Source organism: Galleria mellonella, unplaced genomic scaffold (assembly GCF_026898425.1).
Source record: "Galleria mellonella isolate WM207_F2 unplaced genomic scaffold, CSIRO_AGI_GalMel_v1 utg33, whole genome shotgun sequence".
NCBI classification, from domain to species: Eukaryota; Metazoa; Arthropoda; class Insecta; order Lepidoptera; family Pyralidae; genus Galleria; species Galleria mellonella.
The window spans coordinates 3,257,382-3,329,470 of record NW_026442079.1 but is presented as its reverse complement, the minus strand read 5'-3'; the positions used below and the strand labels follow the sequence as shown (position 1 = coordinate 3,329,470).

Here is a 72,089-nt window from a genome sequence, read left to right as displayed (position 1 = left end):
TTCATTCGATGCTCATGACACATCGATAACTCACTGACTTGAATACCTTTGTGTACAGTGTAGAGGAAAAATAATTGGGGAAAACATAAGTTGAATTCGTTAAGCTACTTGAAAAAGATTTCGTCTGTACTTTTTATGTATATTAAGCGATATCTTCATCATTTCTGATCCGATTTGAAAATTCTTTTTGCAATGAACAGAAGTACTTTCGTGATGGTCCCATATTAATATCCTTGCAGTTTAAGTAGCTTTTCTAAAATTATGTTATTTCAGTATGTGATAACAAATCTCACAAGTAAGAGAGAGACGGTTATAATAAAAAAAAATCACTATCACACGTTTTATCAAAACTGTATCTAAGTGATAAAATATTATTTTATTAGTGTTTCAAAGAATTCTAACCACAAAAGTGTATCTAACCTCCATTTTCTTAAAATATGGTAACACTGAAAACTATTCATGTGTCAGTATTTACTTTAACATTTCCATTGATGTTTTTGGTTAATATTTATTTATTTATTACTTTACGTAACAAAACAAAAGATTATTATAATAAAACTTATAATTTTAAACATCTTTTATTTTAATGATAATATTATTATTTATATAGACTTTGTAATTATACATATCAAATCTAAAGATTAATATAATAAAAAATATCATTTTACACATTGTTTACTTCTAATATTAATGTATCAGAAGAAAACCATAGCATTATGGTACGTTAAAACAAACTATGTAAGAAATTCTCTTTAAACACTTAAAACGAAACGTGTGTCTGTGGTTTATGGATAACTTGTGATTAGAGCAATGTTTACATACAAGCCTGTGTCACTTCAAACAAAAATGTTAGCATAGAAGTTAGTTATGGCTCTAACTTTATATAATATTATGGAATTAAATTTGCATGGATCATTTAATAACTTACTCATTATTATCGTAATGGATCTGATATTCTATGCTATAGTTTGAATAAATTTGTAAAATTAATCGAAATCCAAAAGTACTATTATGTAACATACTACTACTGTTTTAATATTTGTTCCTGTATTTTTTACAAATAAAGTAATTTCTACTAAATATAAATGTTTACTTGTGTAGCCATATTTAGATATACAGCACTATGAATATTCTTTTTTTTTTTGTTTATTTAAACGGTTAACTTAGATTAATTTTCTAGATTTCATACATAGAGGAGTGATACCGGGCTATTACATTTTGCTCGTAATTGTTTTCAAAAAGAAGAAATTACAACGTTCTCGAATTTTGTTAAATTTTTATTTAAATTTAATAAGTATGCATAAAAAACGTGAACGGAGATAATTGAGTTGTAAGAAAAAATGTTGATAAACATAATTTGTGAAGTTATTTATGAACTTGTAGGGACTTGGAATTTCTTTTTGAATACTTGCTATAATATTTGATTGCATCTTTCGCGATATACTTTATTACTAAATTAATATGTGTAATGCAAACCCAGACAAAAATATCTAATACAAACAGTAACGACTGCACGAATTTCATCATAAAATTCTAAGAGAGAGTGTTTTGATGCGTTTGTTTTAATGTGTACTGTAATTGTGATCATGTTTAAACATTATCCAATTCATGTTAAATTATAAACCAATGTTACATGACGTTTTTTTGTAAGACTTTTACTAAATATGTGTTCAAGCCCCATGTTTATAGGATGTTTAACTTTGACACGTCATTGATCGTAATTAACTTAGTCGCGCTTTACAGATGCATTCTGTTGTACTCGTATTTATGTTTAAACAATTGTGTAACGCATGTAGGAAGACTTTTTCAAAATATATGTATGTTTTACATTTATTTGTCGCATTATTACTATTTTTAAATGCTACATAATCATGCTTTTGGCCTAGTCCTTAAGGTTATACATTTTGATATGAAGAAGCAGGTGATGAATAGAAATGGAATAGGAATGTAAAGGCGTGGCCCATTTTATGTTAATTAAAAATAATATATGAGTATTATAAAATTACTAGTTAACTCAGTTGATATAGTTTTGGCTACCACCACCTATTGGCCTATTTTTTGTTTATCGGTATAAAAACGACCCTATGTGTCTCTCAAATTGAAGCACATTTACAAAATTCCATTAATATTAGTTGACTTTCGAAGATTAACGTGAACGAATGTCGTGACACGGGATTTTTATGTATTAAGATAGATTTTGTATGTCTCCCAATATTCATTTTACATACGTGGATATTAAAAAAACATAATAGTCAAATTTAGCTTGATAAAACCTGCCCCTATAAGTTAACACCTGTTCAAAGTATTACAGATAAGCCATGCCATCGTTGTATTCAAACATACTTTAGAGATCCCATAACCAAAGTTGTGAAAGGTGTCAACAAAGACTAATATAACTTACGTGACATAAAAGTGTCACACGTGTTTATTATTAAGTCTAATAATTAATTAATTTATATTTTTCTACATTTTTTATTCTTAATAGTTTATCATCATCATCATCATCATATCAGCTTTTAACTGTTCATTGCTGAATATAAACCTCCCCCATGGGGGGTTTTGCCAGTAGTTGCCACTCTTGGCAGGCAGATTGACAACCGCTATTAGGCTTTGGAGATTTTTTGAAAAGGATGCAACTGCCCATCCCTCGTCCTCCCTTAGTCGCCTCTTACAACAACAACGAGAAAGGACGGGGTGGCCTATGTAGAATAGGATAGAATATTCTATGCCGGGACCACACTGACAGTAGTTTATGTATATAGCGATTTAGTAGCTTTTTAGCATACTACAAATAAACAGGAACAAAAAAGAAATCTCAATATTATTCTCTTCAGTAAACTTCAACACTGAGTTATCTATAGATATTGAATTATATATATATATATATATATATATATATATATATATATATATATATATATATATATATATATATATATATATATATATATATATATATATATATATATATATATATATATATATATATATATATATATATTATTAAACAGTTCTATTTTTAAAGAACTTATCATTTCATCGAGCGCTTTGGAAATTATACTTAAAATAGAACTTGCGAACAGGCCTTTATAAGGGCCTTATATATTTAAATATAATATATATAAATACCCTTTATATCTTCTCTATTATAAAAGAGACACTTTAGCCTTGATTTGTTCTAGTAAAATCTATCTATACTAATATTATGAAGAGGAGAGATTTGATCGTTTGTTTGTAATGGATAAACTCAAAAACTACTAAACCGTATTTGAAAATTGTAAGTATTAAAAATAATAAAATATAAAATATTTATATGAATATTATATTTCTGTCTGTCTGTATGTTTCATCGCTATATTTCACCCTAATCCAAAATCTACTGAACCAAATTGCTACACAATAAATAATAAACTTTCACAGTTGTATGCCCAAAGGTCTCAATTGAAATCTTCATATGGCATCTAAAAGTGATCTGTTTCATAATTTTTTTTTTCTTACTCACAAAACAAACCCTGACGAGAGATACGTGTATAGACTACTTTTTACCGCAAGGAAATACATTTGCACAGGAAAAATATAAATAATTAATAATTAATTTTTCGACATGATTGTCTGCACAGGTTTATTAAATGGCCAGTGATAGGCATTAACTTTCTTTTTCTTTTCCTTTTTATTTTTTCTTAAACTATAATTACTAAAGATTCCTCCACCGTGCGTTTTTCAAGGCACTTTCTCCCACGCACAACCACTCTTTGGAATCAACTTCCAGCAGCAGTATTTCCGAACCGATACGACAACATAACCTTCAAGAAAAGAGCATATTCCTTTTTAAAAGGCCGGCAGCACACCTGCAATGCCGTAAGTGTTGTGGGTGACCATGGGCGGCGGTAGTCACTTACCATCAGGTGAGCCGCATGCTCGTTTGCCCCCTGTGTTGTAAAAAAAAAAAAGTAATGAAAATGTAGTAGTCATATTACGTAATATTGGTTTTGTGACAATAAGTAATCATTTGCGAATTATTAACACAATATTTGCACATGTAGATACTTGTAACATTATGATTAAATATATAATATTAATTCTCCTTTGTAAGGAACAGATTTATGCCCAGCGATGGGACGGTAATGGATTGTTAAGGTCAAGTAAGGGTATACAATATTCCAGCATTGTATCCAGGAAGCAAATAAATACACATTAACTTCTTTGTATAAGTTTTTCAATGTTGTAAAGACCACTCTTTTTAATTAAATTCACTTCGTTTATTGTAATTTACGACGCTGCATTTATATATTTTCACAAGCTTCTTATTAACTTCACTGTTCTTAACTAATAAAAAACGTTTTTCACACAACTTCTATTGAAATACAAAGTAAATAAACATCGAACTAATTTGTATTTCTTCACATCTTCAGTAAATGAATTTTCAGATTTAATTATAAATTATTTGGAGTTTCTAATATATTTTCCAATTGTTTTCCTACACGTAATCATGTTGGTATTATATGTTTAGTATAAGTAATAGACGTTCTAAGTCTTTTGTAGCTCCGCCGTAGAGCGTCTACGACATTCGTAGCAGCCTCTCAGCCTCTTATCATAGCTATTAACTTAAAAAAACCTTTCGTAGTAATGATTAGACAAAGCGTTTATCTTTTATTTTGGATTGCTTGGATTACTTTTTTCGTGCAAAAGGGGTCTTATAACAAAGAGATTGTTAAGTTGAATCGGTTGAGATCATTGTTCGCACAGCAAGTGATACAACAAACGAACGTAACAATGTCACAAAAAGCATCGGGTAACAAATAAACGACCCTCCTGGCGACTTCAATGGTGACATAATTAATTTGAGACCAACAGGAAAGTAAACATTAAGATTTGCTAAGAACTGGCAAAAATGTTGCGTAAAATACTGAAAAGAAAAAATACAGTCGAATTGACAGGCAAGCCGTCAGCTTGTTTGTCATTCCAAGTTCAACAAAAAAATCTTGTTATTTTTTAATTGCTTAAAAATATAACAAGCTGCGCTTCGGTACCTTAAAGTGGTAGATTTATTTATTTATCTGTAGTGATTTATCACTAAAGTTCTTTTTAAGGTTCCGCACTAAAAAGGTATATAGAAACCCTTATAATGTAACTCTGTCCGTCGATTTCTCACAGCATTATATAACAGCAACTATTAATGCTATTGATTGATCGGAAATTTGGAATAATTTTACGTATTATTATCGTGCATATGTTGTTATGTAAATAATTGAAAAAAATATATTTCTTTTCTTTGCATATGCCCACTATGCTTTAATTTTTTTTTATATGCCCTACCGTTTGATTCTTATATGTTTTGATAATTGCAACCTTCTGAATTCTCCCTGGAAACCACCATGGTTAATTCTTGTGAAATTTATCACGATTTATAGCTAACTTGCTTTCATTTTTATCTGTCATCTCTTACTGGTGCTCTACCAGTGTATACCGATAGCGAAGGCAAGTTTATCATTCCATTTTCACCCATAAAAACACACGTTTGTCTTGTAATGAATAATATTGATTTTATTTTTCTCGGCATTTTAGTGTATTTTTAAAGCAACAGAGTGTTCTAAATTTTTTTCCAAACAATAAAAGTCTTTTTGCACACTTTTTAGTACGGAACCCTTGAAGTGTGAGTTCAAGTTACTTGACTGGTTTTATTTAAAATATTTCTAATATATTATAATTCTACTGATATAATAAAATTGTAACTGAACGATGTCTATATGTAAGATATTTAATGAAAATGGATGTGAGGGATTTAAATATGATAGAAGCCAAAACAATATCTTTTTTAGACTTTTGGACTGTTTGTTCTGACGTCCAACAAAAACTATTGCATAAAATAGGATATAGTTTTTCAATATTTGTGTTCCTTAAAGTCTAACTTTAAGTGTAACATGCTGTCATAAATGGTAATTACGAAGTTTCGAATTAAAATTTCATACAATTCGTATCATAAAATACTTTGATTCCGAAATCGGACTCTAAGAATAGGAGTGACGTTTATTTCATTATAAACGCAACCATGAAGCGTCGGAACAAACGAAAACGACAGTATGTTTTTCGTGATATTAACCTCAATTTACGCGAGAGCTCAAGACGTAACTTTTGACTTTCGAATTTATGAATTTTGGAGTGAAACGTTAAAAGTAATACTAATTGGTATTTATAAATATTTATTATTTTGTGCTGATACGTCTTTATTTAATTATTTGTGTATTTAAATTACTTTTCCTAACACGTAAATTGCAAAGTTTGAAATTGCCATTTTATTTTTAATTTGTTCGTCTTATGAAATAGGAACTATTTTATAATCATAAAGATCTCTAAAAACTATTACAAAAATAGATAATACACAATTCATTATTTTTATAAATAGGTGTCATAGGTATTTGCAAATATTACATGAAAATTACCTATATGTAATAGACATTGCAAAAAAAAACCTTAATATATCAATGAAAAACATAATAACCGTAAAAAATTAATTATTTTGTAGGTTAAATATATGAGCATATATTTGTGATTCATACTTGGTAAGAATAATAAAACTTATTCTTTGTAATTATGTAAATATGAAATATTTTTTAATAAATGTCTTTCCCTCCTTTCTTTTGTGTTTATTTTTGTATCTTTTACCTTTATTTATTTATACTTTTGCACACATTAGAATATGTCTACAGGGCGGATTTAATGCCTGATGGCATTCTCTACCAGTCAACCGTTACGCTAGACAGAGAGAGTAAATAGCGGTGCATAATCTGTCTACATATCTATCTACAGAAATACTATAGACTAAGAACTATAGAGCTTCCTAGAATCTTTCATCTTAGCCATGACCAACCTTATTATAATTTCAAAAGCTCACAATTTTGTACACTAAACAAATAACTGTACATTTTTATATAATTGATTTATAAAAAGTTTGAGAATGAGAATGATAACATCTCTCATGTATTTTTATTCTCAAACAAACTCTATAGTTCTATCCGAAATAAATAAACCCAAAAAAATTTACGATTGCTTTACCTTACTTATTTCGGTTGCGTTTCGATTCGGCTATGAAATTTGGGCTTGTTTCATGGTAGCCCCTTCGTCACATATTTAGTTTTTAACTCATCTAGAAGTATTAATGTCCAGTTAACACACACTTGCACACACTCAAGTGCATACATACACTCGTACATACACATAAGTGCAACAAATAATACAATTAACAATATTATTTGTGGTACTGTAATATGTATTTTCATCGCTATGGAGATGCACACTCCATACACACACTAAAAAGTTATAGCAATTTTATCATCAAAATAAATATTTTACATTTTTCTTTTCAATTTTAACTAAAAGGCTTCTATTTCATTGGGTTTTTTTTTTTCGCGAAAAAACATCGTATCATATCGATGTGATAATTTTTATTATGAATTTATTATAGCACTGAGGAAATATACAAGCCACTTTTTATTTTCTTTTTTTTTTCGGGAAAAAGCATTTCCATTAGTAAAACATAATTAAAAAATTGTTTAACATGATTTTCTGTATATACAAATTAAACGGCTGGAAACAGGCAAGTATCTTTATCTATCTTTCATATTGAATATATATATACAAATAATATGCAGTTCACCTAAAAGGACCGCATGGTGCTGAAACAAATAATAACGCGCTATCAGATCTTTTAGTTTTACTTCTTTTCTTTGATTTTTTTTTTTGAAACTTCAATGATTAATATGGATCAATCTTCTCTTATGCCACTAGATCGCAAATGTTGCTATCGACAAAAAGTGCGTTTAACTCATCTAACTATTGTAAACTACTAACGTTAGATAATTATTTTTGTATCAAATTGTCGTTTGCGAGCTGTTCGCCTAACATTTGCTATTATTAAGGATACCACCCGGTGTAGACTGTTAATTCTTATTCAGTAAATAATATATCTATCTAATTTTGTATACCTAAATATTATAAAAATTAAAAAAAAGCCATGTATTTAATGTGTGAACGGAAAAAAGATATACTTACCTTCTCCCAAAATCGACGCGCACGAAGTCGCGAACAAAAGCTAGTTTGTTTATACAATTATAAGTACGTATAAAGAAACTATGATGAAACTATTTCTTTAAGCAACTTGAAATAGCAAATAAACTAACATTCCACCTGGTGGTAAGTAGTATCCATCGACTATTGAATTGAACGGCACTGTGGTTTACGAAGATCGGAATGACATTTCTTTTTATTTGTTTACTAGCTTTTATCCTCGAATAGTAGTCTCCTTTTTCATCCTATATAGTATACAAATATATCAAATTTCATGATATTTGGTTAAGTCTTTAAAGTGTTAAAAAAAAGGAAATAAATAAACAAATATATTTTTGTATTTATAATATTATATAATGGTTGGTAAATAAAAAAAAAAAAACATTATTATGTGTTTATTTTAATTATTTATACTTTATTGTACACAATATTTACATTATTATATTATCTATATTTTTATTATTAGCTAACGCATTTGAATTAAATTAAATAAATTAATTGCCGGTGGCTTTGGACACTGAAATGCATACTGCGCTCTAGTGATCAATTCCTATTATTCAACGTTAAAGTATGGTATCCTCGCACTTGAGATTAATGTTCTCCATTCCGTTCATTAAATTCTATTCATTTATTTCTCATTCACAACAGTGTCTTTTTCCGTTCAATTTTTATTTTCAATTTATTCAATTTGTAACTTTTAAATCTGGACTAGTTTGGAGTGTCAATTACAGTGTTTGTCGAGAATGTGTCTATCCTTGAGAAGGAAGCTTCAGTGATGTAATAAGACACCGGGACGCTGCGGCGCCGTTTTAAAATAGGGATGCCACGTAGAGGGACCCCTTTCTTCTTCTGTGCCATTACAATTTAAAGTTACTCATACCGAAGAATTTTGTAATATTTCACAAGACTGAGCATCAGTTACTCCTAGAAACTCCAACATGTCATCATCATGATTGCTACCAATACCAGATGCTGTTATTGCTGCGGGTTGTCACACTAGAAGTATTTCTGCCTTTCATCATAGTGCTATCGGGTGCTTAGTTAACTAGTTAGTGTATTTAAGTCAATATTTCACAAGACGAAGCACCGCTTGCTCCTAGCAATCTCAACATTTCATTACCACGATCGCTACCAGTACTAGATGCTGCTATTGCTACTGGTCATCACATTAAAAATATTTCTGTTTTAGATCATGGTGCTATCAGGTGCTTAGTTATCAGTTAATGATTCCAAACTCAGAATTGTACTTAAGTCAATATTTCACAAGACTAAGCGCCAGTTACTTCTAGAAACTCAAACATGTCATCACCACGATCGCTACCAATACCAGATGCTGCTATTGCTGCGGGTCATCACACCAGAAGTTTTTTTTTTTTTTACAACACAGGGGGCAAACGAGCATGCGGCTCACCTGATGGTAAGTGACTACCGCCGCCCATGGTCACCCACAACACCTACGGCATTGCAGGTGTGCTGCCGGCCTTTTAAAAAGGAATATGCTCTTTTCTTGAAGGTTATGTTGTCGTATCGGTTCGGAAATACTGCTGCTGGAAGTTGATTCCAAAGAGTGGTTGTGCGTGGGAGAAAGTGCCTTGAAAAACGCACGGTGGAGGACCGCCACTCGTCCAGATGGTTGGGATGAAATTTTAGTTTATGGCGGGTTGTACGATGGTGAAAATCTGCAGCAGATATCAATCCGAACAATTCTTCAGAGCACTCCCCATGATAAATTCGGTAGAAGATGCACAGAGATGCAACATTTCTACGCAGTTTCAGTAGGTCGAGCCGGACAATAAGACGCCGATCGTCAACAATTCGAGCTGCCCGACTTTGAATGCGGTCTAACGGAAGGAGTTGGTACTGTGGCGCTCCTGCCCACAGGTGAGAACAGTATTCCATGTGTGGCCTCACTTGAGCTTTATACAGTTTCAGGCGGTTTTCTGGCGTGAAATACCGTCTCACCCTATTGAGCACCCCCAACTTTTTGGAAGCTATCTTAGCTTTTTCCTCCAGATGACCGCAAAACTGGACGTCGCTAGATATATCGACGCCAAGAATCCCCAGACTCGACTTATTATCAAGAGAAGTGCCCTGAAAGTGAGGTGATACGACAAACGGTGTCTTTTTTGCGGTGAACGCGCAGACTTGTGTCTTCTTAGGGTTAAAGTGAAGTATTTCTGCCTTCTATCATAGTGCTATCAGGCATTATCAGGTGCTTAGTTATCTAGTTAGTGATCCCAGAGTCAGATTTGTAACTAAGTAATATTTTTTCCATTCATATCTTCTAACGTAACAGAACACAACTATAAAATTTGGTATAACTGTTGGAGGGACAGAAACATACGTGGAAAAGTGTCTTGATAATAATAACGATATATCTTACCAAATTACTCAATGTTAGTAATTAATATGGTATAATTTTTAGAATGTTGTACAGAATTTGTGATGTCATACTACTTTATAGTGCGCAATTATATCTTATTCTAATTCAAAATTACACAAACATGTTTACACTTTAAAGCTATATATAAATCTTGGAAGTTAGTGTTACTACAATATTGGATATATGATAAATAGTCCGGTAATACGAAAATAATCCCATAAGAGAATTTACAATCGATATTAATGTACGTAGGTATGTTTTAAACACTAACATGATTTACACTCTTCTTTTTATTAATATTTTAAAGAGAATATGTACATTTATTTATAAGTAAAAGATAATTATTGATACTACTAAATGGATTCTAAAAAAAACCTTGATTATTAGAAAGGTCCACAATTTTTTAATAATACAAGCTATATTTTTCATGGAAATTCAAAAAGGAAAGGGATATTAATAGATTAGCAATTCTAAAGGCGAAATGATGGTATTTAGTTTATTGTAATAATTTAGGATTTTATACCACAGAAAATAATCAACCTCAATCTTAAAATTGTAAGTAAAAGGCCAACAAGGAAAATATGTTTCCATTTACGTTGTATTATCAAAATTGATCCAGAAATTAACAAAGACATAGGTATATATCGCACTATAGATTAAAATACTCTATAATATTAATTCAACTGTATTTTTGTTCGTATATAAATATATTTTAAAATTTATCATCGTTGCTTAACAATAATTTGGCGAAACCGTATAAAAACATATTTATTTCATTTTTTTCGAAACATTAAACGTTCTGCAAGCTGAGCATAGAGAAATTATAACATAAGCATTCAAATCTCGAATAAGATTTATAACAGAAACTATTAATTAGTTCTTGAGAAAAGGACATAACCTTGAATAATTCACCCGGATCTAAACTATTCTTGGCACATAACTTGAACAAACTTAATGTTCGATAAATGAGATTTGATGTAGAATAATGCTGAAGGCTACTTCCCAATGTAGAGCCTTTCCATTCATCTCCATCAGTAGAAATAGGTAAAATAAAATTGCACTCTTACCCGCCAGGGGGAAAACGTTGGTGAGAGATAAGTTGATGTGGTCTCTAGGCATCGGTATTGCGCGGTATCGAATTATACACTAATAACTATATATTTTAATATAAATATATTTGTAAATGGAAAAGTATGATCTTCATAGGGTCCACCGTGTCTAACATCTATATATTGGTTTCTCAGATTTGCTATCTAAGTATATGATATCCAATATATGTATATATATTATCCAATACGTAATATATAAATATTACGTTTCCAGTGTATAACTGATCGTGATCAATATACGACCGTGGGGCTATATAATATGTACCAATAATATGTATGATCTACCTCTTCTGACCTCCTTTTCTTACTATAGATATCATAAATATGTATTACAATAAAAGTTGGGAGAACTGAAGTGCCAAAGTACACTAAAAAATGAAATTTTGAAACAAAACTAAGCGATTTAAATAAAACTGGCCATCATGATAATAGTAAACTATTATCTTCCTCTTACGGGAAGAAACCCATAACTAAAAGTTAATAGTATGCGTTAATGAGTTGTTATAGCAAGGTTACGCTACTGCATTAAATCGAGTCTTATGTGCTGAAATGTACACCCGAGGTGTACATTTCAGTACTATATTTCTACATTTAGGGAGTAGAGGTTACATTTCACATAACCATGCTCATTATAAATTATATATTGCATGGTCTTCGATGCGTTGCGGCTTACTGTTACAAGCCATGAAGACATTAATTTATGTTGGTGATAAGTTCTTTAACAGATAACCCTACGCAGAAACGTTAAGTAACTAAGATCCTTTTACTTGATTTCATCGTTTTTCACCAAGGATTTCTTTTAAAAATTCCAATAGCAACAACAAAAAAAACGAATTCGTGATTGTGTCAAACTGAAAGCATAATGTCATTACGATAGTCCTTTGTACCCAACATTCAAAGAAATTATCAAGGAGATTTTGGATATATAGTTATGTCCACATGCTTAGTTCAACGCGTAGTATTCTTAAATAATTGTAAAAATATTGTCGATGCATAGACGTATTTAAGGGGGTGGTAGAGGAAAGCGGGGGCGGGTGGGCCGCGCCCTCCCCAAGATCAGGAGCTTTCAGTTATGGGTAAAGATATGTCTAAGAGTACATTATGCCCTTTTAAAATGGACCCCCCTCCTTGAAAAATAAACTTAAATATGCCAATAGATACATGCTGTAGAATAAAACAAACGTAGTAGCCATAAACTTTAGAAATTTATTTAACTTTGGAAATAAACGGATTTTTTGTATCTTTGCCTATTTCACTTACATTTATAGCTTTTCTAATATTGGATATGATTTATAGATAAAAAATGTAAATATTTTTGTTTTAAACTTGCGACCGTGAAGTTTTTGTATTTTATGTACCAAATATCATAACGTATTCTATCAGTCAAGAGCATGGTTCAATAAAATATAGAAAATGTAATTCAAATAAAATGCCGGAAACAGACTACGCAAACAGTGCATTGTAAGGGCGGGTCCACATTATTTAAGCATCGAATGGATCGAAGGTACAAATTTATTATATAAAAATAAATATTTATAATGTAAAAAACACGTTTATATTGTTTTTATTTAATCCTACTATTTATTATTAATGTAATAATGTTTGTATGTTTGCTACTCCATCAGACTTAAACGTCTGAAGGAATTTGAATTAAATTTGGTATCCTATCTTAACAAATAGGATACTTTATATATTTATTCACGTGAGAAAAGCCGCTGGACATAGATAGCATTGATCTATTCTAGCTAATTATGTTTACTTGAAAATGCATACTTGAATTATTATCAAGAAATCTTAAAAATTGAAACTAAAACTCACAATACAATTCAAAGAACTAATGTATTTTAGGTTATTTGTGATTATATATTATTATATTTATTTTTAGTTAACTCTTTATTGAAAAATCTTACAAATTAATTATTATTAAGACCACTTACGGTACTTTTTTTTAATACTAGTGAGCGATGTGGTTGCATAAAAACATATACATAAAGTGCTATATTTTCCGTACAAGATCTGAAAAACTGAATATTGATTTGTAAGTATAAATTTTTAGTACCAATCTTTTATTAATAGACGCAAATTTCTAGAGGATTGTATGCCTGGAGTCAATACAATTATTACGCATGTACATGTAGTGAAAATAGTTAACCGGTAGCGTAGAAAGAAAGCATGGAGATAAAATGGCGGGTGTGGAACGGCCCGGGATTACAGCCGCTTAAACGAAAAGTGAAAGTGAGAGCGATCTCCGCTCGATATCGCTCGCCCTACCTGTTGCGACGCCGCGCCGCCTCGCACGCCGCGCTGCTCTCAAACTTTTACGCGCTCTCCATCCATGCTCTGACAACGAGTACCATACGTCTAAACATAACCATACTTACCCGATGTGCCGGCCTGGTGGATATCAGCAGCGACACCGGAATATTTTTTAACAACTTTTCTTAGAGTTGAAATCAGTTTGAGGCTTGTTCTTTAATTGTTCAGCAAAACTACATGGCGCTACGGCGCGGAGATTCGCGAGAGCAAAAATCGCGGCGCGCCGTGCGACCGCAAAGGCGTTCAGAGAGACAGTGAGCAGTGAGGGAGCCTTTACCACCGCACCGCCACCGCGCCGCCCCGAGCCCCGCGTCCGCCGCACCCTTCGGATCTAACCGAACCTATCTTTCTAACACCTCACCATATACCAAAAATAAGTTTATCAAAAATTTGGCAAACCATTTTATGCCGTCTATACGCAAAAAGTTCTTTTAAGAAACTTCTTATTGAAGCACGTACACTGCTCCAATCAAAACCTTCCAAATTTTTTCGTAAATGGACGGAGGGGATCAATTCTTATCCACAATTCTTTTTTTTAAATCTCTTTTTATCTTTTGTATTTAGTCAAAGAATAATTTAATAAATCTTAAAAACAGTAAAAAAGTTTGCGTTAAAAATACCATTTATTTTCAAGGAAAGTGTGCAAAAGTAAAACAATTTTTTTGCGGTTTCCTCTGAATTTTAATTCAGTTTTGTCTAAATTGTATTTTTAAATATGTTTAGGTAACACATATATTATGTAGCATCATAAATTGTAACTCATCATTACTTTTGTGTTAAAGTTATAAAAAAAATTAATAAGTTTGTATTGAATATGCAACTTATTGAAACGTGCGCAAAAAGTAAAATATTTTTGTGGTTTCCACTGGATTTGAGTTAACTTTCTTTGTAACAGTGTTTTGTAGGAAATATGCGTACATTTAAATTATGAATCAATACATTTTAATTATTTTTAAAGTTATAGAAAAATGTAATAAATATTAAGAATTAACTAAAAAAAATATTGAATATGCAGCTTATTGATGTTGAAAAGTATGTAAAAAGATTTTTTTGTACTTTTTGCTGGATCTTATTTTAATTAGTTTTAAACTGTATATTTTCAGACATTTGAGATATATATTGATTATATATATTGATTAATAATTATTTTCATTTTTTTTTATTAAAGTCATTGAAAAATTATTACATTAGAATTATTTAAAAAGTTTTTATTAAATATGCAACCTGTTAAAAAGCACACATAATGTAAATATTTTTATTTTTAATAGCTTCCACAGGATTTGTGTCTGATCAGTATATTTTAAACTGTGTATATACATATGTTGTAGAAAACACGCGACTTCATATAACTTTATAACTTTTGTAAGTTATAGAGAAATTTAGTAAATATTAAGAAAGGTATTAAAAAATGTGTTAATAATACAACTTGATCTCCCTTCGAAGCAACACAAAAATACTTTTGGATTCCATTAGATTTGAGTTCAGAGCTGTATCAATTAGGAAATAGAACCAATAAGAATTCATTAAGTACCAACACGAAATCTGTACTGTAAATTTCCTCATAACTTCAGTAGTTACGCTTTAGCGTTGATGAACTACTTGTCAGAACTTAAGTCTTTAGAGTATTGGTATAAAATGTTACTAATATAATAGTAATACTAAATAAGTAATATATAAATTAATTAAACATCATAATCATCATCATATCAGCCTTTAACTGTCCACTGCTGAACATAAGTCTCGTCCTTGGGGGGTTTTTCCAATAGTTGCCATAGTTGGCAAATAGATTGGCAACCGCAGTTAGGCTTTAGAGATGTTTGTTTGTTAAAAAACAGGGACACTGCTGCTCATCCCTCGCCCTCGTTTAGTCGGCTCTTACGACACCCACAGGATAGGAAGAGATGGTCTATTCTATGCCGTGACCACACGGCCTAATACATAAATACATATACAGTCACAGAATAAATCAAGATTCTGTTGAATATTTTTTAGTGCGTCACAATTAAAAATACCCACAGAGAAGGGGTAGGTAGCAGAGTTTTACAACATTACCAAAAACTAACTGCGATTGCCAACCTGCCTGTGAAGCGTGACTACTATATATACTACTACATATAATAGTTAGTAAATAGACTATAATATCCGGGATAAAAGGCAATTTATGCCCTTCTCCAACCAAAATAGTACATACACATTAAATTTCATAAAGATGTGTTAAACCGTTAAGGTGTCAAGAGATAACAAACAAACAGACACAGTTTCACATTTATAATATTAGTAAGGATTATAACACATATTATTATGGAGATAAGATTAATCATCCATATGTAACGACCCAACGAAGCCCAGCCTTCGGGCCTAAATAAGCGGGCCTTTAATAATACCTGGCGGAATGCGTAGGAATATAAGAATATAGTGGCAATTTCAAGAAAAACAAGGTTAAGGTTACGTTATTACAAACATTTAATATTCCACACATAACATGATGTGGAAAATATCCACCATCTAAAGATTTTAGTTTCCATGTGTATGTGTGTGCCAGTAATGGAAAGTTAATTGGCATATCATAAGGAAATATTGTATCCTATCAGGTTAACCTTTATGCGGTCCTACGCAGAAACCATTGTGGTTAATATATCTTTTATTCATCACAATGATGTCATCCCCATCATTTTATTCTCTATGAGTCTAATGGCTCTATGGTCAATGATAATGGAATGGTAACCCCGCCTGCGCTTTTGGTATACGCTGGTGGGGCACCAATTAGTTGCGATAGGTGAGGATGAAACCAGGTCGGTTAGTCGATTCATTTTAATGACTTTACATGTAACCTTAATTTTATACCATAGTAGGTAAGTTCATTATTTTTAATTTATGCAAATTTTTACCTACTACAACAAGAATTAATCATAATGGTTTCCATAAGGAACCACGTAAAGGTCGACCTGACAGGGTATATAACTAGCAATGAGGACTAACGTCCCCACTAACATTCCTTCTTCTCCCAATCTCCACAGGTATCTCGGTATTGTGTCCCATTAGCATAGGCGACTGCACTATTCGATCTTTATCCATTAAAAAATAGGTGGTTAAGATTCAGGCAAAAGAAAATATTTACATAGGATTTCACATAGAGAATATTTTGACAAAAGATTTCCTTACATACCTTGCTTGACATTCATATAACAATATACCTATATTTTCTTGGCGTCAAAAAAGATGTATGTCTTAGTTAATACAGTAGGGTCATCACCGATTTGTCAACTATCGATATATTGTACATGTAGGAGCTCCTATTTAATTATCTTTCAAGCACACTTATGACATCACTAGTCAAGGTGACGTCATAAGTCTACTTGAAAGATAAGTAAATAATAGCTCCTATATTGATAGTATCAACAACTAATAATAATATGAGAACAACATCATAATCAATTATAATTAGAAACAGCATGAAAGCGTTAAACTTTAATAAATTGCTCTGCAACGTTGTATGAATTCAGACAAAATATCTTTGGTGTGCGTACAATTTATAGAAATCGATGACATAAAGTTAATGGGATTTAATATGAAAAGGGAATGAGGAATACTCAATGCTTCTTATTTAAAAAAAAAATGCTGATTTATTTCATTTTGATGACTTTACATGTAACCTTAATTTTATACTTTAGTAAGTTTATTATTTTTAATTTATGCAAATTTTTACTTACTAATTATGATAGTATTTTATTATAAAATATTGTTACATAAATCTCTCATTCTATGCCTTTTAAATTTATTATATTATGTTATGTGTTTCAATTTATATCGTTTTTGTTGTGGTTCAATTTAACTATTTCATATAAAGATGCCTTATATCAAACGTGGCCGACTTGATTAATCCATAATTTACTATTTACTGACGAAACCCTGTACGATCTACCAATTACAAACTTCTTAATATTTCAAATGAAACGTAACAAATAATAAATACATATAAAAACATAGTTCAATAATTACTCATGTAGTATTGCAATTTTTTTATTTTATTAAAAGGGAAAACATTAAGCTGAAAATGATTCTTAGTAACTACTTATTTATATTAGTGTGAGCATTGCCTTGCCACGATCGACTGGACTAATAGTCGTGATCGGCCAATCGCGATCGATCGATTGGCCTCTCCTGCCTTATACGTAACACTAACTTTTGCTGAAAATTTCGTATTCGTAAATTTTATCATAAATAGTAGGTAACCATTTCTAGATAGAGTATAAAAATAAAACATATAAAATTTTGAGTTAGACTTGCTATAATACAAATGTGAAAACCCATTCAATTTATGCAAGAGTTTTTGCATGATGCCAGAACAAACATAAATATAAATAAAAATATATATATATATATATATATATATATATATATATATATATATATATATATATATATATATATATATATATATATATATATATATATATATATATATATATACATATATATATATATATACATATATATATATATATAAATTAGTAAAATCTATCACATCAATTCCTAAATATCTTCTATGTACAGCCATCATCTAGTTACAATTTTCTTAAAAATATTCTAAATAATTTGCGTAGTTAATAAAGAATTATTATTATTAACAAATACATATGTATTAAATTACACATTTAAAATATTTTCAAATTATTAAGCATGTTATATTTCATTTATCTCGTTATACCTATATGATATATTAAAAACCTGATCGTCCCTAATTTTTCTCATCATATCCTTTCTTTTGATACTCAAGACGGAAAGGTTGCGAAGGAAAAGGTAATCCAAAATTTTGTGTTGGCTGCCACATTGGATTTGCAATAACGTTATGCAGCTTATTGTATTTTACTCGTCATAACCTTTCTTTTGATGCCTATGTTATTATAGAGGAAAAGATAATTCGTCATTTCATGGTAGCCACCATAATAGATTTACCATAAATTGGATATATTTTTTTGTAAACAAAAATATTAAATTCCAACATATTCGGACATATCCGGAAGTGACTATTTATGGTACATCGTTAAATTTGTTTCTTACAGACAGACAAGAAAGCAAGACAAGAGCATACATTGCACCTGCAATTTTAAATTGGTTTAATGAAAATTATTTTGTATTAAATGAAAAGAAAAAGAACCAAGGATTTTAAAATTTATTGTATATTATTTATTATATTTACTATTACTATAGGAATGGGTTATTGTTATTCTATTATTATATCAGCCGTTCACAGTCGACTGCTGAACTTTTACCAGTAATTGTCGGGCTTTGGCCCATCCCTCTTAGTTTACATATCTTGGATGTATATAAGTACTATAATTATACAGGATAATAATATTACTAATGATATCGCTGCTTCCTTGTCATCGCCACTCATTTAAAGTGTTGTAAAAACCTCATGTTTCAAAACTGTCCGATAGTCTTAGTCCCGCTATTTACGGTGTTAAGAAAACTAGGTAATTACTATACGTGGTTACGGCAAAAAAGTATTATGACATACTGAAGTGAGATAAAGCCCCAAAGTTAATGTTTTAAATGTAAACATTCTTTGTTTCTCAGTACACTTCATTTATAAAAAAATATTATATACATTTACGAGCACTGCGAGTGCACTAAATATTTTAGTAAAGCATATTTTCACCGTATAAAAAAAACTATCATAACAACCACTACTAATGTAGTTCAAGTGGAAGAGATTCTTTGTTAAAGAGCTTATTACAAGATCGACGAGTATTTGAATAGCTGTACCAAGGGTAAATTAATTAAAATATTATTAATGCTATTATTTTGTAATTAAATAATTTAATAATAGTATAATACTATATAAAAAAATATGATCACATCTATAATCCTTATTGGGCCAGCCAGATACATTTTTAAACCGTTGCTGTTATAAAGATCGTGACAATCGGCATATCTATCTTTCCCAGAACTTCTTAGAACCCAACATCCAACGTTTGACATTATTTCCAAATATCAAACAAATTTGTGAAACGATTTCTTCCGTGTGCAAAATACCTATCATAAAATCCTAATCACTGCCGTTTAACTTTAAGATTTAATTTTTTTATCATAAACTAGCAGTTATTATGCTACGCAATAAAAGTCGCAGGGTACAGTTGCGTTTTTTTAGGTAGAAATATTTTGCTTATGTAGGTTTTATTATAGATACATATTTATTATCCTATACAGATAGCTGTGTACTTTGTACGTATATTTAAATGTTATAAACTAGTGTACTTAAATAAGCATATTTTTTAATAGAAACACCACAACCATACTGTTTCTTCTTTTCATTGTACTGTACGTACCGACATATGTACATAGTACACACACAGCCCGCTGGTAATTAATGCTCCTTTCCTCTCTGGATTTGCTGGAAGAGAACTCTCAGAGTTAAACTCGCCTTTTGTACATGTTTGTTTAAAATAAATTATAATAATGTAATCTTTGTGTACAATAAATTATAATTTAAATAAAGAAATTATTTTAATTATACAGTATTTTTGTTTAATTTACCTGGACCTGCATTAATATAATATATTCATATAAGTCAATGCCCTTTGTTATATCTGAGCAACAACTAATGCTATTGAAATGAAATTTAAAACACATATTTATATATATGATATATATATATATATATTATGAACACCCCAAAACGAGCATATCAGCTGTTTCTCGTTGCGTTTCACACGCGCATTAGTATTTAAAGTATCCTATTTACTAAAGTAGAATATTTGGTACCTACTGTTGGATATATATATAACAGTACGCATTCTTTGTAAACTTATACAATAAATATATTCGTAAATGTGATGTGTGACATCTCTTAGATTTAACGTATTTTGTTTGACCTGTTCTGTCACCAGTGTCGCGTCACTCACTTCCGTTTCACGCTCTCTCTGTAATGTACTTGCTTACTCTGATTGTTTTGTGATTTAATTTAATTAAATCTATAATTATAACTGCGCATATATTTAATTAACTAAAAATCTCCACCTACCTGTACCAAATTTCATTTAAATCCGTCCAGTCGTTTAAGCGTGACTGAATAATAAATATCCAAACATCTGTACAATCTTTCACATTTATAATATTAGTAGATAGTAATATGTGTTCCTGCTACTATTATCAAAAAGGAATATTATTATAATAAAACTTCGATTTCCTATTTTCTTGGAGCTTATTTTTCGTGGCTCGAAGAATATTACAAAGCTAATGAGATTCCGAGGACGATGTTAGCTCAATGGGATTTTATTAATGTTACATACCAACCTGATATAAAACGATGTAGACTATAGAAAAACATTGATATAAATTAATTATCTATTGTTGACGATAATAAAATAGTTATATTATTTAATTTTTACTTAATATAAATTATACGGTAATCTGAATTGAAATATCTTACTCAGAACCGAATTAATTATCTCGGGGCCCTAAAAATAAAAAAAGTGCTATTGTACATACTTTTAACTCCTTACAAAATATACTAAAATACAACAATGTAATTTAAAAAAAAATACAATAATACTGAGGAATTATTAAGTACAAATTTTTACATGTAAATTTATGCTAAAGAATATTTCTTTAACAAAAATTTTTATCGGGGCGCGGGCCTTGCTACCAATGGGTAGACCCTAGGTAGTTGTCTACACTGCCTAACGGATAATCCTGACCTTACTCGTAATTGCTATATTCACCTCAGTTCATATAACGTAGTTATTGTGTTTTTCCGTAAACTAAAGGAAGTTGATATTGATCAAATCAAAAATAAATAAATTAATTAGGTATGTAAGAGTATCTACTATTTACCTATGATCACGTCATATTAATTCCCAATTGTGAATTTAAAATAAAAATATTAGGTAAATATCTAGGTTTAGAGAAAAGACGTCTCAGAATCGGTGTTATTATATCTTGACATTGTTTATATATGTCTGTGGTAAGAGCATAAGCTTTATATAACCACAGCAAGCAAAGCGTATGCTTCAGCGTCGCGCCAGTATACGTACAAAGCAAGTACCTAGTACTAATTTGTAAACTTCTCCAGAGTTCCCTACTAGTCATCATTACGGTTCGCCGCCTTAACGTCGCGGCCCCGTCACCTTAAGCTTGACAACATAATGTTAGGAATGCCCATAAAATTTAACACGACACAACAAAAATTTGTGTGTAATCTGTTTAAATAGTACTTAATAAAGATTTAAATAAACTAATAACTGATTTGGCAGCGTAATGCACCGGGTCATTGGATTACCCATAATATTGTTGAAGACAATGATAACGGGCCCCATACTCGTAAACGGGTGCTTCTAGTAAGAACTGGTCTGATCAAAAACACTGTGATTGATTATAGCTTTATAGTTTTTTATTTCCTATCTTTTTATTAATACAAAGTTTGTGATAATCATTGTATCCTTTCATATTTTTTTATTGTAAACTTAACTTTTATTTGAAAAAAATAAATAGCTGTATTTCTTGTCCGTTCTTCTCAGCTGTAGTGGCATTCTAAAGTGGGCGGTAGATTCATTAAAAAACACTTATTAAGTTTATTTAAATAAAAATTATTTGTTATTATGATCTGACCTTAACACAGTCTGCTGATGTCCGATAATAGAACAAATATAAAATCGATTGATGGATTGAATATTTCTTTTTGTTACTAATTTCATTTAGAGAGTGTTACTGTTATAATCTCAACAAAATTTAATTACTTTTTTAAGCTCTACTGAAAATAGCCACTACATATATGTATAAATGAATTTCAACAATATGGGGTGCTTGATGTAGGTGTATCTACTTTATGTGTTTTGTACATTTATTTATTTGAGAGAACTGTTTTTAAATCGCTATTCGTAAACAACTAATATTATATCCATTTCAATCTGTGAGGGCCACCAATAGTTATAACAATTCGTAAATTTAAATCTATAGCGTTAATAGTTGACAAGACACTATTTAACACAAAACCTTAATAAGATTATAAGAAATATCATCATATCAGCCTTTGTCTACAGCTAAACATAAGCCTCCCTATAAACTGCTACAAGGATTATTCTCAAGCTACCTGTATCCACTGACTTCCCGCAACACAGTTATAGTCGTCACTCCACCTAAGTGGGGGTCGTCCTACACTGCGTTTGCCCGTACGAGGCCAACATTCAAGAATTTTTCTTTCCCATCTGGTGTCGGTTCTTCGAGCTCTGTGACTCATTTATTGCCACCTCATCTTCACAAGGAGTATAATAATAAAAAATTGTTCTCGTGGAAAACATTTTCACTTCAACTAACAATATTGTGACCATTAACAGTCTACTTAGTTCTGATGGAAATTTCTGGGTAGTTTAAATCATAGTGATGTGATATTTATATCCGGCACTTACAAAACTCTTTGCACCATGCCTAAAAAATTTGCATAATTAATTTATTTCTATAACCTCGGATCTTTCAAACATATCGGATCGTTCAAAAAAGCTTAGTGAGCCAGCATAGTGCGGACAACCGTTGAGAGTACATTATTCCTTGTTCGGTTGATTGTATTCATGGACCATATTGTGTCTATGTTCTCTCAGAATACTATGGTCACATGACATGCTATAATAAAAAAGGGAGCTATATAGCATGCTTCAAAAAAATAGATGTATTTTACTCATAATAACGTTCACGGCTGCCGACTATTAAGGTCGCTGTATTTTCCATTAGCATTTATTATTAGTTTATGTAGTTATCGATCAAGGACTCGCTTCGTATGGTATTTTCTATGTTGCTGAAAGGATGTGTAGATTTCTGGACGTAGTTCTCTTTTCATTCTTATAGTCGAGTTTTCGTTATTTCGGGTTGCATACCAAAAAGTACATAGGTACTCTTACAATGCGATTTTGTCTGTCTGTCCGTCCGTTTATTCCAGCATCTACCTATACTAAGATATACTTCCTTATTATCAAAACTAAAACCTTCTATAAACCTATTTTAACTATTATACTGTTTGTTATTTTCTTTAAAAGAAGTACTCCAAATTTTAAATTGGACCTACTATTCCAAGTGAAATATCCTATGAAAGGGCTTTATTTTTATATTTTAAAACTGACTTTTATACCCTGAAGTTTTCAACTTATAATAAAAAAATGTAAAAAAGTCATCCCCTCTTTTTCTGCGAAGATTGCAAAGTGAAAAATTCTTACTAATATTATATACGTGAAAATGAGTTTATTTGTTTGTTACTTCTTCGCGTCTTAAAGATTTATAAAGATCTTATAACGACGGTTATGAGTGGACACGACATATTTTTAAATTCAAGAATCATGAAACTTTAAAACAACATATCGAACCATGTAGTCTAGTATATTATTATCTTATACTCGTGTATTTTGCTTTTTTCTTTATCACTTAAAGTGACAACCTAGAAATTAAAGAGTGGATATGACATATTTCTAATTTTAGGAATCATGAAACGCATTAGGTCAACTTAATGGCCACGTGATCTGGTATAGTGTTTGTTTTTTTCTTTTGCCACTTACAGTAACATCTTGGAAATTAAGTAGAATGAACATGACATATTTCTAATTTAAGAAAAATAAAACACCTTTTGTAGGCACTGGCGTATTTTGTTTTTTTTTTCCTTTGTCACTTGCAATGAAATTAAAATTATAAAGAATGGACGTGACATATAATTATTATGTTGTTGTTCTGTCAATACAGTAGGTAAAATTATAAAAATTATATATAACAGAGCAGGACATGTGGCGTCATTTTCATTTTTATGGAAGTACTGGCTTATACTCGACTTCGTTTACGTGATTGGAATATGTTCACTAGTCGAGTCTATAACCTTATCTATCCTATATAGTACGTATATACCAAATTTCATAGCAATTAGTTAAGCCATTAAGGTGCTAACAAGTAACAAACGAAGAAACTCAGTCTCACATTTATAATATTAGTTAAGAGATTGGTTAAGAGATGGCCGGGAGCGCCCATTTTAAAACATCACCAAAACCTAACTGCGGTTGCTAGCTTGCCTGTCAAGTGTGACAACTACTGGCTAAACCCCCCAATAGGGAGAGGCCTTTATTCAGCAATGGACAGTTAGCTGTTAATATTATAATGATTTTTAAGATAATATAAATGTAAAATCTTTTAATAATAATCGTATCACTAAGTATGTTAATAGCTGAATAAGATATGAGACACAAACAGCCAACAATCCTATAAAAACATTTTAATTCTTAATCCAGTAGAAATTTATGCAGCAAATCCTGTTTTCATTTCAATACCCTTCGTTCCGTCCGTCCGTAGTAGGTTCCGTCAAATCAAGAATAACATACCGTACCGTATTACGTTATACTGAAAATGTCATATAGAATCGACGATTGTAAATGTATAGGTACTGAAAGGTAAGTTGGTACGTATACAGGTAGATATATACTGCATATAGCCCCCGCCCTATTCTCCGACAACGTTCAACAAGTGAAGCAATGTCATGACGAAAATTGAATTTTGTTTAGTCACTAGATCTAAAGCTTTATACCGTATTCGTGACCGGTGAAATTGTTACTGTTCTAACTTTAATTTTTTTATTGCTTTCTGACTACGTTGAGAGCGACAGGCTAAGAACGAGAATAAACTCTTACTTATGAACTCTATGTAAATTTATTCAGTCGCTAGAAAACGGAATAAAAGTTCATCAGTCATTCCAACTTTAATTTTTAACAAGACAATATTTCTATTGTCTTTAAAAATAATAAATGGATAAAGTTCATCGAAAAAATACCAATTATACCTCTGACGAAATATAGTAAAACATAGATCCTACTAATATTAGAAATATATAAGTCTGTAAAGATATTTGAATGTTTGTTACTCAATCACGCTAAAACGACTTACCGGAGGTGAATGAAATTTGGTTACACGGGTATGTTATATCATAAATTAAGAAATAGGATACTTTGTATACTAATTTAAGTGGGCAAAGCCGCGAGGAAGACCTAGTAATATTATAATCAAATCTGGAGGTCTTATTCATTTATACCATTCGCTACAAAGACCTTGGACCCGTGGTGTTAGGATAAAAACATTTTTTTAAGATGATTACAAAACACATCACAGTTATCAATGATTCTAGAACTACTTCACGTAAAAAATAAGTATCGCAATATTGCCTGCATCTTAGATGCCTTACTTCGATGCAGTGCGTTACACGGTAAAATTTCATGTATTGAAATAAATATTTATGTAATGTATTTATGACTGTACTTATCTTTTCGTATGAAATAATCATATTATAATAATATACTTCTATATAGGTACAATATAATTTCTAATATGGCTTGTGGAATGTGGCTTTATGGAATATTATATAAAAATATAAATATAAGTATATATATGAAAACTAGAACTCCTAGGAGAAATAGATAACTAGTTGATGTAAGTAGCTGTGGCGAATATATATTTAGAGTAAATAAACTATGATTACTTCACTCAATATTTATATTTCATTACGCAATGAATTAAATTCTGCTACGTTTATTCTTTCTCCATGTAATTACATAAATATGCACATGTTCTATTAATGACTTTAATATTAGGCTTAAATGAAGTCGCGAGTATGTATAGTAATAAACTAGTACATACTAATAAGATCATGTATTACGTTAAAAACATGTGCAGTAAATTAAATGATTCACTTTAGCCAAAATCTTGGAATTTATAATAATTGCATTTCATTTTCGTGTAAAATAGAAAACGTCGAAAAGCTGTCTCATAAAGACAAGTAAAGCACTGTTAATGAATGACTCATACAAACAAATAGACGGCAGAGAGCACGTCGCTATATTTTTATAATTTGAAATATGTATCATTTATCAAGTAAACCTGTTCGGGCAGTGGAAAAAAGCCCGATGAAAAGTTGCCGAAACAGGTGTACAATGCGAATGAGGATTGATACCGGGGGAGAGCTAGACTAACCTATTAAGATCAGATAGCCCGTGTTTTTTTTTCTTTTTTCAGAAGAAAGTCGAGTTATGAGTACGGGTATCGAATAATATATGTAAAAATAGAAGTCATTAGCACTTTGATCTCTCTGCCTACCCTGCAAGGGAATTGGCATGAAGATAGGTAAAAAAAAGATATTTTCACGACTATGTCACTATGATATAATCAATCAATCGACCAGATATGGAATGCTGTTCTCACCAATGGACACCATACCAGTTTCTTCCTTTGGTCCGCATTCAGAGTCAGGCCACACGAGTTATTGATGATCAGCGCCTTACTATCCGACTCGACCCACTGAAACTGCGTAAAGATGTTGCAATCTCTACGTACCTTTTATCAAATATATCATGGGAAGTGTCCTGAGGAATTGTTCGAATTGATACCTCCTGCTAATTTTCACCACCGTACAATCTGCCACAAACTAAAGTTTCATTCCAACCATCTGGATGAGTGGCAGTACTCCACCATCAGTTTTTCAAGGCTCTTTATTCCACACACAACCATGCTTTAAAATCAACTCTCATCAGCCGTATTTCCAAACCGATACATAACCTTAAAGAAAAGAGCATATTCCTTTTAAAAGGTTTGCAGCACAGCTACAGTGCTTCTAGTGATGGGCGGGGAGTGGACGGCGGTAATCACTTACCAGGTAAGCTGTATGCTTGTTTGCCCCGTGTTAATAAAAAAAAATTGTTTTCTTTATGATGGACGTAGCAGTTTGCTTTATATATATATATATATATATATATATATATATATATATATATATATATATATATATATATATATACGAGGTCTGTCCGGAAAGTTCGTATAAAAGTGTTCTGGAATGCGAGAAAGAGGAGTGGGGAGGCCAGGTAAGCGCAGGACCCCTTCCTTATGTCCCTAACAATGCTTCAGTTCTGGTCTGACCGCCGTGCGGTGCGAACTGGCTTGTCACGCCATCTGTGAAGTTACCTCTTAACGAAACCCCGTCGGCATGGAGCCCGCTTCCGTTGAAGAGCAGCGCGTCGTAATCAAGTTTCTCTCGAAACTCGGCAAGAATGGCCGTGAAAGCAAAGAGTGGAAGACATCCGGGGAACCACGAACAAAAAAATCAAGAAAATCCCGCTCAAATGTCAAGACAATGTTGATTGTTTTTTTCGATGTTCGGGGGATTGTCCATCAAGAATTCGTCCCTCCAGGCCAGACAGTTGATGGAAAATTCTACGTCGATGTGCTCAGACGCCTCAAAGCTCGTGTGGCACGAGTTCGTCCAGAATTGGCGCGAGAGGGGCGTTGGATTCTTCACCACGACAATGCCCCTGCCCACACCTCTCTTGTTGTCCGTGAGTTTTTGAGTAAAAATTCCATTACGGTGACCGAACACCCCCCCTATTCGCCGGATTTGGCCCCGTGTGACTTCTTCTTGTTCCCAAAAACCAAATTGGTACTTCGGGGGCGGCATTTGGGGGACATAAATGAGATAAAAAAAGCTACGACGGGGCAGCTGAGAAACCTACAACCAGAGGACTTTCAAGGAGCCTTCTCACAGTGGAAACGGCGTTGGCACAAGTGCATTATGTCACAGGGGGAGTACTTTGAAGGGGATAAAATTGATTTACCTGAATAATTGTAAAATAAAATTTTTAAAAAACTTTTATACGTACTTTCCGGACAAACCTCGTATATATATATCTGTTACATTTATTTATTTATTTCGCAAATCGACCCTTCACCCCACCATACCTACTAATAAAGCGTAGTTTAAAAATATCCAAATCGATATAGATTTACATAAACGAAGAATAAACAAATCCTTGAATGTAACTTTGATTAAATCGAACATTTTGTTTAATAATTTTACATCGCTATAGTGACAACTTTGAAAATCAAACGAGCCAACAGTGTGCGCTACTACACAGTAAATATATTACGCCAAGCGAACCTTCAAATAGGTAGACATGACGTCCCGTCAGTACCATATAAGCGGTGCTCGTTAGGGTTTGTAAACCTAATGGCTCAAATCATGGGTATGCAGTGCACCGTTATAATTTTTTTAATAAATAATAATAAAATGTTAACCCAATACAATATACGTCGGCAGGGTACCAGTGAGCAATGATAGTAATATGTATATATATATAGTAATAGTGAAAAGGCAGGTTGATTAACATATCGTGATGAATAGGCCTGGAATTCAACACGATGGTTTCAAGGAGGAACATCATGGAGGACGATCTGGATGATCGATTTATATTGCTAGCAATTGGGCCCTTAGTGTCCATTACTAACAATCCCTTCTCCCCTGCACGAGTCTGCTGTATGGAATTGACACCCTCGAGCTCTTTGGTTAGATAACGGGATCAGGGTACCTTACGCCAAAAGTAGTCGTAATCTAATTTTTTTTTCCTTTGTTGACAATTTTTATACTGACTAGTTTTTAGTGTCAGCCTAATTAGGATCTTACGAGTCTATGTCACGCGTATTAGTTTTCCTATTTCTTAGTTGACTCGGGTAAAACTTCTTCCTAAATAATATTATTAATATATACTCGTTTAGTTACTATAATATTATTATTAATATTGCACAAAATATTACCACTGTATTAATCAAAGTTAGTAGTACCCTCTTATCCTCCTGTCCTGTCACGTTTCCCCGTCAGTCAGACAGCTTGATATTTACATCTTTTTTTCCTTACAAATACCGTATTTCGGTCCATCCATCTTGTCAATGGCCTTCCATTTTACCTTTTATTTATTTATAAAATTTATAAGCAGAAAGTAAATGGACGTAACCTATATAAAGATATAATGTTATAAGTAAAAAGATAGATTGTTATAACTATTTACTGCTGCTTCTCTCGCGTCGAATCCACTTTTTCCTTTTCGGGTGATTGCTTAGATCATAAAATCATTATGAACAGGCATATATTTATTATTTTATGTTTCTAATAAAATAATGAATATATCATCCATCAACATCATCATTATCATGAAAAAACCTTAATCATAATTATTAAAAATGGAATGCTACACATTGCTGAATACATATTACTTACATTTGGAACTTTAAAGTGAGTGATACATTATAATTGTATATGTCGCTATTTTTTAATTTTCTGGTCCGAAAATATATAAAATAATACTTAATGTGCAATTTTCCTTCCATACGATTTTAATAGTTGTATATATCAGCAACTACTTAAAACTATACTACTCTTTGCAATATGTTTTGTACAAAATTAATTAAAATATTTTTATTTAGTTCCGCTAGAAGGTCTAAATTGGTGCTATAAATTTCAAAAAAAGCTTAGCATATATAAAATAACATGTGATGGAGCTTCATTTGCCTATTAAAAAAAATACTATTTTTAATTATTCTTATGCTGTGACTTAACAAAAATATAAGAGTATATCTCGAATCCACCATATCTCCGAAATTACTAAAGTCACAAACTTCAAACAAGAACTCTTATTTAGAAAGAAATACATATATATAATATTACAAGAAACTACTATAATAGTCTTTTAGAAATTATTAAAAAAAAGTCACAAATAATATTAATTTGACAGTCTGGTTTTTAATCATTTTTATGGTCCTTATTATTACTCTATTATTATTTAATATAAGAAAAAAATACATAAGGTCATTTTATCTAATACATATATATTCATCTAGACTCCAAAGTGTTCGCCAGAGATTTAGCTATTAGGTGAAGCCAACTAACAAAATTGAAGACCGACATCCGTTATATAAATTTCGCCACATCAGAGATTTTAAGTGAGATTGAGAAATTCTGTGGACAACTGTACACAAAATTGTTAACACCACATACCAATGCAAATAACAACCAAAGAGCTAAAGTCACCTGACACTTTACCGATAATATCCCGGGCGTCAATTGACAGGAAGTTGAAATGGCTCCCGATGCCTTGCCGTTTTTAAGCTAAGTAACTTAAAAACAGCAAGGCACCGGGGGAGAACGAAATTACAACAGAGCTTCTGAGAGTGGGTGGAAAACCGGTACTTGTAGTCCTTCATAGGCTATTTAATTTTGTCATCCATAATGGTATTACGCCCGAGGTGTGGAGCAGAAATGTGGTAGTCCTGTTCTTCAAGAAGAGTGACAATATCCTATTGAAGAACTATAAACCGATATCCCTTCTGAATCGCGTCTACGTACTGATTTATTAGATGATTGATTAGACCAATCATCTTACGCGCAAAATCGACGACTTCCAATCATTCGAATTAGCTGGCTTCCGAAAGTGCTTCAGCAAACTACTATTTAAAAATTATTACGAGTATATGTATGGAACCCACGACGTCTGGTTTCAACTCATAGTTGACCGGTTTTATTTTAATAGGATCCGAATTGATGTAAAATATTGTATACAGTGTTGTAATATTATATAAATATAAACATTTACTAAATTTTATTTCTATTTTATACACGTAAACAAATTCTCCCAAAACTAGAAATCATATTGACTGAAATACTCTTGGTCGATTCACATTGAGGTACAATAAATGACTCTATTTATGTTTAATGTTAGACATATATTCTGACACTACATGCTATTATAATATGAATTCCAAACAGCGATATATGTGGAATTTAACTGAAAGCATTTTATAAAGTATGAATATCACACTTGCAATTGCAGCCAACCTTTTAGCTGTGATACGCACCTTGACAAAATCTTGAACTCGTGTGATAGAGCCATCTATACATAATTGCCTGGAAACATTACCTCTGCTCTCAGTTTGATATCGTTTGAAATAAAATTAAAGCGTTGGTTTATTGAAAAGACGTTCTATATGTTGAGGAATTCGTGGCCCATAGTCACGAAGCTTAATTTAATTGTAAATTGATTTGTGTATAATTTAATTTATTTTGTAATTTAATTAATTAGTAAAAGAATTTAATCACAGTTTAATTAATTTCTAATTTATATTTCATTTAATAAATCACTTATTGTTTAATTATTATTTAATAAATTTATTACATGATGTCGAATATTTAATAGTTGTGAATATTAACATATTATTGATGTAAAATTATGAAGTCATAAACTGTATATATTTTTTAATTGGTCATTGATTTAAATGTTCATTACCAAATAGAAGGTAATTTTTTTGTCATATTCTATTAGCCCTACAGAAAGAAAACTTATCTAACATATATTTACTCATTATCCGTAAAGTACTAACACGACTGAAATTAAAAAAAAATCTTTTTCGATATAATAATATAAATATACATTAATAATTACGAATGTTGACGTATAATTAATGTAAAACTATAAATAAGTATGTTAAATATAATAATTTTGAAAGTTTTATTTTTTTAAATGATTATAAATTTAAACTTTTTTGGTAAAAAGGTGCAAAGGAACCCTTATAGTATTATAAGTTTATATGTAATATTATGTGTATTATTATAAGTTTTTTGTCCGTTTATCTATCACCGTAACTTTAAAGCTATCGAAGAAAAATTTGAAAAAATTTTGGATATTTATCGCACACAAGGAAATAATTTAAAATTATATTTTCTTGAATACGTTTGCTAGAGAGTTCAAAAAAAGTATCTACACAAATTTTCAATATATAAAATAGCTCGTTTGTGCATTAAAAAGCTGAGTAATTATTTATAAGTATAATTTTCTTGCCGTCGTTTTCAATATATGGCAGAAAATGTGGAAAAAAATACCATCTCTCGTCGCTCTCTTTGCTTCACAAACTTCGGATATAAGGGGTAATATGTAAATATACATGCATACAGGAAAAAATAGAAGAACGTTTCTAACCATAGAAAGCCTGCACAAACGGAATTCGTATAAAAATACAATTTTTATCAGGTATCTATTTTTTTTATTTCCGTTGTTTCTACTTTTTCGTTTTGTTGAATTGTTACATTTCACAAAGGTGAAACAAAGTTTACAAAGTCATATATGGAGATACAAAAATATGTATATATTAATATAAGGAAGGTATATATGTTTTAAGGAAGATTCTATAAAATACGAAAAGTTCTATAAATAGAAAGAAGTAATTATTTTGTGTTATTTTTGTATTATTCTGCTGTTCCAACAAGAAAACTTATCTAGCATATTTCTATTTATAGTTATTATCAGAAAAAGTAACATAACTGAACTAAAGTATATTTTTCTTGCTCGATAGTTATACTTTAGTTCATTCAATTTCATCTTCATGTTATTGTCAATGTCATTACCTTATATTTTGATCTTTCTATTTTTATACTAATAACTGTCAACTATTATATATTGGCCATGTGATACCCGCATAGAATATGCCACCCCGTGGGTGTCATAAAAGCTGACTAAAGAAAAGCGAAGGATGGACAGCAGCATCCCTCTTAAAATATTTCCAAAGCCTAACTACGGTTGCCATCCGACTGCCAAGCGTGGTAATAACTGTCAAAACTCCCCAAAGAGGAGGCTTATGTTCAACAGTGGACAATTAATGGCGGATATGATGAAGATGCTGCAAAGATTGAAGATAATGATAAACTTTCAACTGTACCGTCCTACTTGCGTAACTTTTTTACGTTGTAGAGTATCATTAGTACATTTCAATATTGTTGCTAACAGTCTGAAAACCTAAATCAAATTCATTGTATCTTATTCATAGCATTGTTTTTTATTTCTTCGCTACACTACCCGCATGTGGGCAAAACAGAATAGACTTTAATAGTGAACGCATCAATAAATCAAATAACTATAAAAAATAAATAATAAGAGACCTCTTGTAAATACTCTACATTTGCTTCTTTCGTAAATTTGTTTTGCAATAAGTAGTCTTTTGGTTCGTCAAAATTATGAATGAATGAAGATAATATATCGCATTTTCGGATTTTTACTATTCTATGAAAGGATGGATGTGTTAGGAAATTACTATAAATTTTAGTTATTAGTGTGCACTTAAAACCTCTATCCGTACATATGAGTATAATAGAGAAAGCCCGAAAATACGGCATATTACCTTCACCTGTTCAAGTCAATTAAGAATCTCTTTCTTTTGGATGTCGCTTTAAAAATCGTAAATTTATAGTTGTTTAGTATTATGATCACTATTAACATGTTATTTGGATGTGCTGTATTTTCAATGGCACTTTGTAATCAGCTACTAGAAATCACAAGATTCATCGAATAGAACGAAAGACTAACATTCGTATTTGATAAATTTCTTGCTAGTTAAAGTACTCAGTTTATTGATTAGGACTAAAAACATCAGGATCGGGACAAAAGTATTATCGTAAACAATGGGTACCTAAATATCATTAATAATAACTCACTTATTATATATAGGTATTAATAAAACAAGACGAGTTAGAAGTACTGTTATTATTTCTGACTTAATGACAAACCCTAACTTCCTCAATGTCGTATGTACAATATTCAACATCCGCCCCAAAGGATGGCAGAAGATGCCTCCCTTGTTTTTAGTATCAAATACCAAAACGTTCGTCGCAAGTTACAGCATGTCAATTGTAATCAATGTTTTGTTAAGGCGACATTGTTTTCTGTTACTCTTTAGAATATTCTATGAATCACAGGTTTCAAATCGCTACTTGACATGAATGTAACAACCGAAATAGAGTGTGTGTAAAATACCGCGTACAATATTAGATAATAAAATATTGTTCACGTAACATGAATCTAATATAGAAGCTTCTTTCTCTGATATTGGAAGTATTAGTATATTACCTATGGTAAACTCGTCGAGATTATTTTAAATCTTCTTCGCATACTAGAACTTTCACGTTAGCGCGTACATTGTAGTTAGATGTAGACTAGAAAATCAATGTGGTCGAAGCATGCCTCTTTCCACTACAATAGCGTATTATCGAGATACGGAATTCGCAAAGATACATCGTACTTTGGAAGATACAGCTATGAATGTTGCAGTATTTTTATACATATAAAAAGCACGGTATACGAATTAGTGGAATATTTTCAAGCTTTAATTTTATCTATAAATTTTTATAACTATAGAATGAAGATTTCAAAGTAATCCAAGATGTTGTACATCAATCCAAATTTAAATAGAAGATTAATCTACTTCTGCCGACTGTTTACTATAGTTTATTCAATTCCGTAATATTCCTTAAAAGCTATATATTTATTTTCTAAAAGAGTAATTGTCATAACACCAGATACAACAAACGCCAAATCATCAATTTAATTTAATTTTTAATTGAAACTTCAAAATAAGACACCGATTTTGATAGGTTTTATTTTTTTATTCTAGAAATATTGAAATAAATTTCTAGATATAATAATAAGATTACAATCATTTTAAGGGTTGTGACAGTTACCTGTTAAATTTCAATATTGATCTAACCGTTATACCGTAAGATGACACGTTCACTAAACAACCAAAACCGTACACATTTCTCACTATTTTCAATATAACTACAAAACTACAATTATTAAGGTAAAACCTGGAAGAGATATACACATTTCTAAATATATCCATCTTCGTTGTAGACAGTCACAAAGAATTTACGACCTGCATACATCAACTTCCTCTGCCTTTGTGATATAGATATCTAACGATGTAAGTAATACCAACAAAGATTTATGTTGTATAACAAAAATACAAAGAATCTGATGTTATATCATGCTTGCAATTGATAAAATGTAAAGCATCCAAGCGGTGCCTTTGAGAACCACTAAATAATAAATTGTTATAATTATTATACAAATGCAGGTATATTTATTTATGATTTACATTTTTCCCCAAGCGGGGCACCATGTAGCAATAAAGGAATAAACTGCAGATCTCTCCGGAAGGCAATAGCCTAGGCTCTCCAACAGAGAAGGTGTCTTCATTACGCAGTCGTGAAAATCCTTGAAATTAATCACTCCGTCCAGGTCTAAATCCATACGCTTCAACATAATGTCTACGAGTTCCTGTCAAAGATAGTTTTTTTTTTACTAGAATATAACAGAAATATTTTTATGGAATACTAGCTTTTACCCGCGATTTCATTCGCATGGACGGAATTTGTTAACTGGTTATAATAAAATTTTATAATAATAATTTAATATAAAGATAATCAGACTAGTCCCCACAAATAGTGTTCAAAATTAATCTTTTTACATACATTGATAGATGTAATTTTTTACAAAAAAGAAAATTGAAAATCAAGTGAATTCTAACAAAATATATATTACATCAAGTCAACAGACGGCAATTTTACTTACAATTGATATAAATAATAATATATAACAACAAGAACCAGCATATTTTATAAACAAGTAGTATCTGTTTATGAGTATAACGGATGAGCCAGCCATCATAGCGCTCACCAATATTTTAGGGAACTCAACCACCCGGCCCACCACGTCGTCACCACTTAGGACAATGATTAGTTTCAAGGTATTTTTTTTATACAACTTAGAATGGCAAACAAGCGGACGGCCCACTGGAAAGTGGTAACCGTCGCCTATAGACATGAGCAGTGCCATGGAAATAACAGAGTATACTGTTTCGCCCATAATACCCCCCATGCGTTGCCATTCCTGAGGACTCAGGTGTTATTCCTCTGTACCCAGTCAATTCACGCCATATCCCACCCTTCAAACCGAAACATAGCCATGCAAACACAACTGCTTCACGGTTAAAACACGAATGGGACAGAGGTACCCAAGCAATCAACTTTTGTACAAAGTTATGAATTACGTCAATAGTATATACTTATATGATTATCAAAATACCTATATATTGCAAGATTTGAATTGACATTAACACTCAGAACGATTAACAAAGAAATAATCTTAATAGGTTTATTTAAACTGGCAATTTTCAATCCAAATAAGTCTTTTTGTGGTAAGTTCGTGTATGTTCTTAATTAACTTAAGCTAATTCAATCATAGACAAGCATTTTTGTTGATAAACGAGTATCATATACTCGTTTATTCTGTAATAGGCCTATTTATTTATCTAAGTAGCAACATTTTTTTTGTTTCATGCTAAACTTACGCTTGATATTGTCTCACTCAATAATCAAAATAAATATAAATAAAAATAAGACAAAACGCCTTTACTTAGAAAATGTCTATTGAAATCTCATCTTATTTGTATCATCCTTATTACCTTTCTAGCAAGAAATTCAGAAATTAAACAGCTGTATTCTAAACTTTTTTCTTGCTCTAGCAGATTTATAAAGGATTGTAATTTAACTTTTTCTATGCTGTTTTTTATTAAAGTGTCTGGATATTTGCAGCCGTACTATGAAGGAAGAAAAATATTTTCTGAATAAGTGTTTTTTTTTTTTACAATATCAATATATTGAAATACATGTTTTGTAATAATAGTATAAATTTTTAAGAATATACATGAAACATTTTTATCAGAGATTGATTAGGTGAAACATTAAACAAAACAGACACCTTAAATTGCAATAGCTAATTAGTAAAATATTACATACATAATTTATTTTATTAGATTTCGGCGTTATTAAAGAGTAGTGAAACTATGAAATATAATATTTTCGTTAAGTAAATGCTGAAAATAAATAAATTTGGTTATATTTTAATTATGATTAAAGTTATTTTCTATTTTTAATGTACTTTACTAAAAATACCATTCAATTATTAAAAAATTTTTAGTCATAATAGATAATATTTAATTTAATTCTGACTTTCAACATATCATCATCATATTAGCCTTTACCTGTCCACTGCTGGATATAAGCGTCCCCCTTGGGTGGATTTGCCAATAGATGTTACGCTTGGCAGGCGAATTGACAATTGCAGTTAGGCTCTGGAGATGTTTTAGGAGAGACGCTGCTACCCATACCTCGCTCACCCTTAGTCGCCTTTTCGACGCCCATGGAACAGAAAGGGGTGGTCTGTTCTATGCCGGGACCACACGGCAATTTTAACTTTAGTCTTGTCATATTATTTAACAACCACGTACTTAAAAGCAATGTCAAAGTAATTTAACTAACGTTAAAATAATTACGTTACATTGGAATCGATTTATGGTGCCCTTCTCTATCTCGTAGAACGCCATTTTCAGATAGCCATTAAAGCGAAATCATTATGCCACGGAACAGAAAATGGATTAGATTTATAATACATTTGAGTCCCAACTACCGTAAATTTAATTAATGATAATCCGTGACATAATCCATTCGTTAAACTATCAATTCAAAATTTTAGTTTTAGAGATTATAGAGGATTAGGAATTAATAGTTCAAAACCGATGAAGTTGCTTCTGTACCTTATGCAACGATAAACTTCATATGATGCTATAATAATTATGTTAAAGATATAAAGATTCTCAAAACCTATCTTTAAAATAGAAATTTCAATTTGATAACATACCGAAATCTTTATTGTAAGAGTTAAACTATTTTTCTAAAGGATTTAAATAAAAAATATTATAAATTTAGTTTATTGTGATCCATAAAACAGTAAATTAGCGAAAATATCAAATTAAAATATTAGGTACAGAGTTAGGTTTGGAGAAATAGCGTCTCTGAATCTGCTCCAATGTCTATGTATCTAATGGCAAAAGTTGCTTTATGTCTAAAGTTTGGCAACTACAAATCTCAATTCATTAGTAATAAAAGTAGATACCTATATAAAATATGAGCCAATTATTGCAATATTTTTAATTTTAGTTAGATAATATGAGTACATGTATGCTTCTTGAGTCTACACCTTTACTCGCCACAACAACAATCTTGGTAGCTTATCAGATCCTTCTAGTATTATCTAGTAATATTTATAATTCAATCTACATAAAGACCTCTAAAATGAATTACAATATATATAACTTATAACACATTTTTAAATAACTGTCTTTTTTTTCTCGCTCTCTCTCTCTCTCTCCCTATCTTCTTTTCTTGAGTGTAGTTTTTACAGTTGTACTCTTAAAGGAATTAATCGCAACTTACAATAATAATATCAAAATGCAAAAAAAAGAAACGATTGCAAAATGGATACCTGTACTCCCTTAATCCATTTATAATACTTTAAATGTGAAAGTAAATTTGTTTTTCTATTACCACTTAGCGCCTCCACAGCTTAACCAATCACTATGAAATTTGGTATACACGTACTATATGGGTCGCAGTACTATGTAGCCTACTTTTTATCCCGGTCAGTGAACACCCGGGCACGCGGAGGAGGTCGAGGCTAAAAGCTAGTAATACCTACATATAGATATTCGTTAACCTAAGATCCCGCAGCTGACTTCTGAAACTGTAAGTATTTTCAATAAACATTGGTTTCAATGAAAGTAAAGCGGATATATAACACAATGCACCCAGATTTCCTACTCTTAGACAGCTGCAACTTAGGGCTGCCAAGTGAGAAAAGTAAATAATTTTGATAAATTTGATATACTCATCATGTTTTTTACATTAAATAAAATTTCATTCTTTTCTGTATACAAAAACATATGGTATTCTCTAAAAAAAATGGCCATATGTAAGGATTGTTCGGGCCTAAACTTTTGTTCTAGATAATAGTGATATAGTTATGAAGAATTGATTCTTATTCGTTGAAATCTAAACTCAACGGAAGTTTACTTTTTTCTATACGGTAACCTTTAAAAATAACAGAAGTAAGGGTTACCACTTGACAACCCTAGATTGTGGGGAGCGAAGGGATTGTTATTATTGGGGACTACCAGGCTCAGGCTGGCAATATACTCTGTCAGATCGACCTCCCCGCGGTGCTCCTGAAAAACATCGTGCTGAGTTTCAGGTGTATTCATCACAACGACCTGCCATTCACCCTAGATTGCGGTCAACGTAGAACAGGCAACTAGATGGATTGTATTATATATTAGCTCATCTTTCATTTAAATCAAATTTAATCAAAAATCCTATTAGATATCTACATATTAAATGTGCAAAATTCTTTATAAATAATAGCATTTTGCCCTCTAGCGAATTTCAACGAAGCTATCATAATGAGAGTTTTCAGAGAATTCTGAACTCAGTGATTGCTTTCTTTGACGATTTCGCATTGCTTACTGAAACCGAAAGGTGGCGCTTTTTCTAGTCTTTGTATTTTGAGATTGTTTTCCAAAATTAATTTATTTTTTTAATCTTTGTAAGGATATTTTAATACAACCAAAATAATGTTTCGTATATAAGATACTTTACGTTATTAGATTTATTTAATTTTGAAACAAGAATACGCCATCTTATTGCTAACCATGGAATACAAAAAAAATTGAATCAGAGCTTATCTCTTATTAATATAATATTGCCCTTAGATATTCGCTTCGAATTGTTGCCTCGAGCATTAATAGGTACCTAAGAATCCCGCTGACGTTCGTACTCCCCGCTTATTTAGTAGTTAGTTATTGCACAGCAAGAAACACTAGTTAGGCGATTGTCTAATAAAATTAATAGTAAATTACTAGTGGTAATATTAGATTGTTGTCAACTTGTTCGTCATTTGCATAAAAAAATTATACCATCAAATTTTTTTCTTAATCACCGCAATTAATTGTAAACCACCCATGATTAAAATATTGCTATCCCTTGATTGCACTAAAGAAATTTAACCATAATTAAAACTTTTGGAGATCTACACTTGCTAATAATGGGGATATACATATAAAAATGTCTTAATATAGTTTTTTTATTAGGTGATAATGGAATGGTAACCTCGCCTGCGCTATCGGTATACGCTCGCGGGGCATAAGTGTGGGATAATAGGTAAGAATAAAAACACAAATCAGTTAGTCTATATAGCCTTAATACACCTGAAATTCAGCACGATGGTTCCAGGGGGGACCACGTGGAGGTCGATCTGATAGAGAATATTACTAGCAATGAGGCTGGTAGTTCGTCTTATTAACAATGTCTTCCTCATCTCTCCGTCCCCATCTTAATATAATTAACTACATCTAATAAGATTTAACCCAACTATTCAATCTATCTGTAGTGTATCTGTTTATAAGTAATATCTAATATAAGAATAGTCGAAGCTTTTTTGTTCCATACCATCAAAACAACTTAATAACATTAATTAATTGCTCTCAGATACCATATATTTATGAAAGCGATATAGACTAAATGATTTATATACAGAATTAAATAAAACATAGCAGCCATCAACTGTCACAAAAAGTATTTCATAAAGTAAATAAATAAATAAGTACATATTGCTTCGCAGAAAGCGACTCCAATCGTGATCACATATTACACCTTCACTGATAAATGACGAGATATTTGGTAGATATGTATGTTACATTGTAAATATTGAAACATAGAACATGGAATCGCGTGTTTATATGTAGATTTTGTTTCGCGTCAAACAGTCTTTTGATCCATAAAGAAAAATGACTGCTTCAATCGTCAGATAATTAATAAGACCAACACAGAAGTAAACCTTATCAATTGCACAAAGAATCGTAAAAATCGATTCAGAATTCATAACATAATAAAGTAAAATACACGCAAAAGTCAAACGAATAAAAAACTTCCTTTTTATTTCGGAAGTCATTAAAACTAAATTTAACAATTGAGTTCTAGGTACTTATATAGTCATATCTACATCTAGTCAAAAATTTCTTAATTTTCACAATTTATATCTCATGTGGGTCTTCACAATGAGGGGAGTTTGCCAGTAGTTGCCATGTTTGGCAGGCGGGTTAGCAATCGCAATTTGGCTTGGTGATATTTTAAGATAGACGCTGCAGGCTAACTCTCAATCACTAAATTCCTTTAGTAGCCTCTTACGACCTACAATAAAGGATGAGGTAGCCCATTCTATGCGTGGATCACAAAGCAGATATTATTAAACACGTCAGATGTTATATAATTTGAATCTACTACGTATTAATACATAAATATGTACCATTTTAGCTATTAAGTTACTTCGCCCAAGAGACATGACAGTAGGTACATATATTCTTCTTCAATAAATTGTATACAATCATAGCAAATTGAATTTTGGGTACGCAGTTCGTGCTTATACAGCATCAAATTACTAGATATTACAATCTTCAAGGTGATGGTGGCTTTATATAAAATGTTCCTTTACTATTTACTTCGAGTCTTCGAGATTGGTAAATTAAAATGTATCGAAATTAATTGGAAGCCTCCTTCTACCTTCCCCACTCACTTATTTATCAAACCCTTTTATATTACTTAAGATAGATACTACAGTGGTATCTCATTAATATTGTAAAAGGGAAATGTATATTTTTTGATAAATAGTGACCGTCATCTAAAAATACAAGTCGCAATCCATATTCATAGCATTCCTCATGCGTCCCTTCTTCTGAGCAGGCTTAATTGAGTTGGAAACTCTTAGCAACACTCACACAAATATTAGAAGTAATTCTCAGTATTATGCTCTTTGTTCAGAGTTTGAACAAGGTATCTGATCTTCACGGAAAGAATAGACGAATCTTTTGTTATCGTTTCATAGCTACTATATATCAAAATGGATGAATTAATGAAAACTCTTTATTATTCTCTTCAAAGAAAAGAATATGTATACAAAATATGCAAACAAAAAGTCCTATTGTTTAATCAAACAGATCAGAATTACAAGAAGATAATAGACATTTTTAGAAAGTAATAAATTTTATAATTCACTTGCGCTCTCATTATCTAAAAAAATAATATATAAACGTGTATGTTACAAAAAGAAACATAGTACAACAGTTTGATACTGAAAACATCTTTAAACAGAAATCTAGTAAAGTGCAATATTTCGAATCCAAACAAAAGGTATAATTTTGTGAAACATTTTCAACACGAAGTAGTAACAATATTTTTTTCGTTCTCACTATTATCGTAAAAAAATCAGTTACTAATGCCAGTATTATATATATAATAAATGATAATAATATCTACAAGGTGCCATATCTCAATATAACGGCATGATATATAGATGGATAGAAGTACACAGTAAATTTCTGAGCCCTAGATGTTAGTTCTACAAATAATTACATTACATCGATAAATTAATATATAACTTCCTATATGAGTTAGTTAGCAGTTATTAATACGAATGATCTACTCCAATGCAATATAACGTAAAATTTATATTTATCTTATAATGAACTGAATTTCATCTGAAAACTCCACGTAGTATAAAATCAAAATAATCTAACCTTTACAGCCTCTTCAACATCATCATCTCTAGAAGCCTTGGCTAAACTCTTCTTCATAAGCTGATACATGGTCTCTCTTCTAAGTGATCCTTCTCCAAGTAAATCATAACACTATGAACAATTATACTTGTAATTTTAATTCTTAGGTAAAAGGAGTTATAAAACTGTATTATTTAAAAACAAAAAAAATCTTTTTTTTTTGTTTTTAAATAATATAGTTTTATTATTTTAAACTTATTACAATAATTTTCTGATTATACTAGAACTATATATAGAGTTTTAGGGATTTCCTTCTCCTATATTTGTATATTATATGTATTTTCTTATTCAACTTTCACGACATCCTAAGGAGGAGAAGAGGTAACACTTGTATTTTTACACAGTCACCACAAGATCAGATCACTACTACATACTGCATTATAATGATGGAATATCTTAAGCACAACGTTTAATCTAATTCACATTATATTTGTGGTCTATTATCAAAAGACAAAAGCATTAATTATGCCATTCATTATCTTCATAATTTACTTGGCATGCTCACCTTGTTTAATGCTTTCCTCTCATTAACACGAGATTGGTTTAGTCTGTAGATTAAGTAAATAGATTGCGCTGATCGGAACATACAACTTTGTTGTTTTACGACTTGTTGAAAATGCTTTATTTCTAAGTCATTTGCATAACTACAAAATTAAAAAGTAAGAAGAAAGGCCGAGTCTATATTTTGTATTTAGATATTTATAGAGAGTTTTATTTTAGAATAACCTGATGTGTACTGTTGCTTACGCAGTTACGTTTTTTTTATTTAGTACTTAAATAGCGATTCAACTTTCAACAAATATTAATATCGACATAAAACTTTATCATGTACTTAAATAAACATATTTTAAATTACATAGATATCATACAAGCATTTTCTAATCATGAGTTAATCATACAAACTCGCCGGCGCTTGTATGAGTAATTAATTTACAGGAAGTGAAAGAGGTCTGCTCGGGCTCGGATCCGAGCTTTTCGTATTTTATAATTTCTTCTCATGTCCGGAAATAAACGTATCTAATAACATATATTTATGTAGGCTCACATTAGTATCGTATTCTTTTTTTAATATCCTATAGTACCGGTATACTGCTGGGCAACATCTCCAAGTGACTTTAATAATTGAATTCTTAAAAATTTATAAGTCTTACCGTAAATGCATATTTGATACGTTCCTCCAAATCACCTCTCAGATATAAGGACATTGCCTTAGCAAAAGTGGCCATTGTAACGAAGGGGGATGTACCTCTATCCAAAGCAACCATTACACGTTCCATCATATACGTATCTGTCATTCCAAGGCCAGTGTGAAGAACGTCTCTAAAGTGGGCCCTGAAATGAAACAATATCGATTACCAGAAAAACACAACCCTATTGTTCAAAGTATAAGATTAATAATGTTACGTGCTACTTATTAAAATACCATCTAAAAGAAAAAATAAACAAATCGCTTATTGCTGAATCTGAAAATTTGTTTTCTTGTGTTTACAGTTTAAATTGATAACAATACTATGACCACTGAAGTCTTTCATTTATAATATATTAATGAAAATACTTATATTACGTTCCCGTGATGCCTCGACAAAACCGAAATATAGCGCTACAATGTTAACTACATGTGAAAGCTATTCGTCGCATAATAGAATCATAAATAAAGAACAAATGCAACATAGCACAAAGCATCTTTTAAACAAATAGTAGAGGGTGGTATTAAGGTAATTGACGATAGCCGTTTAATATGCATTTTTTGTATGTGCAGTGCAGTGATAAACAAGCATACAGCCCGTCTGATAGTAAACGGTCACTGTAGCCTCTAGACGCCTACAGCACTAAATCCGTTCTAATGAATAAGAAAAAGAACGAAAACGATGATAACTTTTTGAATTGCAATTACTACTACACCGTCACCGCTTTCTCTCAAAAATATTTTAATAGAGTATTTAATATATGAGTATAGTAAGTAGAAGTACATCATTTCATTAGAGATTGTAAACTACTTTTAAATGAGATCCCAAACTCGATCATATTTTTATCTTTTTACCTTATACTCCTAAACGAGAGAATGTGATATAAAAATATTATAAATATTAAATATAAGAAATAGGCATAACTTCTTCCACTATGGTTAAAAATAGGTACTAAATTAAACTATATACAAATAAAACAGATTACAGAATAACATTATCAACTTTAATTGAGGCGAACACAGCTACTTCACAAAGCATTAAGGTGCTTCATCCTATCAAAGGTAATTTTTAAAACGTCATTCCTATTTTAGGGTAATAGTAAAAAAATTAAAAGAAATATTAAATTAAAATTCAATTCTTAACCTACAATCTGTATATTTAAGATTAAGTTATTTCAATTATAAGTTGCACAAACTTAATAAAGAAAAAGTGTCTTTCATTTTATAAAAAAATTAATTTGAGCGTACTTGTGGACACTCAAATAAAATCCAGCTACTTTGTATGCATGGATTTCAGAAGAAGGAAAACCAACTAAATAACCACTTCTAGACGTATACCAAATTTTAAGTTCCGAAACACAATTGTTTAACCGCATCCAATTTGGTGTAACAGTTTTTGCATGACGCCGAAATAAAATAATAGATAGACAAAGTTTCCAAAACTTATCAGTTATGACAATATATATTATTCATAATACTTATATATATAATATAATATATAAGATATAGAAAATAATATATATTATACATAATACATACAAAAAATAAAATCTTTTATCTTTATTAATTTAATAGTGATATCACGGCGTTACCATAAAAATAATTCAATATTGTTTTTCACAAAGAAAAGGCGATTTCATTGTGCGAAATACAGTTATTATGATTTTGAAACTAAACTACTAAACGCATTTTCCTAAAATCAATATGGAACCAATCTATATTATACTATATATAAAATTTTTCGTTTATATTCAGTACAAAACTCAATTTCAGAACGCTTTTGTTTAACGAAACAACTCTGCACGGTGAACTACTCCTTCTCATCACGATAATTCTTAGCGGGTAGCGGGGAGAAAAGGTAAAGCTACTCCCATACAATTCAATGTTAAGTATCTGTACTTGACATTGAATTGTATGGGAGTAGCTTGAAGCGCCTTAAATGTGTAACTATGTCACAGTCTCATTTCCAAGGAGAATTCGATGTCAGGCAGGCGGCCAGTCGTAAAATCAAAAGCCAAAACTTTGTGTAATACGAATAGAAACATATTACGTCAATCCAAATAACTAGTATAAAGGCAGGAAGACGAATATATACGTCATAGTCTCATAATCAATCAATAATACTCTTAGTTATTTAAACTGACAAAAACAGTTGGACAATATTTTACACGAATCACATAAAATGTCCTAATTCTGATTTTATTTTAAATACGAATACAATGAAACTTGGAAATAAATGAATTTATTTTAATATCATTTACTCAATATATAAACGCCGAAAAATTATTATTAAAGATAAGTTAGAAACAAATATCTACAACAATGTGTTATTGTTAGTTAACCATTAAATACAGGGGGGAAAGGGATTGCTAGTAAGGGAGACTGAGAATACCATTGCTAGCAATATACCCAACCAGGTCGACCTCCTCGCGGTTCCCCCTGGAAACTATCATGATTAATTCCAGATAAATTCATTATGATGGGCTAACTGGGCTGTTTTCATTCTCATCGATCACCCTTCACTGGTGCCACGCCAGCGTTTCCCGTTAGCGCAGGCGGGGTTACCATTCCATTTTTATCCAATAAAAAAAAAACCAATAAATACAATCCTATGAAGTTAAAAAATAATAATAAAATATTACGTAAAACAGAAAGCTTTGCAAAGACAGCGACAAAAAAAAAACAAAGACACTTAAAAAAACGTTTCAAAGTTTGTTCACTTATAACACTTATCTTACTAATATACACGACTATACAATTTAGTTTGCAGGCGGAAAATATGTTACAATGGTCAAACGCATTTCCAAGGAGGGTTGACGTCAAAAAGGCGGCCATTATGTAATATGAATAAAAACATATTACGTCGACCACAAATAATTGGAATAAGGGTAGAAAGATAACTATACTGACGTTACAATGATGTTACAATATATACTATATTTTATAAAACAAAAATTAAGCACTGTATTTCGCTTAAATAAATACAAGCATCTTATTTATTATACGAGAGATAAGGTTCAAGTCCGTGTAATTTAAGATTTTGTTCAGCTAAAACGTCTATTTTTATCCTGACAAAATTAGTACAGAACCAACATGCGAATAAATCCTTTTACCAAAATTAGTTTGGGATTGACGAACATATAAGTTACATGCACGCAATAAGACGACTTAAAATTTTTAATACTAAGTTTTTACAGATTGAAGGAGCTATAATTATTTTATGCTAGCCTAATGTACCTAGACTACAGTATTCTAGCAATGACATGATTGCATTGACTGGTATATATGCTAGCAACTGTCAAATTGTATACAATTAATGCCAACAAAGACACCATTTCATAGTCTTAAAAAAACAGAATTAAAATATATTACAATATTTAAAGTCCAACTTACTTTTCATCATCATCATATCAGGCGTTATTTGTTCACTGCTGAACTGCCTTCCCGGTAGATTGTTATAAGGAACGAGGCCATCCCTTATTGAAGTTTATAGTGGGGGGATGGGGAAGGGGGTATTTGCTAGTAGTTGCAACTAATTTTGTTTATTAAAACAACTTTATTTAAAAAAGTATAAAAAATAAAAAATAGAAATATTTAACTTTTTCTTATTCCTTTTATCCTTTATTTACAGTTACAATATTAAACAAACCTAGGTATTAAATCAGACGCAGCGGGTTTTTCGTCTCTTTTTTGAATTTTGAAAAATATTACCATAATTTCTGAAACAAAAACAAAATTAATATTATTTATAATTCTGGTTACACTCTGGATGTATTTACCTCGTATAAATATAAAAACTGTACAAGTTCACGTATTGTTTTAAAAATTGTTTTAATATATTTACTTTTAATAGAAACTGCAAATATTTTCTTTATATACAAGATTCGTATATGTATTAAACAATACAAAATCAAATCAAAATCTATTATTAATTTTTATTAAGATTAATATACAAATTTCAGCCGTTAAATATCCACTGCTAAACACAAGCTTTCAACAGTGGATACTTAATGGCTAAAATGTGTTTAAAACAAAGTGAGTTTTGCCAGTAGTTGCCACACTTGGCAAGCGAGTTGACAATAATAAATATGCAAATAACCGAATTGTCCTTGTTATATATATATATATATATATATATATATATATATATGTTACACATATATGTATATGTATATATGTCCTGAATAGAGGAACAAAACTAACGAAATGTTATAACAAATATTTGGATAGAATAATATTCTTGACGAAATCTAAAATAAACTTAAAATGAATAATGTTAATATTGAATCCGTCCATCCATCCGACATTATGGTAGTCTAAATGACTCAATAATATATAAGGCTACTGACTTTTCATTACAAAATGGAAACTTTGTAATAATAAAGTGATATTTATATAATAGACATAGTATGTTACCAATCGTACCAAAAATGACTCTGGTAAAAGATATTACTTAAATGATTTTAATTAAAGTAATGCCATTAAAACGATCTTAACTTTTAATCTAACTCTTAATCTAGGTTTGCTAGGTGTATAAAACAAGTAAAAATAACCCTGTTTAAAGCTTTTTGTCAGGTGTTCTACACGAGTAACTTATGCACAAACTATAATCAAAAAACAATGCTCTTCGAGTCCAATATAGTAATGCCTTCAGTGCACTGTTGGGGCTACCCCGTCGCTGTAGTGCGTCACACATACTTGCACGAGAGCGTACGGATGATTTTTACGCAATACGGTGCAAACGAATTGTTTCGCTATCGAGTAGGATGCGTGTTCAGTATCCTGAATACAATTGCCGGTAAAATGGACTGTCCAATCCTAAAATATTAGGTGGAACAGGTTATCAATGTAATAGCGTCTTGACCGCTCATTTACCTAACATAGGTTAACTAAATTTATAACTAATAAAATAGACCTTACGTTGTCTATATAAATAAATATTATTATTAACTGTAGTAAATATTTGTAAAAAATATAACAAGTTTATACCAATATCTGTAATTATTTAATTACTAATATTATCATGGCAATTTTTTGAAGCAGACTCAGAAGTCGCTAGCACTAACACCAGAGGAAAACTTTATAGAAAAGTCGTTTGCTTAGTCACCTCTGTCCCATTCGAGTTTCAACCGTGAAGCAATTGTGTTTACATGACTGTGTTTCGGTTTGAAGAGTGGAATATGACAGTGAATTTACAGGGTATAGAAGAATAACACCTGAGTCCTCAGGAATAACAACGCATATCATAGGCGAAGCAATATACTCTGTTATGCACATGGTACTGCTCATGTCTATAGGCGACGGTTACCACTTTCCATCAGGACGGCCGTCACCTTGTTTATCATTCTGAGTTGCATAAATAAAATATTGGTAACTACCACTACACGAGAATATACAACAAATGTTATCTAATTATAGCAAATCCACATCTGCCCAAAAGTCTTTTCAAAAAGAAATTCAATAGTTATTTATACGAAAATGGATATTCAATTTCATATGGCGACTGTAGCGTGCAAGTTCTATATTTAGAAGGGAAAACATAATATGTAAGTATCCAAGGACAAATATATCACACAGTACACAGTTTGTACAAGATAAATTTTTCAATATATTCGCTAATGTCCGTCTTGTCTAATGTAATTGTAGTTAATATAGAATAGAATAGAATAGAATAGAATAGAATTTTATTGCTAACTGTGTACATACATATAGCAGTAACTATTGCTTTGAATTTGACATCAGTATCAACAGTTATACCCTATCGGGCATGCAACAATTTAAGAACAGGTAATTATATTAACATCGAAACATTCAATACTATTACCATTACTTGATTACAAATAAATATGAAATATTATACAATACAATTAACAAGACAAAGAATAATCATAACCAAATTAAAATAAAATAAACATAATTTCACTTACATGTCAATTATTATTAATTATTAATTTAATTAGTTTTAAGATTGAAGTATTCATTTAAATTATAAAAAACATTATCAAAAAGCCAGGCTTTGAGTTTAATTTTAAACATATGCTTATCCTGACATTTAATGTTTAAGGGAAGATGATTAAATACTTTAATACCCATTATAATTGCACTCCTTCCATATGTATAACTATTTATTGTTGGTAGACAAATATCATATTTGTATTTATTACGTAAATTATTTCGAATATCAGATTTATTAACAAAATATGTCATATTATTATTAACAAAAACACACAATTCCATAATATATATGTTAGTCAGGCTGAGATATTTTTCATTTTTAAATATATTTCTTAAAGTCTCATCTGAATACATATTATAAATAATACGTAGACATTTCTTTTGAAGTAGAAAAGTCGATGCAACATCTACAGAATTTCCCCAATATATAATTCCGTATGTTAGTAAAGGGTACACATTACCAAAATAAGCGGACCGAGCAACAGTAGGCGAAGAGTTTTCCACGAGTATAGAAAGAGCATAACAATAACTTGATATCTTTTTATTTACTTTATCTATATGCGATTTCCAGTTTAGATGACAATCTATGGTAACACCTAAAAAGTTATGTTCGTTAACTTCCTCGACTGTTGTATTTGAATGATGGATTTTCAATTTTAAAGAATTATTTTTATAGTTGCGAAATTGAATAAATTTTGTTTTCTTAAAATTTATTTTCAGGTTAATAGTTCTGAGCCACTTAACTATTGTTTGTAATGTTTCATTTATTTCATTTTCAAACACGTCATTATCACTGCTATTATCTGTTATAAAAATGGTCGTATCATCTGCAAACATCACACAGAGATGTTTTGTGATTTTAGGTAAGTCGTTTACACTTACCAGAAAAAGAAGTGGACCCAGAACACTTCCTTGAGGGACTCCTACAATTGTTTCTGCTTGAGTAGATTTAATTTCCTCAACAGTATTATTGTTTTTATTATATTTGTCAATAACTGTGTATTGTTTTCTATTCGTTAAATATGATTCAACAAGTTTTAATGCTATACCACGCACACCCATGTTTTCTAATTGTATTAAAAGAATGTTATGTTTTATACAATCAAATGCCTTTGACATATCCAAAAATAAACCAACACCTGCAGTTTTAGTGTTCAATGCATCCCATACGTCTTTTAGTATTCTAAATATTGCCGAACTTGTTGATTTTTTCTTTTGAAATCCAAATTGATTACTATCAAGTATGTCATTAATTTCGAAGAATTTAATTAGTCTTAAGTAAATTACTTTCTCAAATATTTTAGAAAACGACGGTGGTAAGGCTATTGGTCTATAATCATTTATATTTGATCGCGTACCCTTTTTAAACAATGGTTTTATTTTTGAAAGTTTTAAGGCGTCAGGATATTTGCCAGTTTCAATCATTAAATTTAATATATAAATGAGAGGTTCACTTATACAGTTTATGGATTTTTTAATAATTGATATTGGTATGTCGTCATAACCACAACTTTTTTTATTTTTAAAACTCGTAACAATTTTAATTAATTCAGTATTATCGACCGGTTCTAAAAATATGCTCTTGCAAGTTTTTTCGGACGTTGACTTATACAAACTGTTTTCATTGCATTGAGCGTTATCATTTACAAAGTAATCATTAAATGTTTTAGCTATGATTCTCGGGTCTTCAATGAGTACATTATTATTAATGAGATAATCAACTGTATTTTTTAAATTATTTACAGGAGTAGTTAGTTTTTTAATGATATTCCAAGTAGCTTTGCTTTTGTTTGCGCTTTTATTAATAAATTCGATGTTATGTTTTATTTTCGCTTTATGAGTTACTGATTTCAAAATTTTACAGTATTTTTTATAATACACAATAAGGTTTGTACTTCTCTTCTTCAATATATTATGATAAATTCTTTTATATTTACTTGATTTGCATATACCCCTAGTTTGCCAGTTTGATTTTCTGTGATATGTCATTTTGACTTTTTCTACAGGTATACATAAGTCATACAACATTTTAAATATGTTTATAAAAGTTTCATATGCTACATTAGGATCATCATGTAAATATACCTCCGAAAATTTCAGTTGAGACAGGTAATGCAAAAATATAGGCATATTCTCATCAGTATTCCTTCTATATACATACCAGTACTTTAAAATAAACTCCTGGCTACATGGCACCTCGATCAGTTGAGCTGAATGGTCTGAAAGACCTAGGTGCTCGACTTTGGACACGTAATTTTTATGATTTGTCAAGATATTGTCTATGCATGTTTTTGTATTTACTGATATTCTTGTTGGTTCATGTATTGTAGGTTTCAAGTTATATTTTAATAATGTATTCAGGAACATTTCACTTTTACTATTATTCTCAAGAGTATTAATATTGAAATCACCAGCTATAACAATTTTTTTCTTTGAGTACCGTGATCGTATCGTTAATCTTTGCAATAATAACTCCAATGCCCCAATAAATATATCAAAGTTCGAGTTTGGTACTCTATAGACACATATGACCACATAGTTCAATTCAGGTAACAAAATGCCACAACACTCAAAGTTAAGTTCCATTGTTATGTTATTTATGCATTCAAGCTGCTTTGTATTTATTCCGTTTTTTGCATAAATGCATACACCTCCTCTAGATTTACGACGACAAAAGGAAGCCACCATTTTATAACCCGGAATTTGCAATGTAATTGTGTTTTGTGCTTTAAGAAAAGTTTCACTAAAACACAATATATCCATTTCATTTCACTCAGTCAAATAGAATTAGTTACTAATAATTCTATTTGACTGAGTTTAGATCTAATACCTTGTATATTTTGATGTAGTATCTTTAACGAATAATTATTACTGTTGTTCACGAAAACAAGGCTGTTCCAGATTATTAATATTTGAATCAATTTTGGACTTGGGATTTCTTTTGAAATAATATGGTATAGTACCTTTTTTTAATACCTTCGTTTCAAACTGTTCGGAAGTTGCCTTAAGGTAACTCTTTTGTTTAGCTAATTTTGTAATCTCATTAAGTCTAATTTTATTAAAATAGTATGGAATAGTTCCCTGAACGTAGCAATTTTTATTTTTATTACTTATCCTCCTTTTGACTTTTGACTTTTGACAGCAATTATCAGTTTTTCTTGAAGAGCAATTATAACGCTTTCCATTTCCTTAAATTTTTCATCTGAACTAATACCAAACTTAGGACAACTTCTATTAAAATTGCTGATCGATTCGTATGATGCGTCTATGTCTTCTTCTAAATCAGAAATATCCACCTTCAGAGACTCAAATGAATTATTAATTGGCAAGTTCAATTTACATTTATTTCTACATGTCACATTTTTCTGTGAATTATATGATGTATCTTGATAGGTAATAGTTTCGATTACTTCATCGTTTACAGTTTTTTTGGAAATACATAATGGACATTTCCAGCTGATTTTCCTTTCTGGCTCCATTAAATAAAATCTTTGAACAGATACATTGGTGCAATCTATATGAAATGTTAGTTTACATAAGTTACAACAGAGATATTGTCTATTTGAGATTTCTTGTTTACATTTATAACACACTAGCGTCATCTTGCGTCGATTTATGAAAATATATTAGATAAAGTAAAGTATGAATTGTCTATGGCAGTTGCTGTATTAAGTTTCTGAACGTAGATGTCGATCTTTTTTGTTGTAGTACCCTCAGATTTATTATTAATATTACACACTTATTGCTGTCGCTGCGTTAATTTGAATATTCAGACAACCGTTTGTGAATTAAACTAGTTCTTAGTTCTCGTAGGTACTTATTGTGATACTATAAAGCTACTCACTGTTTTCTCTGAATATTTCGATATTTTCATGTAGATTGATTATTAAAACAATAAACTGAATCTTGCACCAACACCATACATATGCCACTTTATATTTGATTCTGACTAGTATAAGTTGAATTCGTTTCATAGATTTATATAATTTCGAATGTTATTGCAATCCCCGTTTTATTTCAATCACTTAAAGAGTTAATACACTACAATTTTATTTTTAATGCAGTAAAATCAATGGAGTTACGAACTATTCACTGTTGATGCCACGACAGTCAACTGTCAAAAAAAAAAGAAAATTAGCCACTGTATAAACCTATACAGTGGCTAATTTTGTGAAGGAAGGAAAATGAAATCTTAATAAATGAAATTGCAAATTGCTGTTTATTTACATAGTATTTTTATCTACTTATATACGCCGCCAAATAAACTTACGCTCCTACGGCTATCTTGCTCAAAGGACATTGGATTTATGAGGAATACTCAAGATACAAAAAATTATTACAAAACATGAGATAAAATTAGATACGTTTTCTCCACGAACTTTTATAAAAGCAGCCATTGTTTAGAACAATAAAAAGTTGTGTTATCAGTTTCTGTGCAACAACATGATCTGGGTTCGTGGAAACTTTTATTTAGAAATATTTCACAAAATGTATAACTTTTGTATAGAAAAAAATTTCGAAGCAACTTTTTACCTTTTCTTTATTTGTCACCATTGTATGTAAGTACATAGATCCATAATGTTATCTATCATTAATTGCCCAAAATTTACATTTAAAATTTTTATGATAAATTTACCCTACATTGACTAATAATTCAAAATTCTTAATACGAAAATAAAAAATAAAATAACAATAGGAGTAAAAGATTTAAAGTAAACCATCTATTTCTGTTACATAAACTCTTATATATTATTGTTGTATTTACAATATTACTGTTGATAAAGGGAATATAAATGAGTTTGTTTGTAACCTCTTGACGTCTAAACAACTCAATCAAATGTCATGAAGTTTGGTTTACACGTAGTATTTTGGATGGAGAAAAACAATGGTTCCTTTTTATTGCGATTAATCAATATATCCCTGTCACACGAACGCAGTCGCGGTTAAATATTTGTATGAATAATAAATATCCTCATAATTGTAATCCTAAATAAAGTCGTTAGAGACATTTGTTGATTATTCCATTATAATGAAACGGATGCACTTGCATCTAACCGAATATGTTTAAATTTAACGTACCAAAAAGCTTACTTGGATTATTAAGACGAAATTAGGTCTATTGACCTAGCATGACGAATTCATCAGGCATTAATTATGATGATTTCCAGGGAAATGGTATGGAGGTCGATCTGACAAGATATATTGCTAGCAATGGTAGCAATCCCGGGACTTTACCCACCTCGATTGAAATAAAAAGGTACTCGTATCAAAGTAAAGTATCAAAAAATGTTTTTCAGCGAAATTAAACAATGTAATTCTAATCAACAACAGCGGGATATTTTTATGCAACTTAAAAAGACAGTTTGTCTTTCTGAGCTGACGGTCCACCGTATGGAAAGTGATATATTGACTGCTCGAGATAAAAGTAACTTATATACTACATACAAAATACTATGTGTAAACCAAATTTTATGACGATTGAGAGTTGTTAACAAAGTTAAAAACAAACTCCTTGTCTCATTTATAATATTAACGAGTGTATCGTGTTATTGTCATAAAAAATATTATATTATATCTATCGACTACCAGCTGGAAAGTAACTTTTTCTTTATTTTATGCATATTTATATTACCAAGAGTTTTCATTTACAATCAGCTCAATAAACAACTTCCGAGTACTTTTAAGTATACATTAAGTACTCTTTGTCATCGTAATAATTCGGGAAAAAAAGGTAAAGTTACGCCCACATGTCTCAAGGTCAAGTAAGTAAGAAACGCCTTAAGGCAACAAGAAAAAATAAACACAGATTTACCTTCATAATATTAATGAAAATAAAGATTTCTATGTACAATATTTCATCTATTTCTTGTATTGTCACCAATTATCTATTATTCCACTTACGTTCTAGTTCATCAAACGTGAAATGTGTTTCTTTTTGTATATCTATCCACATTGCACCATGTTTCTTCCGAAAACGAATCTCTTCCATTGGATCCAAAGCAGAGTCAAGTGACGCCGACATTGTACAAGAGACAGCCGCTTGCGTTTAAATTACCAATAATTTAGCGCCAAAAATATTTTATTTGTACTTTTTGCAAAATACAATTCAGTATGTAGTTTAGTTGTTTACTAATTGACACTCCATTTATTGTTTTATTTTTACACTTTGATCCAAGAGAACAAAGGATGTATACGTATACAGCCAAGTTTGATTTAATATTTCTATTACTTTCGTGGTTTCTTTACCATTATATTGTTGGAATTCTTTGATGAAAAATGTATTGTTGATAATGTTTCTCACAAAATAAAGTAAGTTAACAATCCAACGAGGAAATGTAACCAGCATTGGTTTATTTTTTCAACTTCCCGAAACTTCCAACTTAAATATTATCAAGTACGGACTTTATTTATGTATAAAGCAATAAATAGGTTTATTTATCCATCTATCCGCAACGACCCATTAAAGATCATTGATGGGCATTAATGTATTTCCATAAAGCGAGATTATTGAGTCACTATTAACACCTTTGCAAGGATGTGGCTAGTATGGAGTCTTACTTCGTATTTAAGTTAAATATTGGTTGCAAATTGGTGTAGATAAATAAACACTATGCATCGAGTTATGGACTAAAATATAATGTAAAAATAATTCTAATAATGGTATTTCAGTCAGGAATAGGGCCGAAGAGGATTTCATCAGTTTTTATAGATAGGCACTATAGTGGCAAGAGTAAAACAGTTCAGATACTTAGGACATATCGTGACGGACTTCATCATGACGATGATGTAAATATGGAAAGGGAACGAGTGGCCTGGCCCTTTGTTGCAACATACTTGCGCGAAGGTTCGCCCATTGTAGCCCAGAAGTGAAGCTGACATTGTTTCAAGCATTTTATCAATGTTTCTATACATTACAAACTGTATCAAAATTGCGCGAAGTAGCATTAGAATGCAATATAATAATGCATACCACATTTTGATTAGGGTTCCGAAATATTGTAGTGCATGTTTGCGGAGTCTAAAGTAAATGATTACTTTGCTAATAATAAGATCTTGTGTAGTATGTTTCTTGACCCACATTCGTAATTCAAAGAAAAAGAACCTCAGCATACTATCACAGTATATGAATTGTCTTATTCTATTCCCTTCTATTCTATTCTAATCCCATTCAAAATTACTGGTTATCTATGCACCGAGACAAAAACATTAAATAACGTTCTTTTGTTTTTATCTAATAATAGTCTTTTATTATATTTTTTTATACACATTTTCTATTAGACATTTTTTACTATATGGTATTTTTATATATCATACGAGTATATCTTAAACGTTAGCGTAAATATCGATGTATTATAATATAAATGTACACGGGTTACATAAATAATTAATAATTATTTATTATTATTAATAAATAATAATTAATAATAAATAAAATAAAAAATATAATAATTATTATAAAAACAGGAAATAACTCGTTTTTTTACATTTAAAATTGTTTTTATTAATATACCTAATGAAATATTAGAAGAAAAAGAATATGCAAATATTTCAATATTGTTTTATTTCAATATAAATTCATATAGCTTTTAAAAAAATTAAGTACTAACATGATTGACCCTTATGATTGCCATAAATATATTATATTCTGACAAGTTTACCAGTTTTACCATATAGTAATGAAAATTCACCTGATAAATGCAAACAAAGTACCTAAAAATTCCTTACCTTGACATGTTCAGTGTGAATTTGTCTATATATTGTATATTTTTTTTTTATCTTACTTACAAATTGTTTATTAATGATGACAATGCTCATTTGTAATATTATACTGTACCATACTTAAGTAGGACTTAATTTAATTTGGACATAATACTAAAATATAAATAATTATCTCAATCAACACGTGCAAAATTTTGTGCATTTGATATAATTAAGAGCAATATTTCAATCTTTACCATATTTATTATTTATTCATTTAACTCTTTATTGCACCATAATCAAAAATATACAATGACAATTGAACAATTCAAGTGAAATACAGTAACATAAATACAGATTGAAATATACACATAAAGGTATAAAAGGCGGTCTTATCGCTAGGGGAATATCTTACAGACAATCTTTGATTAAAGGAGAACAGAGAGAACAGATAGAAATGGGTAGGTGGTGCAAGAGTGAATTAATAATTTTTCGTGCATTCTTATTGTTAATTAAAGACTCATTTAAAACCCTTTTTAAACTAAATTTCATTGGTAAGCTAAAATCCATTATAATTTTCGATTAAAATTAATTTTCTAAAAAATTATCCATGAGTTTATAATAAGACAGTATAATGAATTAAATGGGATGGGCAAAATAATTTAAATGGTACATATTTTTTTCGTATATCAAAAAAGAAAATAATACAAGACCGGAAATAAAGCAATTTAGGACCGGATAATTATTAGAACGACGAAGCGAGATCGAATATTTCACAAGTGAATTTAAAAGGACTACGCGCCATCCGAGTCCTTTTTAATTAAACGAGACCGTTAATTGCCGTTTCGGGAGAGATTTGTATCATATTAAATGTTACGTTGCATTTAGAATAATAATTAAATTATACATTTCTGTAATATTTCTTACACTGATTTTTAATAAAAAACTATAATAAATAAAACAATATTTTGTATCGAGCAATTTTTATCATTCTATTGAGACACAAATAAAAAATGAAATAAATAAAACTGTTCAGCAATTTCAGAATTGCTGATGTGAGAACGAAATAATTAATTAACTACTGAAAAAAACAAAGTACGTAGTACTGAGAGCAAAATAACTTTTAAGAGCTTTACCAATCAAATAATGATAAATAAATATAGGTAGGAGCGTAGAATTCTGTAAAGGTTGTTAAATAAAAAATAACGTTATGTGTACTAAAAACTCGATACTAGATTAGAGCAGGGGCTCTCCACAGATGGCACATAGAATATAAAGAATACACGTCGTCGTCATTGATAAGCACCTAACTTTCTACCCTATCTGGATATAATTTGATATAAGATCACCTTTCCTATATCTTTCGCTTTAATACAGATCATCACTGGACACACTTGTGCCAAAGAATATCACTATAGATTTTTTATCAAGATGGACCATAAGTTTCTGTGTGATGATCCATCACAGCAAACAATCCGCCACCAGTTATCGTCGAATGGGCGACCGGAAGATGATTAGGATTGCCCAATCGAGACTCGACCACTCTATTATCTCAGTAGCAGTTTTAGGCCGTCAGTCTTATTTTATGTCCCCTAATTTGCACTCTATCTCCAAATTTATATACTTGGTGTGTCCAATACAGCAAGCATTCCGCCATCCGTATTTAATAGCGAGGACGGGATGCCTGAACAAATCCACCTCCAACTGGGGGGAAAGGGATTGTTAGTGATGGAAACTAAAAATCCCATTGCTAGCAATATACCTAACCAGGTCGACCTTCACGCGGTTCCCCCTGGAAACTATCATGATTCATTCTTCATGATAGGTTAACTGGCCTGTTTTCATTCTCATCGATCATCCTTCACTGGTGCTCCGCCAGCGTATCCCGTTAGCGCGGGCGGGATACCAATCCATTTTCATCGAACAAAAAAATTGCACCTCCAACTACGTGTATAAAAAAACCGCTTACAATCTTGCGCCACTTCAAATATCGAGAATCGTTGTAAAATGATAAATATCACACCATATATATAAAGTTAAAAAGAAAACATTAACAATACGGATAAATACTTACCAGAACTGATTCAAATCCAGCTTCCTCCCCAAAAGCCGCCAACACAATTACCTTCCACCCCCGGGTGGCAATTGCAATCCTAATTGCAGAGCGGTTGTCTGGGGAAAAGGCTGGCTACACGTGGTGTAACAGTCGGTGACGATTCTGTTCTCTAACGGGTAACTGTATTATGAAGAAAGTTTGGTTATATAACTTCTTCAATTGTAAAAACACCAAGTTACTAAACGTGTGCCATGCCTATATGGCCATCAAATATCCTGAAAAATTTACGTTTCTAAATATCCAAAACAGCGCAAGTAGTGGTTAAAATTAACACGGCGAAACGCGAAGATAATATCGGATAAAAAAGGAGTTACGTTTACACAACGAAGTCACATGATGTCATACAATGATCGACCATGGCCGACTGAATTAAACTACTAAATTATGTCATGTAACCCACAGCCAAAGATTTGCAAATAAAATATTTAAGATTTGATAAAAATTATTATAACATCCTATTGTTTACATATAAGCTACAATATCTAACACATTCAATATTTATAATAGTCAAATATTCAATTGCAAAGCTGAAATACACATTTTTTTTTTAAATCTGATGTTTTATAAATACGAATAACAACATTGAATTTGTTCCTTCAATTATAACCAAGCTCTTCTCTAAAATCGAGAGAACAGCAAGGATAGGCTTCTAGAAATCTATACAAATTTTAACTCAAAATAGCCATACAAATAATCCTCAAAACAATCATCCGGCTCGAAGGATCACTTATTAAGTTTATAAATATGCTGACTCTGTTTATTTATGTAGCAACTTTATTAATTTTATCAAATGAAAATACCGTCTGTTGACGGTTATATTATATTTTTTGTTATAATTCATTTGTCTTCAATTTTATTTTTTATAAAAAATGTAATTGTCAATTTATCCAAAAATATTAATTTAGAACGGATAAAAATTGCGGGCAGATAATATTTCAGGAAATAGAATTGAGGGTATTGTGAAATGAATCTGTGAAATAAATATAGGTTAAATTACAAGTAATATGAGAAAATCAAAGTTTTCATTACCTTCAGGAAAAGGAAGCTCTCGAACTGCCTATATTTTTTTTGCATAAATAGGGAAATAAGGGTGATAAGCACCAACAAATTTAACATTTTTATTAATTTATCAAAAATTAAACAAATTAGTTATATCATCTGAAACCTTATGAAGCGTCAACTATCTCTCTACTCTATGATTATTTATTTTTACACATATATTATGTGTGACCGATATCAGTATGTAGAAATTAATCGTATTGATAAAAATTTTAATCCCTCAACATATAGATCCACTTTTTTTGTAACAAAACAGGTGCCCCTCAGGAAAGTGTTTTAGGGCCTCGTCTCTTCTTAATAAGTGTTAAAGACTTACCTGATGCAACTTAAGAACGATGTATATTATTTGCGGATGATGCCGCGATAATCACAAATAATCCAACTATTGATTATAATGATAAGATCAATATAACACTTACGCAGATTGCGGACTAGCTTGATAGAAATCAACTATGTATAAATACACAAAACACAAAATATGGAATATTGCTTTGGGGTAATGCAACACTAATTAACAAAATATTCATTTCACAAAAATAATGCGTTAGAGCTATATGTGGCTTATTTTATTAGCTCTTATGGAATTATATAGAAATTATTTTAAAGGATTAAACATATTAACAGTTACTTGTTTATATATTTAAAAAATTGGAATCTTTGTTAAAGATAAACACCTCCAGTTATTTAATAAAATTGGTGAAAGTAATAAATTTACCAAAATGGTTTCTACCAAACTGCACACATGTAACAATAGCTTCTATCATAAAAATTATTTTGTAATGTCTATTAAAATTTATAATAAAATACCCCAGTCATTTCGTTAAATGCTTTTTGAAATTTTCCGAAGAAAACTACAAAATTGGCTAACTGAAAAATGTTTTTACACCGTAAAAGAATTTGTAAATCTGAATGGTATATAGAATAGACTTTATGTGATAATATTAATAATATAACACGTACAATTTTAATGTTTAATAACTATCATATCTACTATCTTAAAATGTTGACACACAATTAACTAACTAAATGTAATAATTATTATGTATTTAAAATAACTACGTAAACTTACGTAATTGATGAATTTTTACTTTAAAAATGTAAGCTACAAAAAATTACTAACATGTACTGAGACAAAATTTACACGACTTTACTCGTAGATAAGGCAAAATGTGTAGCTCTGTTATCATTTAATACCATTTGTACAAACCACATTTCCAACAAATAAATTAGTATTATATATATTATAGGGAGGAGTTGAAGGGATGGATGAGTATAAAGAGGTAGAGTCGTTGTCTATTATCTCGACTGTAGCTTTTACATCGTGAGTCCGCCTGTTCAACTCCCGATGACCGGCTGTAGCATCTTGTAGAACGAGTGCCCGCCTGCTCAACGCCTCGTCGCCGGTGTCCCGTAAACTGTAGCACCCAGCACCAGCTGCAGGTGCACCCCAGCGATCTCCGGACAGCAACTGTAAATTATATTTTGTAATATTCTGCTCCATAAGGGTTTTGTATTTGGGACGATTAATAGAAAGGGTGGACTTACTCTGAATAAGCCACCCCTTCGATTCCCGTAAGTATCGTAAGAGAGGACTAAGGAAAGGCGAAGGATGGGTAGCAGCGTCCCTCTTAAAACATGTCCATAGCCTAACTGCGGTTACGAATCATTTATATATACAATACATTTTACCCTTAATTCCAAGAGCAAATCAGCGGGGTTAATTGATAAATTCTAAGTTCGATCAAATTAAAATTAATTAAGTACAAAAGCCAATTAACGTGCCAAATTTATATCGTAACGTTGTAGTGAGAACACAATATAAACAGCAGTAAAATTAAAGATTAGACTTACGAAATCTTTTGAAAAGCAAAAAATCTGAAGAAGATATTTCTTGTGGTTTTATCTCTGAATTGAGATAAAACTACTATGAGAAATAACTTCAGTCTGTTCTCTGTCCACGCAGAGCACGGTACTCCCTAAGGCCGCTCTTATATCGCGATTCGTGTTAAAGCTTCAGCGTAAACGTAAAAGTTTTAACACAAATAACTTTTTTATAACGCGTTCAATAAATCGATATTATATTTAGAATTATTTACTCAATTTTTCTACTGATAAAAAAGTGTTTTGCTGTTTTTAGTAAAGCATAAAAGTTATAAACTTACTTTTAAAAAATATTGTGATTTTCCTCTGAAATAACCGTATCTCCACTTAACTAACAACTAGTAGTTAAGGTAGCAATATTCGAACCTCAGGACTAATAGAAAATTAATATAGTGGCTTGAGAACCAGTGCCAGCATATAAATGGTTAATTATTCAAGAGAGTGCTATGAGGCAATTAGATGCTCTCACAATGGCTACTGGGCATAGCAATGCAATGTCGATTCTACAATAATATAAGCCTCTAATTATCAAATCACGAAGTCGCTACTACTTGCGGTTATTGCATTGTTTTTAAAAAGTACCACTGTCTAGACGTTATAGGATAAACTTTGGACATACTACTATGAAACCTCAAGCAATTTAGTTACAGTAATTTCTGGATGATAAGTAAAAAAAAGGTCGATGATGAAGCATACAGACAGGCAGATGACAAATATTCCAAAAATTATTACTTTGGGTTTCTATTGCTCTTATAATAATTATTTATATCATTTTTTCTTTAAGATAAAAAATTTTATTATATTAAAAAAAAAATAGATCACTTCTAGATGTGGGATAAAAATAAAACAGATACGACTTTTTAAGTCAGACATTCAGTTATACAACTGTAAAACTGCATCCAATTTAGTGTAATAGTTTTACGTGTTGCCGTAACAAACATACAGACAAACGAAAACAAAAATTCTAAACTATAGTTTGGCTTGTATTACACCTATTAAGACCCCTCACATAATTTTTTTACATATCTTCTATGTACAGACATCGTTTAGTTACAATTTTATTATATTTAAATGAAAATGATTAAATGAATACCTTTGATTTGTGGATGCATTCAAATCAGCAAATTGGAAGATTTATTAATTTTATATTATGATGTGAATAAAATATTAATATGAATATGAAGTTAATAATATATTGAAATAATCAGTGGTAAAGTACTAAAGTATTATAATTACATACTACACCGCCTGTGTTCAAATCGGTAACTAATAACAATTTTTTCCTCCTGTATTATGTTATTGTATTTGTGTATAATTAGTAAAATATAAAATTTTATTAATATAATTTTTATAGAATTTAAAGTGGATAGTAAATTTATCTTACATAATTATCATGATAGAAAATCAAATGACCGGTTCAATGAACGATTTAATTATAATTATATATCAATAAGACATCTTTGATACATTTTTAGCATAAAATTAAATAAAAAAAAAAAACCTTTTTTCTTAAAACAAGTTTTTATTATTCGTTAATAAAATGAACTAAAAAGTTAAAACATCAAGACGAATTAAACGAGTCCAAACTCGATGAGGTTGCGTCGTTTAATTACAAAATTCCTATGGCCATTTTCCAGCTCCATCGTCAAACTCTGTTTACTATCTAGTATCAAAAAACTCGTCAAGATGAATTAAACGAGCCCAAACTCGATGGGGTAGCGTCGTTTTATTACAAAATTCCTATGGCCACCTTTCAGCTTCATCATCAGATACTGGTTATCATCTAGTATCAAAGTACTCGTCAAGACAAATTAAACGAGCCCAAACTCGATGGAGTTGCGTCGTTTAATTAGAATAAAGAGGCGCGCGCACGTGCCTAATCCTTTATTCCAATATTAAATCATATTTATTTTTACTCCACGCAACTAACTTTTACTTTGAATTGTCACTACTTTATTGGGTGGGATTTGGTGTCTAAGATACAAGTTACGACTTATTTTGGGCTCCAGATCTCCCACAAATTACGATACTTTTATTTTGTATAAAGTAAATAATCTATACATTGTAATTTGTGGAGATCAATAAACTAATTACTATTATATTATTATTATTAATTACGGAGTTCCTATGGCCACCTTACAGCTCTATCTCTGATGATGCTCTATCTCAGCTCTATGTCATAATAATATTGCATTGTCATCCAATTTCAGCTTAATTCTGCTAAATTACAGACAGACAACGGGACAGGTGAAACTAAATAAAAGCTTGTAAAAATACAGGCCCGCCGCTAGCTGTTTCGTCGCCCGCGTGCCTATTATGCCGCGCTACGACTACTTACTCTGAATTTTGTCAAAAAAGAGATTAATTAATGTTTTCTCATTATGACGGGAATAAAGAAAAATTACGAAGCTAAAACATTTATCATAATTAGTTAAGTACCTACTATTTTTGTTTACTGATGTGTAAAACTATATAGTTATATATTTATCTACAAATTTTTAACTCATCTTGCCTTTACATTTGCGAAATCTTCTAGCAACTTTTTTATATCTAAACAGTCTAAAACTTCATGTTCAATTGAAACTATAGCTAATTAAGTTAGTCTTTTCTAGAGCATTGTTGATCTTAGTTTCTGATAATTTTTAATTTTGAAAAGAATCTTTCACCGGATGCTCGTGAATCCGGCAGTGTAAGTATTTTGTGCTTTGGAAAAATAAATAAAAATTAAGTTTTGTATCTTATGTTAACTTAACCGTTATCATCATAACGGTTAAGTTAACATTAATGTCTAAGCTTTTTATTACCAAATCTTGGCCAATTTATAATAAATATAAATAAGAAAGTGGTGTCCGAAGGAAATATTAACAGGAAAATTATATATTATATATCAAATATATTTAAGAAAAGTACAAAACATCACCCTGTGGGCATCTCATAAAAATAAAATTATATTTCAAATAAAACCATAACACAAGAATGATAAGAAAAATGTAATGAGGAATATTAACAATACCAGTAGACAGCTTTAACGACTTCTTAATCTAATATTATTTTAAATATTTTTTCCATATGACCTTTTTAAATAGATATAGTAATTATAGTTAAAAAGCTATCAATTTACATTATAATACAAAATATAAAGCAAAAAAACAGGAAAATTAATCACATATTGTAGAATGTGATGATAATGATTTTTATGTTGATTTTCAGATTATGTCGGCTTTTAGGCTTTACCTTTATTACCGTATCATCGCATTTATCGGATCTTATTTACCATATCATCATATTAACCGTTTACTGTCCTTTGCTGAACATAATCTTTCCCCATAAGGAAAGTTTTGCCAGTTGTTACCACGCTTGTCAGACGGGTTGGCAAACGCTAGGCTCCTGCCCATCTTTTTAAACTTTTATTTTTAAACTCTACAATTAAGTTCCCTTAATCGCCTCTTACGACTACATAAGAATTGAAGGGGTAGTCATTTCAAGGGCAGGACCACACGGCAAGTCTTATCGTAGGTTGGTTATTGAAAATACACGTATTTGTAAATTTCCTGAAACTCACTTCTTCATAACATATTTTTTTACTTAAAATGGCAAACAAGCTAACTGCCCATCTGATGAAATGTTACTACTTTTCATCAGGTGTGAGCTTATCTATAGATAATAATATTAAAAAATTTACAAAAAACTCATACAATCGAATCGTATCGGCCGTTAACTATCCACTGCTGAATATAATAAGAAGATGAGATTTTTAACAAAAAAAACCAATCAATCCTATGCAATGGGATCAAATTCAAGAAATAAAAAAAAAGTTTAATAAAGACGTCACATAATATACACTATAAAGATAGTTGAATTGAGAACTGCCTTTTTGAAGTCGACCGATATTTTTTTTTTTTTGTAATATTTTTATTCAAAATCATTTTCTTGATTCCATAATGAAAAAAATGTATAGGAGTAAGCTGTCATTTTTACTCTAGTACCAACAAAAAAATTAATTCGAATAATTTTTTGAGGCCCCTTTATTGTACGTATATACAAAAAAGACATATTATTTTCAATTACAAAACAACACACATTTTATATTTTACAACTTAGATCGTTTTACTACCACAGAATACTTGCAAAAAATATAATAAGAATTATAGAATTTTAGCCTCCATAACTAAAAGGTACAAAGGAACCCTTGTATTGAGACGTTGTCCGTCCGTTTATCCATCGATCGGTTTTATATCTCAGCCACTACTAATGTAGAGAGAGACTTTATACAAAAGCTGATTACTTGGGCACCTCTGTCCCATTCGTGTTTCTACCGTGAAGTAGTTGTGTTTGCATGGCTGTGTTACAGTCCAGTGAATTTACAGAATAAAGAGAAATAACACTTGAGTCAATACATGAGGGGAGTATCATGGGCGAAACAGTATACTCTGCTATGTCCATGGTACTGTTCATGTCTATAGGCGACGGTTATCACTTTAGGTGGACTTTTAGCTTATATGCCATTTTAAGTTTTATAAAAAAAAAAGAAAAAAACTATATAATAATTAATATCATATTTAATAGACACGAACATGGGGAAAAAAAATTAAGCTGTAACTGATTTAATTAAAATGAGTTTAGATTACTCCTAGTGCACTTTATTAAATGTGGGAATACTGTTAACCCCCCCCCCCTCCCCGGGGAAAGTTGATAGGTACAAGTGGAACTGACCATTTTCACGAGGCTCGCGCATATAACGCCGTCACTTCTCCACCTTCATTATATACAAGATATTACTAAATTAGAAATTTCAAAAAATTTTATTAAGAGTAGAAAATACAGTAAATATCTGCGAAACGAAAGTAGAATAAAGTAATACGAGAAAATCCGTCTCGTATTACCAAGTTTTAAGAAACTTCGGAAAAAAAGAAATCCTCAATATTCCTTATATTATTTTGATATGCGATATTTTAGGTTTATATTAATATAAAAAAAATTAAACTAGTTGGAGATATTATTTTAAAACTAAGTCGTCAACAAATATATCTACGTTTAATAATAAAAAAAATATTCTAATAATTTTCTACAAAATTGCTTGTTATTAATTCTTGTCCTACTTTTCATGTTCGTTTTAACAAGCTTTAGGTAAATATTAACATGAGAAGTTTGATATGCATATTATGTTGACTAACATACAGAATTACTTTTTACATTTATTTTTAATAAAAATAATTGTTTTATTATATTTTCTAATTTTGATTTTTATTATTTACATCATTTGCATATCGCAGATTTAACTGAAAATAAATTCAATCAAATTATAAATAATTAAGTACAAAAGCCAAGAAACTTGTCAAATTTCAAATAAGACCACAACAGAAACAGCAGTAAAATTAATGTTTGCATCTTTGAGTTGAGATGAAACCACTGTAAGGTGTAACTTCAGTCTATTCCTTGACGTCGCAGTACGCGGTACTCGCTAAGGCCGCCCTTACATCGCGATTCGTGTTAACGCTTCAGTATAAACGTATATGTTTTGATAAGAAAACTTGTTTTTATATAAATATAAGGTTTATCGATTTACGTATATCTAATTTAAATAATTTTAGCTTACTTCACATAATACATTGATTTCATTTAAGCTTTTTATTACCAAAAAATTTTACCGCTTAATTAAAAGTTTTCATCTCATTTTAATAATTTTAAAAAATACTGTAATTTTCCTCAGAAAGAACTATAATCCTCACTTAACTAACAACTTAGCAGTTGGGGTAACAACAGCCAAACTTCAGGACTAATAGAAAATACCGATACCTATACGGTTTAATTATTCATAGGGGTGCTCTGGGTGACGATTAGATATATTCACTATGGCTACTGGGGATATATATGGGGATATATCTGGGGATATAGCGATGCAACGTTGGTGCTATAATAATAAAACCTCTGTCAAATCGCTACTGCCTTTGGTTAATGCAGCGCCTGGGGAGGAAAGGGATTGTTAGTAATGGAGCCTGAGAATCCCATTGCTAGCAATAAACCCAACCATGTCGACCTCCTCGCGGTTCTTCCTGGAAACTATCATGGTTAATTCCTGATGAATTCATCATGATGGGCTAACTGGCCTGTTTTCATTCTTATCTATCACCCTTCACTGGTGCTCCGCCAGCGTATACCGTTAGCGCAGTAACCATACCATTTTCACCCATCAAAAAACAATGCAGCGCCTGCAGCGGCTGCACTGCTAGAATCTCGTTTTCTATATTCGACTATCCCTTCATCAGATAGATAATTTATTTACATTACTTACAGCACACAAATTACAATACAAACATACACGTAATACACAGTAAAAGAGATAAAAAAATGAAAATAATGAAATGAATATAAAAAAGCAACAAAGAAACAAAAAGCATATATATTTTGCTTTTTGTTATAAAACAACAATTTCCTTTTTTTCCTTCATGCGCGTACCATAGTAACACAAAATTGGCACAACTCAGTTCATTGTTTTGCCCTCAAAAGAGCAAAACACTGATATTCTGTTGTGGCCAAGAGTCAATCGCGAAATTCCTTATTAAAAGTAATAATAAAAAAAATATGAATAAAATAGTATAGTATCTATATATCCTATATGATCACTATATCACTTTAGGTCTCTATAAATCGCTATAAGATGTCAAATAAATGTTTTCCTATTCCATTACATTTAATTTTTTGGGTTGCGTATCATTGGGTACAAACCAACCACCAAGGTACAAATTACACCAATTGGATTTCACTATTGTATTCTAGATATCAAACTAACAATCTTATATTTTTCATTTCAACTATATTAATATACCATCTAAAAGTGATCTATATCATTGTTAGAGAAGTCCTAGTAAATTTCGTAGCAGACGATTGCTTCAGCAATTAGGGTACTAAGAGACAAAAACATACATTTGCATCATTACTACTGACTTCTTATTATTGACGACTTATTATTTTACGAGAGTTATTTAAATAAACTTTTCTATTAATTCCAGTGACATAATCCTAGTAAACCTTATTGGAAATCTCAAATATATACTTTAACATATGTAACAAAAAACTGTTAAACCTTTGCTTTCTTTTTTTTTTACTTAAAACTACTTTCACTTTTTAACCTTTAGCTTAAAAAGTGAGCTATTGTATTTTAGTTTTGAAATTAAATATTTTTTTCATTAAACAACAAATATAAAATTATATATTTTTGCTCCTCTTCTTACAGGAAACTTGTGATTTTTAATAAACTACATAAAATTTTGTTATTGAAACATCCATACATTATACCGCATACCTATCTGTAGGAGTGGTTTTCCCTTTTGTTAATTCGCATTCAATTTTTTATGCTAAAAACATATAATTTATATTATTAAAAAAATAGATTTGTTTAGGTAGGACACGAATAAAAAAAAAAATTATATATAAAACTGTCCAACAATTTCCTTCATATTCAATTCAATTACTTGTCATATTGGGAATTGCTGAAATGAGAACAAAATAATAAACTTAACTACTGTAAACATACATCTACGTTAATTAAACGAGTAATTTAACCTAAATGCCGTTACTCTCGCAACTGTGAAATTAAGATATTATTAAATTAGAAATTTCTTTATTATTCTATTACGAATAGAAAATAAAATGAACACCTGTGAAACAAAAGTAGGATAAAGTAATACAAGAAAATCCGTTTCGTCTCACCAAGTTCCAAGAAACTTCGGAAAAAAGGAAATCTTCAAATCCCTTATATGTATTTACGTACGCAATATTTTACAGTGTATAAATATAGAAAATAAACTAGTTAGAGATGTCATTTTAACCCTTATGCAACGTCGACTATATGTCGATGATTAATAATAAAAAAAATCAAATTTTCTTAACATTTTCTAAAAAAAATTGCTTGTTATTAATTATTGCCCCACTTTTCATGAAAGTTTTAACAAGCTTCGGGTTAATATTCCCACAGAGAAGTACAGCCCTGCATCTCCGATTTGAGATGAAACCACTTCAGTCTATTCCTTGTCGTCGCAGCGCGCGGTACTCCCCTACATCGCGACTCATATTAACACTTCATCATAAACGTAAAAGTTTTTGTACAAATAACTTACTAATAACACGTTCAACAAATCTATATTAAATTCGGAAAAAAAATCGTTTTATTTTGAGAATTTTTTTGTTTGTGCTTTTTTGGATATGTGTTTTTCAACCAAATGTGCATTCACAATTTATTAATTAATAACTAGATACAGACATAATGAAGGTAAGGTATATAAGTTAACATATATCTATTTACTTCACATAATACCTTGATTTCACTCAAGCTTTTTATAGATAAGTATAAAAGTTTTAGACTTACTTTTTAAGTTCATAAAAAATATTGTCTTCCTCTGAAATACCCGTATCTCTTATCTTAACGAACAACTAGTAGTTGGGGTAGTAATAGCCGAACCTTAGGACTAATAGAAAATTATTATAGAGACTAGAAAACCAGTGCCGGCACATATACCTACTATTAATTACTCATAAGGATGCTCTTATAGAATTATATGCATTCACAAAAGCTACTAGGTACGGCGACTCAATGTTGGTTCTACAATAATAAAACCATCAAATTGTCAAATCACAAAGTCGCTACTGCTTACGGTTAATGCAGCATCTTTAGAAGGTGCTGCTATCTAGAAGTTTTTAGGACGAGTACTAGATTGTAGTTGGTCATTTATGAAGGTATTTATTTATTTATTTTTATTTATAACAAATTCGAATAAAATATTGAAATGGAAGACTCAATTTTTTTTTTTTTTTGATGAATCGTATATACAAGAAATGAAAATCCGAAAAGTTATTATCTATTTTTCTGGCACGTAGAGTGTCAATGAAGTTGATTCTAAGATATTTCTCTTCAAAATTAACTCATTTTAAATAAAATTAGTAGCGTTAATTATTTTTCGACTTCCATTGTTTATTTTATATACCTGTAACATTCTAGTGAATTATAGAATAAAATGAATTAACAAAATAAAATCTAATCTATAATATGTAATATTTTTCGTAAGTTTTCTCCGTGTAGTTTATCTATCCATTTGTCGAATTACACAAATTCCTGCAACTATTAAATTTAAACTTAATTAGGCAGATGACAAACATCTAA

General features: G+C 30.6%; 1 protein-coding gene across 1 annotated transcript; it reads right to left on the bottom strand.

Moving 5' to 3' along the window:
- Window positions 1-35,592: 35,592 nt before the first annotated feature.
- LOC113521422 (calaxin-like) lies at window positions 35,593-56,300 on the bottom strand. The gene is made up of 5 exons (XM_026906955.3): window positions 56,080-56,300; window positions 47,873-47,942; window positions 44,189-44,369; window positions 42,999-43,109; window positions 35,593-35,812 (listed from the first exon to the last, which is right to left on the bottom strand). The coding sequence occupies exons 1-5, from the start codon at window positions 56,198-56,200 to the stop codon at window positions 35,627-35,629; spliced, it is 669 nt and encodes a 222-aa protein (XP_026762756.2). The 5' UTR covers window positions 56,201-56,300; the 3' UTR covers window positions 35,593-35,626.
- Window positions 56,301-72,089: the final 15,789 nt, after the last annotated feature.

What these genes read in the sequence shown, in the direction of transcription:
- LOC113521422 (XM_026906955.3), bottom strand. Translation starts at nt 56,200, where the DNA reads ATGTCGGCGTCACTTGACTCTGCTTTGGATCCAATGGAAGAGATTCGT. An exon ending in GCGTCTGATTTAATACCTAG is followed by an intron (nt 44,370 to 47,872) that starts GTTTGTTTAATA and finishes GTTTCATTTCAG; the next exon opens with GGCCCACTTTAGAGACGTTC. An exon ending in ATGTTGAAGAGGCTGTAAAG is followed by an intron (nt 35,813 to 42,998) that starts GTTAGATTATTT and finishes TATCTTTGACAG; the next exon opens with GAACTCGTAGACATTATGTT.